This window comes from Phoxinus phoxinus, assembly GCF_949152265.1.
Source record: "Phoxinus phoxinus genome assembly, chromosome: 5".
NCBI classification, from domain to species: Eukaryota; Metazoa; Chordata; class Actinopteri; order Cypriniformes; family Leuciscidae; genus Phoxinus; species Phoxinus phoxinus.
In genome coordinates, this window is record NC_136880.1 from 27,093,421 (window position 1) to 27,165,509 (window position 72,089).

Here is a 72,089-nt window from a genome sequence, read left to right on the forward strand (position 1 = left end):
ACGCCGTCGGAGGTCCTCTCTCTCTCTCTCTCTCTCTCACTCAGGCAGGCGGACGGAACGCAGACAGCAGGAGAGGTGACGCAGGGACTGAGACGGGCGAAGTGGTGTGCAGGTGATGAATGACGGCGATGAGGTCCAGGATCCAGTGACGAAGACACACGAGGAAACAGGGAACAAGCACGCGGGACAGGCAACATCAACCAACGATCTGACAAACATGAGACGAAAGACAGGGCATAAAATAGAGGCTGATAATGACACACAGCTGTCGCGTGTGATCATCCTGATCAGCGACAACGCCCACATGAAACGAGGAACGTAACGAGACACACCCACCAGACACGAACACATGAGACAAGGGTGAGACAGTGGATCTGAGAACCGTGACAGTACCCCCCCCCCCTAGGAACGCCGCCTGGCGTTCCCAGAGGATCCTACCTGTCGATTGAAATCATCGATAAGGGAGTGATCCAGAATGTCTCGAGCCGGAACCCAACTCCTCTCCTCCGGACCGTAACCCTCCCAGTCCACCAAGTACTGGAATCCGCGTCCCCTCCGCCTTGAGTCCAGAATACGACGTACCGAATATGTAAGTTCCCCGTCTACGAGACGCGGCGGTGGAGGAACCAAGGTGGGCGGATTAATACGAGAGTAAAATACGGGCTTAACTTTAGAGACATGGAAGGCGGGGTGAATTCTCCTGTACGCCGGAGGAAGTTTGAGTCGGACTGTCACCGGACTAATGATCTTGGTGACAGGAAACGGGCCAATGAATTTGGGAGCTAACTTGTTGGAAACGGAGCGGAGCGGAATGTTCTTAGTAGAAAGCCACACTTTTTGACCCACGACGTATACGGGAGGCTTTGACCGGTGGCGATCGGCCTTGGCCTTAGTACGCGAACCCACCTGGAGCAGAGTCTCGCGGGCTCTGGTCCATGTGCGACGGCACCTCTGGACAAAGGCGTGAGCGGAGGGAACCGCGACTTCGGATTCCAGACTTGGAAAAATTGGTGGCTGGTACCCTAAACTACACTTAAACGGAGAGAGGCCCGTGGCTGACACTGGTAAGGAGTTGTGAGCGTACTCAACCATAGAAAGTTGTTGGCTCCAGGACGAAGGATTCTTGGCTACCAAACATCGCAACATTCTCTCCAGGTCCTGGTTGGCTCGCTCAGACTGACCATTGCTCTGGGGATGATAGCCCGAAGACAGACTGACCGTAGCTCCTAGCAATCTACAAAACTCCTGCCAAAATTTGGATACAAACTGGGGACCCCTGTCAGAGACCACGTCCATCGGGAGGCCATGTAACCGAAAGACGTGGTCAATCACAGTAACCGCTGTCTCCTTGGCTGATGGTAATTTGGGCAAGGGAATGAAATGTGTCGCCTTCGAGAACCGGTCCACTACGGTTAAAACAACCGTCATGCCTTTGGAGGCCGGGAGGGCGGTGACAAAATCTAGCGCAATGTGGGACCAAGGTCTCGAAGGGACAGACAGCGGTTGAAGTAACCCATCAGGAGGTCGGTTAGAAGTCTTACCCATGGCGCAATCTGAACAAGCCAAAACAAAATCGTGAATGTCGCGAGCCATAAGTGGCCACCAAAATCGTTGCTTTACTAAGTGACTAGTACGACTTACTCCTGGATGACAAGCCACGCTGGAGCAGTGACCCCATCGAATAACGTCGGACCGTAACTCCCCTGGCACAAACAAACGATTCGGTGGGCACGCAGGCGGAGGCGTTACCCCTTCTAAGGCCGTCTTGACCTTCGACTCGACCTCCCATACGAGTGTTGAGATAACTACTTTCTCGGGTAAAATGCACTCGGGAGTCACCGGGCGTTCGGATGGATCAAAAATACGAGATAAGGAGTCGGGTTTGATGTTCTTGGAACCCGGGCGGTACGAGAGAGTAAAGTCAAAACGTCCGAAAAAAAGTGCCCACCGAGCCTGCCTAGAGTTGAGTCTTTTAGCAGATCTAATATACTCAAGGTTCTTATGATCGGTCCAGACGATAAAAGGTACCCCCGAGCCTTCTAACCAATGGCGCCACTCCTCCAACGCCAGCTTGACGGCCAACAGCTCTCTGTTACCAATGTCATAATTACGTTCGGCAGGCGACAAGCGATGTGAAAAAAACGCGCAAGGGTGCATCTTGTCATCTGAGGAAGAGCGTTGGGAAAGAACTGCTCCTACCCCCACCTCTGACGCGTCGACCTCCACCACGAACTGACGTGTGGAATCAGGGGCGACAAGGATGGGAGCCGAAACAAAGCGGCCTTTGAGGTTGGTAAACACAGCCTCGGCTGTGTCTGACCACCTGAACGCCGTTCTGGGGGAGGTCAAGGCAGTCAGAGGTGCGGCTAGTTGGCTGAAATTACGAATGAAACGTCGATAGAAGTTGGCGAACCCCAGAAACCGCTGTAGGGCCTTACGGGAATCTGGGCTTGGCCAATCTACCACAGCCTTAACCTTGTCAGGATCCATGCGCATTCCCTCAGAGGAGACGATGTAGCCTAAAAAGGAAACAGACTGTGCATGAAAATCGCATTTCTCCGCCTTGACAAAAAGCCCATTCTCTAACAACCTCTGAAGCACTCGTCTGACGTGTTGAACGTGTTCCTGGAGAGACGAAGAAAAAATCAATATGTCGTCCAGGTAGACATATATGAACTGGTCTACCATGTCTCTCAACACGTCATTGACGAGTGCCTGAAAAACCGCTGGGCTGTTGGAGAGCCCGAAAGGCATAACCAAATATTCAAAGTGCCCCCTAGGGGTGTTAAAAGCGGTTTTCCATTCATCCCCCTTCCTGATGCGAACCAAATGATATGCGTTACGTAAGTCCAATTTTGTGAAAATGGATGCTCCCTGTAACCTCTCGAAAGCTGAAGACATCAACGGCAAAGGATAAGTATTCTTTACCGTGATGTTGTTCAGCTCCCGGTAATCAATACAAGGTCGCAGGGACCCATCCTTCTTTCCAACAAAAAAGAACCCCGCCCCCGCAGGAGAAGAGGAAGGTCGGATGAACCCGGCTGCCAGAGAATCAGAAATATATTTCTCCATGGCCTCCCTCTCGGGAACAGACAGAGAGTAAAGCTTGCCTTTAGTCGGAGACTTACCTGGCACTAAGTCTATAGCACAGTCATAGGGACGATGCGGAGGGAGCGAAGCAGCTCGAGACTTACTGAACACCTCCTTCAGGTCCAGATACTCTGCAGGCACGTTTGACAGATCCGCTGGCTTCTCCTGTGACACAGAAACAGACACAGATGGACAGGCAGAAACAAGACAGGACTCGTGGCAGGACTCGCTCCACATAGAAATGGAGTTGGAGCCCCAATCCACCCGAGGATTGTGTTTCACCAACCACGGGTGACCCAACACAACAGGTGCCACCGGGGAGTCCATGAGAAGGAAGGGGATGGTTTCAGTGTGATTGCCGGAGGTGATGAGGGTTATGGGGTCAGTAGTCAGGGTGATGTGGGGAAGTGGTTGACCATTGAGAGCGCTGACGAAAATCCGGTGAGGAAGTGATGAGATGGGAAGGTGAAGCTTGTAAGCCAGATTAATGTCCATGAAGTTACCCTCAGCTCCGGAATCCACGAGTGCCTGACAGGTGTGCGTGCTGTTGGCCCATCTCAGTCTTACCGGAAGGAGAGTTGATGGTGAGGACTTCCCGGCGGAGATCCCACCCGATAGTAGCCTCAACTTTACTATCGGGCTTGCTCTTTTACCGGGCATGATCGTAAGAAATGTCCTCGGTCGCCACAGTAGAGACAGAGTCCCTGGGATCTCCGCCTCTCTCTCTCCTCCCGGGAAAGCCGAGCTCGACCCACCTGCATGGGCTCGTGATCGTCGACGTGGCCGACCGTGTTCTCCTCCGGGCTGTAGCGTGGACCGGCCCCTCCAGATTCACGAGTGGCGTGAACATGACGGCCCAGCTGGTCAATGCGGGCATCCACTCGTAACGCTAACTCTATGAGTCCGTTGAGTGTGCTGGGCAGGTCCAGCATATAAATCTCTCTCTTGACACGGTCGGCCAGCCCATGCAGGAACATATCCCACTGCGCCTCCTCGTTCCACTTGCACTCAGCCGCCAACGTCCGGAACTCGATGGAGTAATCCGCCACGGACGTGTTTCCTTGTTTGAGATCCGCGAGTCTTCTAGCCGCCTCCTTGCCGGCCACGGCACGGTCAAAGACCCTCTTCATCTCGGCGGCGAGTGCTGGGAACGAGTCACAGCACTGGTCCTTGTTCTCCCACACCGCCGTCCCCCACAAAGCGGCACGTCCCTTAAGCAGAGTGAGCACGAAGGCCACCTTGCTCTCCTCCGTAGTAAATGTCCGGGGCTGTAATGAAAAATGCATCGAACATCTGGTCAGGAACGCTCTACAAAACTTAGGCTCACCGGCATAACTCTCTGGAATCGGGAGGCGTGGCTCAGACTGCGGTGTTCTATCCGGGATGGTGGGGGGAGCGGACGGTGTGGGCGGCACAGTGGGCATGCTGAGAAGTTGGACCTGCTGGGTGAGCTCGGACACCTGCGTCACAAGCGTTTGGATAGCGCGTCCGGTGTTCGAGATGCTCTCCTGCTGCTGGTCCATACGGGCAATGCTGTGGTCGATAAACTCCTTTAAAGAAGATGCACTTGCTGCTTCCATAGTTGGTCAGATCGTTATGTTATGCAAATCAGGACGGAAGCAAAAGCAAGTAAAAGGTTTTATTTCGTCAGAAATACTCAGAAGAAATCACACTGCAACAGACGAAACGCCGTCGGAGGTCCTCTCTCTCTCTCTCTCTCTCTCACTCAGGCAGGCGGACGGAACGCAGACAGCAGGAGAGGTGACGCAGGGACTGAGACGGGCGAAGTGGTGTGCAGGTGATGAATGACGGCGATGAGGTCCAGGATCCAGTGACGAAGACACACGAGGAAACAGGGAACAAGCACGCGGGACAGGCAACATCAACCAACGATCTGACAAACATGAGACGAAAGACAGGGCATAAAATAGAGGCTGATAATGACACACAGCTGTCGCTGATCATCCTGATCAGCGACAACGCCCACATGAAACGAGGAACGTAACGAGACACACCCACCCAACACGAACACATGAGACAAGGGTGAGACAGTGGATCTGAGAACCGTGACAAGGAGATTTAGGTTTACCTGTAGCGCTCTTCACTAGCTGGCCTCCATTACACTCACCCTTCTAAATCTCATTCCCATCCAAATCCCCATACCAATGCACCTGGTCCTACTCACCCCCACGCCGAGCGGGATTCAAACCAGCGATAACAGCATGGAAGGCTGGCGCGCTAAAAAGGACATTAAAGATCGCAGCCTCCAGCGTTAGTCTTCAGTTGACATTGTTTTGATTATCCCTGCTTCATTACTAGTGCAATTTCTAACAGCAGAAAATCAGGCCAGTCCAAATCTACAGCTTATAATTGGGACTCAACTCTAGCTAGCCAGATGTGATATTAACCCACTGAATGAACTGTTCCTAATGCCTCGCCGCTTTCCTGAGACTTTTCTTTGATGACACCATCGGAATAACCCTAAAACAAATGGGTTCAGATTCATTTTATTTCTACAGAAATAAGATTAATTTCACTGTAGAATGATGGCGTAATGATAGCCCTGAAAAAGCCCATTCCAGTACTCAGTGTAAGGTACACAATGCAAGCCCAGTACACAATGTAAGGTAATCTAATGTGTGAAGCACAGTAGCGAAAGGGTGACAAGATGGCTGAATTAATTGTTTAGTCACTGCAATGTCCCCCCGCGGTATGTGATGTGTCCTTATTCAGTGGCCAGCTAAAGGCAATTATCTAAGCTTAGCCTCATGCTTACAATTTGCCCTCTTGGCATGTCTTGGTCCACTGTTTGTTCAATGTTCTCTAATTGTCGCAGAGAATGTGATGTGCAAATACATTGGCACTGCATGCCGGTGATGTTGTAAGTCTCGTCGCTGGCATGGCTGATTGTGATGCATGATGCATCAGCTAAATGCATCAACTGAAAGAGGTGGTGTGTCTCCACGGTTTCTCTGGTCACCCCCTGATTGCTGTGCTCTGTGAGAAGCATTGTACCATCACCAACCTGCCACCCCACCCCTGCAGGACACACAGCCTCGTACACCCACCCGACTGCTGCTGAAAATGAATACATGTACCTGTTTTTGCAACTGTAGGTCTGAGTACAAATATAGTTTTTCTGATTAATTGTGAGTAGGAGTGTTAATCTATGCCACAACAGCTGAATAAAGGAAAATCATAATTTACTCAAATTTGAAAATGTACTATGAAAAATGTCAGGAAATAAGGGTGTGCTTGTAGGCTGCATGCAATACGGATACAGTGAAGTCCAGTTCACAAACAAATGACTGGTTATTTGTAGTAAATCAAAAACATACAGCTCAACGACTGAAAAACGACTCTTATAACTCAGGTTTGTCCAAATGTATCTGAACCGAATAAAATCAAATACAAATTTAAACTGAATCAAATCCACTGCTTGTGAATTAGAATACTGATTTAATTCCCATTCGATTCTATTTCGATACCCAGGCTTATTAGAATGCATAATCATTTGTTTTTAATGTCGGATTTATTTTCATTGTTTATTCATAGAAAGAAGGAGAGAGAGAGAGAGAGAGAGAGAGAGAGAAGGGGGGGGGGGGGTGAAAGAAAGGGTTACTTAACATGTCAGTCCTGCTGCAGTTCTCCCAACGCTATCTCACATCGGGTTGGTTCTCCTGGAGGCATCATGTTTGCTGAAGTATGTTTGTATTCATTAAACTGCATCCACCTTGTCTGCAACAATCTTTGGAATAATTTGACACAATAATTATCTGAATGTTAACTGATTAAATAATGGATCAAACAAAGTACAGGGCATATAATTACTTTTTTTTTTTTCTGGTTTAAATGTAACATTTTATTTATTTTTTTATGTCACAAAATAGCCAAGCTTACTGCCCAGCCCACAAACACGAGTTAACTCTCAGTAATCATCTACTTTATATTTTTGCCTGACTGCTGCAGGCGCTTTATTGTTTCAAAGAAAGATTATGTCATGAAACTTTTGCCTGAGAGTGGTTTGCTTTCTATTCTTGGTGTAAATCAAGTCACATCCCAGCAGTCTGCATCACTATAGGTCTCATCGGTCTAACACCTAGGACAATAGTCCAATCCATTAGGTAACTTTTTGAAGTTGCTTTTGCTGGCCTTTTTACATCTTACAAAAGTGTTATATTAGTTTTGCCTCGAAGAGGAAAGTGAAGCCATACTGATTTCCATTTGCCTCATCGCAATGAGTGGCAGACTTCAACACATTCACATTCTCGCATGCAGACCGAATCTATAAAAATAGCTCATTCTGACAACCGATGCCTGTTTCCCCTGTGCTTGGTTTTCTTCAGCCCCATAAACATCTCAGACAACACTTAATCCATGTGCTTTCAAGTATCACAGAGTTTCCTCTCAGGTGAGCTTCATGTAAAATAGTAGTGGATGAAGCTCAGGGGATTTCAGCCCCCGATCTAATCCCATAAACCAAGTGTATGACCAGAAATGGGGTCAGGTGAAATCTCTTCCTCTACAAAAACCAATTTACAATGTATGAGTGGATAGAACGCACCAAGAACCATGGAGTTCCAGCAAATCGACTTTGTGAGAGCAGGTCTCTCACCTTACTCAGGCGGTCAAGTGCTGTGGTCGTGTATCTAATGAGACTGAAAAGAAGTAGGCTGACTGTGTGTGAAGTGACGAGACCGAAACAAATTAAAGAGCTCTCAATGTAAAGAGAGTGAAGGGAAATAGACTGGCAGAGAAAATTGACTTTCTTTTATGCATTCCAATGATGGCACCTCAGCAGTCAAATTATCAGACTGGATGCAGACCGCTCCGCACACACGGCAGGGTTGATGGGGTCTGAAGGTGGTCTCCTCTGCTCCCCCTGTGCCTCTCAGATACTGCGCTTGGACTCCGAGCCCTTTCTTCCCACAAAGGAACTGAATCGTAGCAAGCTCCGTATGGATCTCCGCTCACTAGAGAAATGAACCATCGCTGTCAGATACCATCTGATGGAAGGAGCACAGGGGAAATCTTAAAATTACTGTGTTTTCCCCTCTCCTGTCTGATAAATTATATAGGGTTTTTCATCAGCAATGCAACGGATTGTCTTTCAAATACCCTTATTGAAATGATATCCCTACCCATCTGTCACAACTTTATGCTGAATCCCCCACTGCGGGTATGGTGAAACAGTTTTGACATTGAAGTCTTCGCTGCACAATAAAGCGTTTAATAATGTTCATTAATAAGTGAATGGATGAGGATAACTGCCAAACAACCTGTTATTGTGGTAGAGCTCAGAGTCCCACGATATTCCCTAAGCAAAACGATCACATGTTTGTTTTCCTTTGGTGGACATTTTCAATTACTTTTTTGAATGATATAATTATATTTTTTTATCTCCTATCCAGCAGGTTCTGGCATGCATAAAGAAAGAAAGAAAGAAAGAAAGAAAGAAAGAAAGAAAGAAAGAAAGAAAGAAAGAAAGAAAGAAAGAAAGAAAGAAAGAAAGAAAGAAAGAAAGAAAGAAAGAAAGAAAGAAAGAAAGAGGGTCCCTTTCAATTTATTTGAATTCTGGGAAATAATGGGTTATTCAACATTTATGCTTAAAGTTAATTTATGAAATATAAGGTACATCAATTAAAAATAAGATCTTTTGGAAATAAGTATCGTTTTACTCAATACAGAAACAGTGCAGTAAAAACAGTAATACAGTAAACACAGTAATATTAAAAAAATATTAGTACATTCTAAAATATCTTTGTCTATAATATCATTGTCTATTTGAACATATTTTAAAATTAATCCAGTCTTCAGTGTCACATGATCCTTTCAGACATTTTTTTCATAAAATTTTATATAAATACTGATATGAATTTTGATTGAAAACAGTTGTGCTGCTTTATATATTTGTGGAAAATATATATTTTTTATTTTCTAGATTATGAATAGAAAGTTCAAAAGAACAGCATTCATTTAAAATATAGAAATAATTTGTAACATAGATGTTCTTACTGTCACGTTTGATTAATTGAATCTGCCCTTGCTAAATACAAGTAATAAAATATTAATGGGACCAAACTTTTTAAAGAGTAGTGTGGACGTAAAACAATTTTGGAGGAGGTGTGGCTTTGAAGGGAGGGTGGGATCTAACACTTTCAAAGCTATCTTGCTTTAGGTGGCCTATCTGAAATTGCCTACCCTGCCTTTAAATGACTGACGTGTCATTTTTAAAGAAACAAACACATTTTTATAAATGTGGATGTCTCCAAATAGAGAGTTTGTCAGATTTAGCTCATCCTACGTACCCCTAAACAACCCTCACAGGAAACTGCATTTTTACATTTTCAAAAACATTATTTAGTATAAATTATAAGCGTTTTTATTATGGGGACCAAAACATTTTCTCCCACAACGTAGGTGTTACAAGGACCCCCAACCCCCCAACACACACACACACACACACACACACACACACACACACACACACACACACACACACACACACACACACACACACACAGCTAATCTATATGTCACTCAAAATGACACAAAGCACAGATGTTGTCAGTGGTGAAAGCCTTGAGTTGTAGAATACATTGCCTGTCATGGCACACTATGGCCCCGTATAAACCTGGTCTTGATTTTATTACTGGACATTTTTTAACTTTTTAAAAAAGCACAATATTGTTTTCAAAATACTTAAAAACTTTCCTTAAACTTAACTTAAAAAAAATGTGATGTTTGGAGCAAGAATGCTTATTTTTGTTTGTATGTAATCCATTCTTCACATGTGGTTCCGATTTCCTCTGAATGTGGTTTCAGTGATCAGATCATACAACATTTTGGACCACCTTTACTAACCCTTGCTGTGGTCGGATTCACTGGATGCTAATACCAGGTGTAAGCAGGGAATACATGTTAAGATCTGTCTCTTTCAGTACACTATATGTGTGAGTAGTGATCACAGACCGTATCCAGTAGAAGCTTGTCTCACACCTGGATGCCTGAATGATCTCAACACCTTGATGGTTTGGCATCTACTGAAAATTGCAGAACTTTAGAGATTTTCTACCCCCACACTTGGACCCCCCTCACTCAAAAAAAGAGTCTCTCTGTTATAGCCCACCATGTGTTGTGAGGATTATCTCTTAGTCTAACTCCGGATGGAAGCTTGCCATGCCATCTGCTCCGAGGATGATCAGACTCGGGGATTCACGCCAATGCCTGACCAGCAGTAAATTAAGGTAAAGTGTTTGTGATTGTGTTATGTGTTTCTGGAAACCCAGAAACACATAACAACACTCTGTATTGCCCACACCATTAACATGCTCAATGGCTTTGCATCCGTATGTTGTAAGTAAATGGAAAGCCAGACCAGAATTTGAGTCTCAGTTGATGGTCCAATTACAGAAGATAATGGTGGCTTGTTTAACTACTTACTATAGGTTGTAGGCAGAGCTATTTAGTGGTTGTGTGCGTATGAGTGATGTTTGATTGTGTTAATTGTGCATAAAAAAATATGCACTGAAATTCCCTGATGTGAGATGCTTCAGATGGGCATTAACACGTTTTATGATATTTGACTTGAGAACGGCAGCAGGGCTATTCACCACTGAATGTTCTGCTTCTGATGACGTTGTAAATTAACAATAATATTCAAGGCACAATAAATGTAATATTTTTGTTCTTCGATTCATTAATAGTTGAATCTGCGTGGTATGACTCGGCTCGCATTACTTTTACTTTTTACTTTACTTTACTTTACTTTTTGCGTGTGATGGTCGTTTAAAAAAGTTGTGCGAACAAATCGCTTGGAACCTCAACCGAGGTAGCCTACTAAAAAAAGAACCAGGTAGGCCTACTAGGTACTGTACACATTGGAAAAACCCCCAAAATAGAGCCATACCAAGCCGTACCATGCAGTGGAAAAGAGCCATAAAACAGTGTCCTCATAAAAAAATGACACGATAAATCAACAAGGTATCTTTAATTTTTGCCCTAAACGTTCTTCACCGCTAAGAAATGTTAATATTTATTTATTGTATTAACATTGATATATAATTTAAATTTAAATGAATTGAAGCAGAATTTATATTTTTTTTAGAGTTTTTGCCATAAACTGCTGGCATTGCATAAAACGATTCTGCATTTTGTTCCTTGATTTCTATTTGGATATCCTCAAGTTTCCAATGAGTTTAACACACTGAAAACTCATTGGAACAAAGTAGCGCTCCTCATGTATAATAAGCATAAAACGTTATTAAACAAGAACTCTACAGGCAAGAGATCTGTAAAACTATGTGAACGACATATTTGGTTAGTCCAACCAATTGCTTTGTGGATAAGCAGAACAACACATAACACAAGTGTAATCAAAAATTCATGTATGTACCACCAGAACCTCTGACCTCAACCTTAAAGCCTCCCCCACCCCCATCATAAAGAATTTTAAAAGTATTTTAAGTTGGGTCAATCCACATCCAGAGATTCAAATAAGCCAAACACGGTAGGGAAATTGAATTAGTGAGATTTCGAGAATAGGCTATACCAACGTTTGACGTTCATGAGCAAGGTGAAAACAAGTCAATGTAACAAAAATCTGCCGGCTCGCTTACTGAAAAGATCTATATCCCTTGAGGGTAACACAGCAAAGCTGACTATGTTTAGCACTAGTGGGACCCGCATTAATCTGGCATTTTAAAGGGGGAGGAGATCCAATCTCTGGGAGGGAAGTAACGCCAGACGAGCAGCCTCTGACACCCACAGGATCCCTGTACCGAGAGCATCAGTCCTGAGCGCACATGAGCGTTACAGCAGCCAGCCTCTCTCTCTCTCTCTCTTCTCTGTCCCCTTGACACTGCAGGGGTGAATACTGAATTCAGCGAGCGCTTTGCTCTCCCCCTCATTCTGTTTTCACAGAGCTCTGCACAATGCTCAGATGAGAGAGGGAGAGACAGTGTGTAAGAGAAAGAGAGGGCAAGTTAAAGAGAGCCAAAGAGAGAGCGAGAGGGTGAGCGCATTACAGAGAGTGATTGAGGAGAAGACCAGAAAGAGAGTGTATGTGCAAGACCGAAGAGTTTATTGCAATAGCGACTGGAGGTCTGGATTGTGCCGCTTTAATCCTCGGGAGACTTTGTGGGACGTTTGGAAGGTATGTGCACATTTTTGTATAAACAGCCTGTTTTAAAGTGACCACAAAGAGAATTTCTTTCCAATTAAATGTGAAGTGAAAGCAAACTATAGAAATTCCAAAAATTGTATTTCCAATGGGGAGCTCCTGCAGTTGTTGTGCGATCATCATTCAGAGGTTGTTACTTAAACAAGTACTGAAATGTGAGTCGACCACTTTTTATTATCACTCTGGAATGAGACATCCTGTAAAAGACAAGTGCTCATGTAGATATGCGTAATGTGTGAGTGTTATTGAGATCTAACTGAAGCATGTGATGGGCAGCTTGCGGCCATTAAGCAGATGCTAGGGGTCAGCTCTTGGTGATGCACTGGTGATAGGTAAAATATTTATCCTAAGTGAGTGCTGTTATGAATAAGAAATGATTTGTGATGAATTTCTACTTTATATGTCGTGGGATAGTTAACCCAAAACTGAAAATTCTGTCATCATTTACTCATATTGTACTAAATCTGTATGATTTTCTCTCTGTTCTGCGGAACTAAAAAGATGATACTTTGATTGTATGGACAAAAAAGCACTGAGACATTTTTCAAAGCCAATAGGGTCCCCATTGACTTTCAAAAAATCTTTGTGTTCCACAGATGAAAGGAAGTCATACAGGTTTGGAATGATATGAGTGTCAGTAAATGACTTTTCATTTTAGCGTGAACTGTCCCTTTAAGATTTCGCACAGAAAGATTGCGTATGGTTCAAAGATGTTCTTCATGAATTTTAACATCAGGCATTTTATCTTCAGAGCGACGGGGATGGAAAACAAATTCGGAATAAGAATGGCAGATAAATGATCATTGTGCTGTCATACTGTCAGTGCAGAACCTTGTTTCGGGTATCAAACAGAGAAGTTAACTAAACAAATAATGACACTGCACATGCTGGAGGTGAAAAAAAGACCTGAAATCTTCAGTAATTTCCTGAAAACTACAATAAAATCACAATGTTCTGCCCAAGCATAAGTATATCTGAGTTGCCTCATGCCACATAGAACAATGATGGATGATTCTATGTTTGAAATGGTCCCTATATGGAACTATACACTGCTATTGTGTTTGATTGTTTTGTATTCCTGCGTGTTTGCATAATTACCCCATTGTTTCCATATTAAAAACAGTGGAATGTACATATCTGCATTTGACAAGGAATCCATTCAACATTGATTCGCCGCTAAATTAACACACAATAACATTTGTTCACCATTTCCCAATGGCACAGCTTTCAACATCTCACCGCAGCTGATAATAGTCCATGGAAAGCCATTGTTCATGGTCTTAACGTCAGCTATGTGTGTTCAGACCTTCAAACGGCAGTATATCAGTGTCTAGGTTGCTCTCTTGGGCTTCATCTGGAAGGGCCAATAACTCTGTGAATATGAGATTAGACACAGCGTTTCATTGGATCTCAGACTCAGAGGACAACAGCACAATTAAACATCTCTTTATTTACCACAGCCTGCATTAATGTGGTGGCTAAATACAGAATGAGAGACACACAATGAGAAAGAGGTGGAGAAAAGAGATATTAAAAATATGCTCACTGTATGTTCTACATTTATAAAAAAAATATATATATATATAACATCTTATAATTCTCTCTCTCTCTCTCTCTCTCTCTCTCTCTCTCTCTCTCTCTCTCTATATATATATATATATATTACACAGAAGAAAGAAATTCACGTTTAGGAATGACATGATAACGAGTAAATGATGACAGGATGTTAATTTTTTGGGGTGAACTGTTCCTTTAAGTACCAGTTAAGTCCCAACTAGGTCTTAGTACCACTCAGTCTTTTACTGGATGTTGGTCGAAATTCGATATCACCCATGAAACTCAAGGTATGATAAATCTCTCTACTGTTCCAAACACAACAGAATAAGAAATCATCATGACACTGTGCAGGGTGTATATGGAACAAATAGCTTTCAAGGGCCATGAATGTCTGCTCTTCCAAAACCATGAGGGAATTAATGCTCAAATCAACCTAAATCATAACCAGGTTATCAGAACAAACACTCTATAAAAAAAAAAAAACACCCATACTGTCCTGTACGTGCCAGAAATGTAATCTGGTGAAATAACCAACAAAAGCCATATTTACATAATATATTGTACTTTTAAAGTCTGCGTGAAGTTGCAAATTAGAAGTTGCAAATTACTTTTCTCCAGTGTTGTGACGTATTTCTAAGTGAAACGAAAAATATTGAATAGAGGGCAGGGTTTTACTTTAGTGCTCCTCCTCTCCATCTCTCGCTCATAGCAGACTAACGGCGTGAGGGGAGTGGTTAAGCGTTTTCAACCCAGGCCACCAGACGTCATCAGAAAAGGAACGCCATTCCAGACTGGGGGCCCTATCTTGCACCCAGCGCAATTGACTTTGAACACCGACGCATGTATCATTCCTATTTTGCACCCGCGCACAGCGGACTTTTCCCTCCACAGACGCACGTCGGTAAATTAGGGAATAAACTTGCGCTCGCGGGGGCGGTTCAGCGCAAAGAGGAGGCGTGTTCCGGCGCAAAACTTCGCTGGTGCTATTTTCCAGTTTTAGAAAGCAATTGCGCCACTGACCAAGAAAAAAACAGTCTAAAGACAGTGGCGCGTTGCGCGTTAGTGATATGGTATTTTAAGGGCGCGTGCTTGGCCATAATGTAGCGTGTGAACGCACATCCACTTTGATTCTCTAATAATTATAAACAGACGCAGCAGTTTTCATTTTTGCAAATCATACATTATTACAAGGAAAAATATTAACACACGAGGGAAATCATTGTTGTGTCCGTGAAGATGTGAAAAAGATCTATCTAGATATTTTTTTTTTAAATCTAGATTAGGCTAAACATTTACCCAAATTATACGCCTGTTTAACCGAAGCTAATTTGGGTGGGTTTCTCCCATCATCCCCAATGTCACTTCTCTGTGTTTTACGGTCCTGACGAGAACGTCGGCCTCCTCGGCTGTGAACTGCTCCTGGCGTGTGCTGGCAAATCCGCCGTTATAATAGCAATCCGCCATGGAACAAGTGCGTCTGCTCTTAAAGGGAATGTGAGAGGACGCTCTGATTGGTTTATTTCACGTTACGCCCAAACCACACCTATGAATAATGAAGCTACTTCAGACCAACCCCTTTTAGATTTGCGCCAGGCGCAAGAGCCATTTATCCCGCCGGGAAAATAGCAACAGCGCCGGGATCCGCCCACAAAGTTACTTGCGCTTTGCGCTTTGACACTTGCGTTTCAGATCGTTAAAATAGGGCCCTGGAAGTAACTTTTCAGATTTTGATTAAAGATTACCATGGCAAAAAAAAAAAAAATATTTGTATTAACTTGCACATATTAATTGTTCACCACAAGACTAGTAATATGAGCTAACAAATTAAATAGGGTAAATTTTGATTTCATGTCGACTTTAATAGCAATTTATATAACTACACAAATAGACATTGTAGTTGTTTTTTTGTGTTCCCAGATGGCCACAATGTCTGACCACAATAAAAAAAATCAATGGGATTCAAAATTTAATTTAAACCGGAAAATGAAAAGGTTATGATGTAAAAAGAACAATAAATGTTTTAGATCACTAATTTAATAATCAAATTTGTCATACTGATCTTGTGAACTTGTACAGACAGTCAGAAGTTGAAGTTCCTTGGATCATCTCAAATCATGCTGGAGAACAGGTTTGACACAAACTTATGGAGTTTCTGGAACTCAAACGCTGTCATTAAAGCAAAAGAGAAAAAATAATAATCCTTACACTCATGTTAATCTTTAAAATCATAAAAAAATGCAGCTATATAAAAGTCACATTATGTAAATAACTTAGAAGTAAATCACTTCATGTAAATTCACTTTCAAGATTAAGACTGTGAATAAATACAGACACAACATATAGGCCTACACATCTTTGTGTACAGTGACACAGAGAAAAAACACTTTCATATACTGCAAAAACAAAAGAACAAAAACCCATATTTCATATCATAGAAATAAGAGGATCCAAACATTGCAGCAGCTAGAAGCTCAGTTAACTAAAAATATTTGCGAGTGTGGGTGCTGAAAATCATTCAGCCTTGGGGAGGAAAGACCACACTCTGGCCAGAACATGATATCAGAGAGAAAAAATAAGTAGCAGCGAGAAGCATTTTTATGGATCATAAGATTTCTCCAATGCATAACTTTTTCTTATATGCTTTTTTAAAGGTTTCTAATTTTGTTTTGCTGGTCTACAACAGGTTAACATGCACTAGAGATAAAAAAAAAAAAAAAAAATTCTCATATATATTGCATTGCAGCATCACCGCTTAGTATGAAACGGTTCGATAAAGGATCCACTCTCTCTAAACCCCTTGTTTCCAAAAGTCTTTGCTCTGATTTGTCAGATGGGCTAGTAGTCTGTTGTGATTGGTCTACCACTGACAGCACATGTCAGAAATGAAACATCCATAACCATATCTGAATTTCAGCTCCAGGACGCTTCCTTAGAACCTGTATACACATCGGTTTTACAATATCAAGTCCAGCCTGAGTCCTCATCCTTTTGAAGTGCATGCAAAGTTGATTTGCTTTTGCAGCATATAAAACAGTGTCTTCTCGACATGTCGACAACACGAACCATACTCTCACAGGCCTCAGATTCAACTACAGTGTTTGAGTGTGGGTCAAAGTAGACATTGTTCGTGGGCAGCCAATGAAGATCATAGGTGGGCATTATGTTACAAACCTACATAGGTTCATGCAGGAAGTAAGGCTAGTATTACTGATGACTCGTTTCAGGCAGAATCTGGTTCTTTCTTTTGGGAGACAACTCCATTTATTGTGCACCTTGATCTTAGAAACCTTGCAGACCGTTTACATCCACAAATAGCTAAATTACAAACTACATGAAAGGTACAGTAATATCAGAAAAAGTATAATAGGGACACTTTTATTTATAACTTATATCCTTATGTTCACAAAAGTCTCATTGTGAAAAAGGATGTTCATTGTGAATTGATTATAGGCACAATTAAGCAATTTGTGAGGGTTGAAATATCAGTGAAGGCTGACAGTGAAGTGAGATGAACAGAAGTTTGGCCAAGGTCGAATTAAATACTGATCATACAACCCCATTACGGCATTTATGACATTCACAGGTCTATGTTCTTTTTGTGTGTGTATATACTATATATATATGTGTGTGTATATACTATATCTACTATATATATATATATATATATATATATATATATATATATATTATTAGGAGTGATATTGCACTATTCCTGTGTTATCTGGAGAAGTTAGTAATTCCCCCTATTAAAAAAAAAAAAAATCTGTCCAAATAACCTTATTGCGTAATCTAATTTTTCTCATCCCTATGGGTAAATGTTAATGCAACCTCTTAATATGACAATCACTCATGCAAAAAAGAGAGCAGTAAAGCATGAGAGGGCAGACATACAGTAGCAAAAGAACATCGAGTTCAGAAACCCATGTGCTCTAAAGTCACGAAATGCACAACTTGCATGCACACCCACGCATCTATTTTCAAAATGCCCTGAGAATCAAAAGACTTGGTCCTGTGAAGTGCACTTCTAAGTTCTGCCGGGTTAGCCATGTTGTGTCTGCCATGCCCTCTTGTTGAGCACAAATGAAAAAGGGATTTGAATGTTTTCTCTGAGGGGCTACAGTCAGCCAAGGGCAGTTAATACATGAGGCAACTTATCCAATTTCAGAGAAGGTGTCAGGGCAGAAGGCATGAATAAATTCACGATATAATAAAAAAGAAAGTAAAAAAAAGAAAAGAAAGAAATAGCCATCCATTTCAATCTTGAAACTGAAGCAAAATCAACAACGGCATATCTTTAAATGTAATTTGACATGTTACACTGATGCCTTTCCCCGCTATACACAAATGCGAAGCCCCGACAGACCTTATTCAGGGTAGATGGCATTTTTTAATTTGATGGATTCAATATATTGTTTTGTCTTTAGGTTCTAGCTCTTATCTAATATTTACAACTCATGTTTTCATTTTCTTGTCCACTGGAAATTTGCAGAAATACACATTTGACATTTCTCTGTCTGAATACCTGAACAGTACAATATACTGACTCTTATCTATCCCTCAAACCCTTATTTCCGCTTGTGTCGTATGAAATATGCTGTTTACCCTGACTAATGTCTATTACACTTGAGTATCATAGTGCTTTGGAGAAAAAATTGCCACTATTCTCCCTCAGACGCACACACTTTGCAGGTTAGTTTACCATCTACTGAGAAAATATCCTCTGAATGACTTGCAAAAAAGAAATACTGTATTGCAACATGAGGCTGAAATATTCTAACCAACAAGATTTATGATTGCTTTTATTCAACATTTCAATAAACAAGAAATTATGTACATTAACCTACAGTAAATTTTAGAGCTTCCTTTCCAGTCCCTTTTTTTGTTTTTGTTAATGAAAATAGTTCCAAATGAAGTCAAATCCCCGTATCCAAGCAACATGCCATAGCGATAGGTGCGCCACAACTCACAAACCTATGCACCAAATATCTTTGCACATCATTATTTTTTTAATTAATTTGGAACAACATCCACAGCGATCCAATCAATTCCTAATGGACAAAATCAAGTCCCGCTCTAAATTTTTTCTTGTTCAAGAAGCCGTCTCACTCAGACTTTACAAAAGGGAAGAAAAAACTGTCGTAACTTCAGTTTCATGCCGACTTTAAGCCAAAATGCTAATACTATCCTATCCTCTCTCTCTACTGTAGCCTAATCCATGTGTCTAAACTTCAAGTCTTTCAATTGGATGAGCTTTACGGAGCTAACATGATTGGTAATTGGAATCCCCTTTAATCACAGGGGAATTCTCAACTTTACATTGTTGAATAAAGTTTTAAGATTTAATTATATGATTTCCCTCATTTGCATATCTTTCTATGCTCCAAAGAACCGAGGCACAGTGCTTTTAAAGCAGTACCGAGAAACATATTTAAGAGTATAATTTCAAATATTTACCACTTTCAGTGGAGATATGCCAGTGTGTGTCTCCCTGTCCTTTCTCTGAGACATCAGTTGTCTGTGTGTCTCTAGTTTCTATGTCCTCAGCCTCTGCTAACAGCCCTCCGTTTCTAACGTGATATGACAGCACAATTTCAGTGAATCTGCTGGGTGATGCATGCTAGAATGTCGCATGTTTATTCAGCAACAGACCCAGAGAGTAAAGTTCACTCACATCACGTTACATCACGTCAGCCAGAATACACCAGTTCATTCATTTGCCACAGACTGGCAATAAACTTTCATAGTCAACAAGAAAAAAAAAGTGAAGTTTAAAATAATGAGGGCTTAGTTTTTATTGTGTGATGACCTTTGGACAGACACTGAAAATGCTCTTTCTGGGTACACTGCACTTGAGGTCTTTGAGCTTGTTAAGTGTTGAGACAATTGCTGAGGTTTCTCCGTGGGGAATAATAATATTGCTGCAGAGACACAATGTCCTGCCAACCATAAGACATCTCACTACCACGGCACACAAGAGGTCTCCAGGGATTCGTATTGCAATCATTTGCTCTGCTTGGTGGTCTGTCTGGCAATTGATGTTGCACTAGCTTATTTGTTATCCTGCCCTCTTTATCTACATAGATTTTTTGCATGTTGCAGCATAAAATCACATGTAAATAAAACATATTTCATCTCCCACACTGTCAGAATTGTGCATGTATTAGATTTATTGTAATAGAAATATTAAACCAATATATTCAGTTGGGGCACTAACAGGTACAGTATAAAATAAGGGTTTGAGAGGGCAGGAGAAAATATGCCCTGAGAGTATGGGAAAATAGTGTTGTCAAATCACTGCAATGTGCTTCTCATGTCTTTTTATTGCATCCTACTGATCTGAATTTGGCTAATTGTGTATTACCCTTACAGTTTAAATAGGCTAGCGACTATTTTTTTTACTGTTGGTATATATACACTAATGGTATTTCTAGTGTCAGATTCCCCATCTGAGTGATGATGCTTAAACAAGAAGTTAACAGAGAGTAAGTCACATTTAGACACAATATTGCCAGTTTCTTTGTCTATTGTCCATAGCAGAACTTACTGTTTCTCTGAGCATAAACAGCAGTGGCATTTTGAATGAATCAGTGTTTTGAACAAATCAGATGTGCAAATTATTTATTGACTCACTCATAAAGACATTAATTTATTTTTTTATGAATCTGTGTTTTTAAAAGAAGTGTTTGAGTGAATGAATAAATGTGTTTGAAATTGTGTATCTCTGTAGCATAGGTCTACTATTCCTACCGTATCCAAATAAAATATAGTAGAAAGAGTAGTATTATGGTATTCCATGCATATTCCCTTGTTTCGTTCCTGAACGATTCCATGTTTGGGAGCAAATCACTAAAGCGATTGATTCATTGGCCTACCAGTATAACCTGCAGAAAGAGTCAGTGAAGATCAGCATTTAACTTTGGCTTTATTTTAAAGTGTGGTGGTGGAAGTATCATTTCCCATAGCCATTATAGTGGATGTACTGTATATTGTATACTTGATGAATGTGTAATTTTCTTTACTCTATTTCACATGGGTCTCCTGTAGCTTATTTCTTTAATAGTACAGTTTGATATTTGAGAATAAGCTCTGTTATTTGTTCTGCAGACTTTTATTGATTCACTGATTTGAACAGCTTCACTTAATAACTTTAGAGCCAGCGGGAGATTTCCTACTTTGTTTAAAAAGGAGTGGCAAGGTCTTAAAGTGGCCTCATTTATATCTTTCCTCCAGACACAGTATTAAATTAATTAGCATACAATATTTCCATCTGCTACCCAATCAAAATTGTAAAGATATTGGTTGCATTTTCTACAGTGGCCAACTAATATACTGCCTTAATTCTCATAACATTTGGTTCAACATTGATGGATAGTCCTCTTGTACATAATTATTCAAGATCTTTCCATTTAGAGGGTGATTAAGAGAAAAGTTGTCTGATTTATGACCCTAAGCATCTGGACTGGCTTGTGCTTCCTGTGACTTAACATCTGTGTTGCCAGGTCAAAAACAACCCTACTATTCAAGTGGGACCACCTCATTTTCAAGACTAATGCACTGAAAATGAGCACAGAATTGCACATCCAGGATAGTCCTGGAGGTCTGCCAACAGTTGTTCAACACTTGCCAAACTCACTCGTTCTTGCAGTCTCTTTTACACGCTTGTTTCTCAAACCTCCCAGTGCGAAATGTGCTAAACGAACTCGAGTGAGCCAATTTACTCAGATTTCCTGTATTTGTAAAGCCCTTTAAGTGAGATTACATTGTAGCTGAACAGCTACACATAACAGATAAACATAACAGACAGTGTGACCTTCTTCTGCTTTCATTGCATGCCAACATGATACCCACACTACAAATCCTCATAATCTCATTGATTTAAAGTTCCGTTGCTTCTTTTCTCTTGCAGGTGGTTAACTAAAATTTCAAGCACCCCAGGAGTTCCATGGATGTTAGTTGTTGTGTGCCACCAAGGCTTTGGATTCATCGCTTCTTTGCCTTCACCATAAAAGTCACCTGTGTCCATCTTTGCATCTAAAGGTTGTTCCAATGCTCATGGGGAACTGCCTGCTGCTGTTCCTCTGGTGCCTCTTAGACAAAAGCTTTGTATCTCCCCTCCACTCTTCATCCCAGAGCAGGATGGGGAAGGAGCAGCACAGGAACCTGATGGCACATAGGAAACATGGCATGATGGGAGTTCACAGAGTCAAGAGAGGATGGGTGTGGAACCAGTTCTTTGTTCTAGAGGAATACATGGGATCTGATCCGCAGTATGTCGGAAAGGTAAGAAGAAACAAATATTCTCAGAGCCGAGGCTTTGGACCAAAGGTATTGAGAATAGATTGAGAATAAAACTGTGGGGGAGTTCAAAGGCTTGAACTAGAACTCGCTGCTTCTAGTTATTCGTATTCTTCTTTTATCTTCACTTCTATGTTCATGACCAGCTTTTGGTTGCTTGAAAGTAAATATTCTCAACCGCATAACATGGTTCATGGTTTGAGCAACCAGATGGTGCAATTGAGATAGAGATCATAAGATAAAAATAAACATGATGTTGGATAACTTTTTAGCAATGCATTACAATTTGCTTATTTGTTTGTAAAGTTTACATGCATTTTACATTCAGATCTATGCTGAAACATACACAATGGATGAATTGACAGAATCTTAAATGTAAACATATATTTTTATTAATCCTTTATATTATATTTATATAACCTGTTACATAAATGTAAAAAACAAACAAACATTGCAACATGGAAAATAGAAATGTTTAAATGTTTACATTTCTGAATATAATAAATAGAGGAGAATCTACATTAATATATATAGATCATTGTTTCTAACTGCAGTATGATTACATCATCAACTTGAGTCCTCCGTGTGTAATAAGATAGTGGCAGATGCTTACCATTTTAGCTAGGCAACAATCAGATATATGTATGAGATTCCACATTCAACCGCTCTAGACACATCGGTGTGCCCGCCATCTTGGACCGGTCAGCATGTTGTCACTCACAGTTAGAAATATAGGCAAATGAGGCATCTATCTATATATATATCTATGGGTACCAACTCTGGAGAAGACAGCTGTTGTAAAGTGTTATTTTAAAATTTGTTCCTTTGGATTTCCCACCAAATAACAGAATGGCAAAGATGTTTGATTGTCGTAGATTTGCAAGAGAAGCGAAGAATGCTAGCTGCTTTCCGAAGGTCATTTATTCAAAGCTGTGGAGTAATGCATTAAACTTTAGTAGGTGTGACTAAAAACATACATCAACTTTCCTGAGTTAGTATGTATGTTTCATACAAAACTGCAAACTGTACCAGAGTTCACAACACATGAACTGCCCTGACCAAAGCGGTTCACTTCGGAAGTTAAAGGGTTAGTTCACCCAAAAATGAAAATTCTGTCAGTAATTACTCACTCTCATGTTGTTCCAACCCCGTATGACTTTCGTTCACCTTCGGAACACAAATTAAGATATTATTGATGAAATCTAAGAGCTGGCTCACTCCTTGTATGGCTGCTAGGTAATTGCATCTGCCGGCCCAGTGACTAGCTCAACCCTAAGTTTATCAAACGACGAGAATACTTTTTGTGCGCAAAAAAACCTCGACTTTATTCAAATATTCGTTTTCTTCCGTGCGGGCCTCTGATGTGTGTTCACGAGAGCGGCACGACACATGCGCAAGATCTGAGAAGATGACGCTCACGATCATTTGATGGAAAAGTGTAAAAGGTAAGCCATTCCTTTTGCGGCATTGGTTGGTAAGGCACTTCTACGTTTTCTCGTTGGTTTCTCACGATTCGGACAGTCAGGAAATGCAGTTTAGAATTATTTTAAACACTACATCGAGACTTCTTACGTCAGAGGCCCACATGGACGAAAATGAATAGTTGAATAAGGTCGTTATTTTTGTTTTGTTTTTGCACACAAAAAGTATTCTCATCGCTTGATAAACTTAGGGTTGAGCCACTGTAGTCACTTGGACTATTTTAACGATGTCTTTACTAACTTTTCTTCGCCGGCATGTGCAATTACCTAACAGCCTATGAAGGAGGGATCCAGCTCTCAGATTTAATCAAAAATATTTTAATTTGTTTTCTGAAGATGAACGAAAGTCTTATGGGGTTGGAACAATATGAGGGTGAGTAATTCCTGACATAATTCAAATTTTTGGGTGAACTAACCCTTTAAATTTCAGAAAACTGATTTTACACCAACCAAACATATTGACAATAGTATGCCTGTGTCCACAACATCATCCTGTGTGATAATTGCATTTTTTCATCTCATCTTCTTATGCACCAAAATTGTTACATTGTCAAACATAAAATGTGGATGGTATAATCTGAAACCATTTAATTAGTATTCACAGCAAAGGGAGAAGGTTAAAATGGCTCCATATTGGATCCCAGGATGAAAATTCAATATCAAGGTCCTCTACAAAAGAGGTTGGAATTGAGCACCTTCAGCTTAAATGGGATCAGAGTTAAATTGAATAGTCTGCAGTCAATGCCAGTCCAATCAGTATGGCCTAACTGAGAGCTGTCTGTGCGGATGTATATCGGGAGACTGGGGCTTGTCACAGGCATGTTCACAACCACATGCCACCTCTACTTCTGTGGCTGAAACACATTGCTCTTATTCACTCAAGATCAGTCAAATGTCATGGAAGAGCCTTGCCTGTAACCTCTGATTTATATAACCTGAGAACAGCAATAGAAAGAGCCAATAAAGCTTTAATTGCAAACAAACATGTTAGCCTGTCACTATAAATAGAGTTTGTTGGCTATTACCTCCTTTAACTTGGGTCACTGGAAGAATATGGCTTACAGGCTACTTATGCATTGCATGGATGGTGCCCATGTTGGCATCAAATGAGCATGCTGCTATTTAAAGAGACATTGTTAACTGTTGTCAATATTTTATAATCACTGTTATTTGATCATTTTCAACCATGTGAATAAAAATAATAAAGATTAAACAGTCTGTTAAAATGAAACAATGCAAGAGAGCCTGTTTGATTGTTGCTGTAAAGCTAATTATGTTATATACCTGAATAATTGTTGTGAAAATGTAGGTACATTTGTGCAGTTAATTTAGTGTTAGTTATTCCCCAGCACTGATGTGTGCAGGAAGTTTAGATTCACTGCCTGACACACTGCAAACTTCACATTGTAGGTCCAAGTGCATTTTCAGTAGATCACAACACTTTAAACTTTGTGTTGCAATTGTGGCTTCACACCTGCCATAGCTGTAATTATTAGTTGGGGAAGATTGTGATCAGAGCTGGCACCATGGGAAATTATAACACATTCCATCACATAATGTTTGAGCTGCTGCCACAATTAAAGTGACACCACACATGAAATGTTACATCAAAGTTACATGACAGGAAAAGTTTAATTAGAGCAAGAAAGAAAAGGAATGTGGGGAAAATATTCATTCTGCGCTTTGTGTTTACACTGTGCCTTGTGCATTAGGCTTCTCTCAATTCAGTTATATCCTGATTAAAAATGAATGGGTCAGTCTGAATAAATGGTTGAGAAATTTGAGTGCTCAGTTAAACGATTGCTTCTTTCTCAGTAGGAGCCAATTGTAGAAAAATACTGGATCATATAACTTGGTGTGCTAACTGGTGTAACAGTCCGAACGGCCTATTTGCTAGTTGTGGTCAAATAATGTGGTGCAGAATCCAAGAAAGCCTTTAATTGGATTCTAATTTGAACGTTTTGCAGAGTTATCACAACTATTTTGTGAATATGTTACAATTATTATTCCAGATACACCAACAAATACACTAAAGTGGATTCAAAATCACAATCTTTTTAATTCTAGCAATCAGATAATTTCTCAACTCTTGACATTTATTTAATGCTGACAAATTTACTAATTTACTATATCAAATGTGTCTGCAAGTTTTCTTTTTGTCTTTATTTTTCCATGTGAAGCAAGGAACACTTTTTGTTTGCCCTTTGCAGTGAGGATATATTACCCCACTGTCACATTTTCTTTCCAAGTATGACCTTTTCAGTCGAAAATAACTCTTCTTGATAGCCTTGCCTTTTTTCTGGGTATTTTACTGTCAACACTCAGGATTGTCCTTACCTCTAAACACATTTTGTGAGACCATGTACTGTTATACAGCCATTGGTGGTCACCATTTTAGGATAGTGTATTCTTAATTTATTGGCCTCATTGGCATTCATAAAAGATTAGTGATATTGAACTGTAATGAACTGTAACTTGACACAGATTAGCTCTTTCAATACTGGGTTGAAGCTCATGGATTATCTACTATCTGCTAATGTGAAACTTTGTAAGGCCTGTTCCCGATCTAATGCACTTTTATTATTAGTTACCCTGCCATGCAGGAACATGGCATGATTTAGCAGTACAGAGTTCTTCTTCCATTTTGATAATTTTGCATCCTTTCACTTTACATCAGTGATTTATTTTTCATTTCAGAGTATTAATTCGATAACTTCAAACTATCCTTCCTTTCCAGTCAGAGGATCAAACTCTGTTTCGTCAGTTCATAAATTTGGTGTTTCCTTACGCTTCCTCTGAGTTGAAAAGATAGCGGTTTCCCTCAACACTCTATTATCTTAGGATCCTTATGTTTTGTAATCTTTTATTTAGTAGTTGTTGTTTTTTATCTTGTCTGAAAAAAGAAAATTCTATAAAACCTCCAGTAAAGCCATTATATTTTCAGCTGAAGAATATCCATGCTGTAAATAAATCAATGTTGAGCCGCTAACAGAAAATAAATAATGAGGGTTATCCACATCAATCCTCTTTGGACATGCTCTAACTGTAAGGGTAATGACATGCCACCCACATGTTAGCCAACATGTAGTCACATGATCAGAGATTGAAATAGGATTGGTTTGGTTAGGCCAAATCTGATTTACTGTAAGTAAAATTATCATTGGATATGCTACGTTTGTGTTTAAAAATGATTATGTCTTGTAACACAAATGTCTCCTGTTTTTGTTTGCTGATTTTGTATTTGCATATATTTGCATTTGTTTACAGTTAAATTATGGTAATTAGTAATAATTTACTCACCAGCTCCCAGTGAGATTTCTCATCGTCTCTTTTCACATTGCAGCTTCACTCTGACCTGGATAAGGGAGCTAGTATGGTGAAGTATACTCTCTCAGGTGAAGGAGTTGGCTCTATTTTCACCATCGAGCCGAGCACCGGAGACATCCACGCCTTAAGGAGCCTGGACAGAGAAGAGAAGCCTTATTACACACTGAGAGCGCAGGCTGTGGACGTGTTCACGGGCAGACCCTTAGAGCCCGAGTCGGAGTTTATTATCAAAGTCCAGGACATCAATGACAATGAGCCAAAGTTCCTGGAGGGCCCATACTCGGCCAGCGTCCCAGAGATGTCACCCATCGGTGAGTTCACTTCTCATTATGTCCCAGATGGTTGGGTGTTTGATACTGAGGGAAAATCCTGGCCTCAAAGCATGTTGCTTTTAAGTACAGTACATCTTGATGTAATGATCTGAACTCTTCTTCTTGATTGTTCACATACATATTCAAGGTCAGTGAAAGATGTTAGGCATTAGTCTGTTGCTGCTAGAAATTAACTGCACTGAATGATTTATCCCTGCTGCAAAAACAGCTTAAACCAGCCTAAGGTGGCTAGTCGGTCTCCCAGCCTGGCCAAGCTGGTTAAGCTGGTCTGTTTTGATGGTTTTAGAAGGCTTTTGATCACTTTTCAGCTGTCCAGGCTGGGAGACCAGCTGGCTTGACAACTAATCCCAAATGCTGTTGAACCCTAGGAAAGCATTCACAATTCTCGATTATTCTGACTATTATACTGTATTTCTAAACAACATTTTTAGATTGGCACCCTAGTGCAATAGATGAACATCTATGCAGCTTACACTCTCATTATTTTTAATAGTGTACACTTGAAAATATATGATTTGGTTAGTTAAAAAAGTATGACAAATAAGCAATTTATAGGCTACTGCTTTAAATGTGTTATGAAACAGAAGTAGCAACACATCTGTCTTACAAATTATCCTAAAAGAAAAAAAACAATAGGTGAGGACTTGGTTCTATCAATTATTTGTTGATTGGATTTTATAATGTGGGCATTGCACTCAAAAGAATGCAAGCTTGTCGATTGTGAAGGGTTGGGGTTGAAGCGAACTAAATGATTGGAGAAGTCTGGCATACATCACCAGAGAATTGTTTTTTTCCTGAAGGTCGAGTTATTTTGCTTAAACATTACGAGGTCAAAAAAAGAAGAAAAATTATACTCACATTTTGCAAAGAATGGGAGCAAATGCATTTGTGCTGCTATGTCATTTTTCTGCTTTTCATATATTCATATATTCATATTATTTACATCATAGTGGAATCTAATGTGAAGTACAAATGTATATTAAATATATAAAACCTATCATTATTTATCTTTGTATACTGCTTTTAATAAATGTTGTTCTGAAGCTTTACAAAGTATACTGCTTTACAACTTCCAGTGAGCAAGCCATAAGCGACACTGACAAGGAAAAACTCTCTGAGATATTTAAGCTGATGTGGAAGAAACCCTTGGAGGATCCAAGACTCAGCAAGGAGTCCTTTCTCCTCTGGCTGACACATGATTAAACAAATTGAGACAAACATGAACCATAAATCTGTTACACAATGCATGCCTATTTACAATTGCAGTATGATCATTTAGCTTTTCTTTTAAGGGAAGAATCTCAGGATTATTAATATAGTCTGTATTCATCATTATTTTTTTGCGTGTGGAAATTTGTATGGTCTCTTTCATGATCAGGCACATGTGTGACGCAAATAACCGCCACTGATGCTGATGACCCCACTTATGGAAACAGCGCGCGGATTGTGTACAGCATCCTTCATGGGCAGCCCTACTTTTCTGTTGACCCCAAGACAGGTGAGGAATAGTTGATTTTTGGGTGGTTGTTATATTTAACACATGGCCAGAGCCTAATACTACGGCATTGCCTTTGGCATGTTATTCACTGTTTCATGCCATCATCTTCTGATCAAAAAGTAGCTCCTTTGAGAGGGGAGCTATTAGGACTGATTAGTCTTTTGAAGGATGTCAGAGGTTTGCCTTTTCGTGATTGCAGCACAGTTTAATGAAGGCCTGTTTAATTCGTCATATCGCTGTAGGTCTTTTACGTCCATTAGAAGAGAATCGTGCTGTTCTTATAACCGAGGGCAACAGTTTCATTGAGTTCAAGTTAACTTAATTATTTAGTAAATGTCACTTTATTGTTTCGTAATGTACACAGTCTCAAACTTGTTTTAGATTTGATGTCACTTTTGATGTCACTATTTTGGAAGTTAAAACCAGCCCTTCAGATTAAAATGTATTAGATTTTAAATAGTCATAATATTTTTTTTTATAACTTTTTTAATGGTAGTGTAGAAATATTCAGATGCAAGATAACATGTGGCCTGTGTATTCACAAACGATTACAAATAGCAATGCAGATTAAGACTAGGCGATTTCCTAGGCAGATATTGACTTGGAACTATTGTGGAGAAGGCAGCACTACTTGGGTGCATAGATATCACGCAACACCTGAGCGGTAACGTTATGTTACGGTCCCAGACATAGGATTTATAATGAACAGTGACGTGACATCACTGCCAGATTCAAACTGCTTTCGCGCGTTGGCTGGCGCTGAGCCAGAGACGCACGAGCACAGCGCTGTCATATCACAACTAGGCCTATGCTGTGTTTTCAAGCTCATGTTTATTTTAGGTTTCAGACATTTAAATACACATAAACACCAGTAAAGCAATACATTTTGAGTTTGTAAAATTACCATGTTTGCTGTAACCGTAGCTAGCTGTAATTAACGCCTTAAACGCAACAATCCAAAAGCGAAGATAGCCCAGTAGTATATTCCTGCACAACCGGAGGCTGCAGTTTTAGGACCCCAATTTTAGGACCGCAGTTTTAGGACCCTGGTTTTTTTGTGACAGCGCCACCTACCGAACTGGATGATATAGCGGCGGCTGCTGTTTCAGGACCGCAGTTCTAGGATCCAGGTGGTTTAGTTTGTACATAGTATCAAGATCCACCTTGATCCTAAGTCTCATTAGAAAATATATATATGTTTTAACAAATAAGATTATGGAATAGAATAGCTCCTGCAGCAGGTGGATTAGAGCAAGTAGCATCAAGCTACACGATACAATTTAAAAGATTAATATTAAACTTTTACTTAAAGCTCACTTTAAACCACCATCGAGTAAGATAGGATATTTGTACCATATTCCGGTCGCGGTTTAAAATGGTTTTAAGTCATAAAAAGATGTTGATATATGGTATAATAAAGCAATTTATATGCAACTAATGGCTACACCTTGCTTGGCAATACTGTAAACATTCTTAATTCATATGAAAATACCCAAAATTGCACGAAAATCACACACAAACCACATATACTCGAAATCGTGCATTTATTAGCTTCTTGTTTCAGGTGAAGAGATGTGTCTTAGCTTTGTTATCACGGATAACAGGACCGCGTCATGCAGAAGGGCAGGATTATTGTCACGTTGAACCACGTGAGATGATTGACAGCTGTACAGCGAATGAGACTTGCGTACATTACTGACGCAAATCAGGAAGAGGAGACCCAGATCTCTCTGTGTTCGCTGTTTGAGTTTTATCATAAACACTATCGAGTCTTAAATCTTTCTAATGATGCTCAGTTTGTCCAGATAAAATAAGTAAGAGTGTGATGTTTTAACGAGTAATGAATGTTGAACAACAATCTGTTGTGATTAACAATGTGATCTGTTATCTTTGCCACGAAAGGGGTTAAATTTGTGTTTTTGGTAATCCAGTTCTGTAGGTGGCGCTGTCACAATAAACTAGGGTCCTAAAACTGCGGTCCTAAAACTGGGGTCCTGAAACTGCAGCCTCCCGTTGTGCAGGAATACCCTTCTCAGATAGCCTAACGTTACTCGGTGCAGGTCACGTCGGTATTTGACGGAAGTTGGGGGATTTCAGGTCCAAAGTCAATATCTGCCTGCCTTGGAAATCGCCTAGTCTTAATCTGCATACTCGTAATACGCGCAGGACACAAGAAGTAGCCTAATTATTATTATTTTGTATCACTTTTACTCACGACAAAAAGCTGCACGTCGGCTAGAATGCGCGTTCTTCCTCTGCGTGTAATTGAGACAACTGTCTATTTCAGCAGATTCATCTATATTCGGCATTTAAAAAGGGAACCCGACGCTGCAGGCTGCAGATACATAAACCATAAACAAAGTAGTGCGTGCTTACCGTTTTGAATATCAATCCTGCGCTAAACACTTTCTTTATTCCACTCCGCTCATGTTAATATCCTATTGAAATATTTGCCAAGGAGCACTCAGGTAAGATCATGGGCGTCACTATAGGCCCTTATTATGGTGGCTTCAGACCCACTAAACTTCTGCCTAGCCCCCCTAAAAAATTGTGAGTGACTGTAGTGTACACTAATTCTTGATCGCTTTAAAACATGAAATCGGCGGCAGGCTTTGCACTGTCTTGTTATAATCCGCGCGTTCTTCATTCCTCAGCGGACGTCAGAAACAGATGACAGGGTGTGTGTGTTCAACTGAGCCTCGGTCTGTCACTGCTCGTCAATGTCAGAATATTTGAGATGACCAATCAAATAAAAGTAGGCGGGCTTTATATTCACTGAAGCTGCTGAGCGCGAATTTTAGCAGCGCGACTCGACGTTTCAGTTTACGGTGAAGTGCGAGATAAGATGTAATTAGCTAAACTAAACATTTCATATTTGACAGCTGTTCAAATAATCAAACTAATACAAATTTGCTATAGCTTTCCTGGTACCCTTCAGTAATTTAACATCTCTGAGAAAATGATTCATAAACAGTCGACCCTATGTTTACTTTCTTCACTTTATCGCCTCCTTTGGGGGGTGTGGTTGTCAGGTAGGGGAGGGGGCTTCCATGAGCTTCAGTGCACAGGGGCCCCTGGGGGTACTAATCCAGCCAGACCATGCATGTACTGAGAGAAAAATGCGTTTGCCCACCAGTATCTAAATGTAGGGGAGACGGTGAATAACCCCTATTTCAAAAAACGGTGGCGTGTTCCTTTAAACCATATTATTCATGAATGTAAATTAGACTAAACTACTTTTTTTTTTTCCTCATGTGTAGGCTTATTTTAACTAAATATATATTCTGGTTGATTACAATAAACTCTTCATTTATTTTTTTGTATCCTATTAACTCTCTATCTTGACATTTTATTTATGCTAAAAAATGTATGTTCTTAAATGCCATCTCTCTGTTTCTTTTTCTGTCTCAGGAATCATAAGAGTTGCCTTACCTAATATGGATAGGGAGGTTAAAGAAATGTACCAGGTGGCCATACAGGCTAAGGACATGGGCGGTCAGCTTGGGGGCTTAGCTGGAACCACGACCATCAATATCACTCTCCGTGATGTCAATGACAACCCACCGCGGTTTTCTAAAAGTATGTTCAAAAACAGATGATTGTAGATGTACAGGAATCATTATAGGACACCCTGAGGCTTACAGTATACTGTCAGCATTTCTATATCAGCAGCAGTTTATCCCTGGGGTTTATCTTAATGTGAATTTAATCTGGTTCTTCCATTTGCTCTGTGGAAAGTAACCTTAAACATGAGTCCATTATTTGAATTGTTTAATTCAGTTAATGGCAGTCACTGATAGCAGAGAGGGGCTTTCTTTAAAACAGGGACTGAACAGTAATGCATGACCCGAGAAGAACCTCAGATTTACAATTGCCCATGATTAAGACCTCAAGGGCTCTTGCCAAACACACACAGCTACATAGAGTTTATTTTTGCAAATGTGATTAGCATTCTAGCACTTTTCTCCAGAGCTCCTGAAGTGATTATAGGATGATTATTGTTAACTGTGATGTCTAAATGTAGAGTGTTATGACTATTCCTGCAGGGGAGAATTTGATCACTGATAAAGTTGTTTGTGAATTTCAACAGGTATCTTTCACTTGCGTGTTCTTGAATCTTCATCTGTGGGCTCATCGGTGGGAAGGGTCAAAGCTCATGATCTTGACTCTGGGAAGAATGCTGAAGTGGAATATAGCATCGTTGCTGGTGATGGGAGCTCCATGTTTGATATTTACAGCAATACGAACACACAAGAAGGAACGGTCATACTGAAAAAGGTAGAGTATGGCTTCTTGTAGTCATTTTCAGTCTCAGAAAAATAAGATTAGGTATGTGGCTGTTTCTTACTGTATATTTACACTACCGGTCAGAAGTTTATTTTAAAATGCATATTTTCTCATGGTGGCAAAGCTGAATTTTCAGCAGCCATAATTTTAGTCTTCAGTGTCACATGATCCTTCATAAATCATTCTAATATGCTGATTTGGCGCTCAAGAAACAAATCATATTACTATCAATGTTGAAAACAGCTGTGTAGCCTACTTAATATTTTCCAGGATTTTTTGATGAATGGAAAGTTCAAAAGAACAGTATTTATTTGAAACAGAAATCTTTTGTAACATAAAAAATGTCTTTACTGTCACTTTTAATCAATTTAATGCATCCTTGCTGAAAATTAATAATTAATTTTCTTAAAAATCTTACTGTCCCTTTTAAAATAAAGAAAGAAAGAAAGAAAGAAAGAATGAGGATTGAGAGCTATAGAGCAGTGCCGGTTCTGTACTTCTGGGGGCCCTAAGCAAAAGCCTTTGGGGCCCGTATCAATGAGTTCATTAAAAAAAAAAAAAAAATGACCCCCAAAACCTTAATATGATCTTTCAGAGCAGTTTCAGTCAACAAACAACTGTGAGTTGAAACAATGAGTAATAATACTATGTCAAAATGACAAACAATAGGGCAAATACAATAGAAAAAAATACACATTAAATAAACAATTTAGCCTACAAGTAATAATAGAAATACATTGATTATAAATAAAGTTACTAAAGTTATTCAGTAAAGAGCAGTGAATTGTTGAACTCTTGTTTACTTTTGTTGTTTGATTAACACTAAATGGCACAGAAAGCAGGTATATTACGCTGTCACTTTAAGACCAAATGCACAGATCTATGCCGACAAGCATTCGATTACTTGCTTACTTATTACCCAACTGTTTATGTTCACTTAAGACATAACTGAAAAAACTTGGTGAAAACTCACCAAGACAGGCATTTTGACATTTTTGAGTGCATTTGTCCATTTAAGCGCACACCCGAAGCCCAAAGTAGCCTATTGTCTGTGTTTCGCTCCATCTCGGATCGCACGGACAGAGAGCCGCCTGGGGAGCAGCAGTTCTTTCGCAGCTCAATATGCTTTTAGCTTTTTGTTGTTGTTTTGTTGTTGTTGTTGTTTTTGTTACATGATTTTACTGATATGGATGTTATGCAAGGGGCGACAGCGTACCGCTTTAAAGGAAAGGAACGGAATGCGGCATCATGTTTTCAGAATAGTTGGAAGCCAAAATCAAAACCAAAACTATTAAACCCTAGTCATTAAATCATCTTTGAGAGCAAGAGGGCCCCCTGGTGGTTTGGGGGCCCTACGCAACTTGCATACTTTGCGTATAGGGAGGACGTAACTGCTACTGAGGAGAAGATTGTCAGAGAATAATGACTTAAATTTCTTTCTCATTCAAATCTTTTATGACTAACAATATAGCGCACGAATATATAGCGCAGTTTCATATGTAGCTTATGCATTATTGCCCATGAAACAGGAGCTCCTTTACCACACAGTAAGTTGATTTTGAAAAGATGAATTTCTTTGACAGCATTTGGATGTTTGTTTAGGCAATATTTATCTTGTGGCTTAGGCCGGGTGACATCAGATGCAAATCACAATTCCATTTGCATCTCTTTTTCACACACGTGAATTCAAGGATGATAGCAATAACCCCTTGTGCTCCTTCATTCAGGGGCCTGTGTGTGTTTACCCGAGGTGAGTCATATCTTATTACTGGATGGCCATCCAAAGCATCCTTTATGAATAATTCATAAAGCCATAAAAGTGTAAATGCTTAACCCACACTACTCTTGGATCTATCAATTCATTATGTTCTTTGTGGTTGTCCTTAGAACATAGCTTTCTCATTCCTGTTTTGCCAACATGTGAAAAAAAAGAGCAATATATTGGGGGTGCTGACCTCTCAGGGGATTTAAAAATACATTGTTTGAGTTTCCCCAAGAAAGTGCCCAATATTTTTTAGATTTAGTGGACATGAATAAATGAGTGCCCCCATGGCCATCAGAGCATCTACATCTTGATATGATGCGACAAGCAGAAATTCCCTCAGACGCGCATGGCCAATCATAGACGTGCTGGCTATAAATGCTTAGCTGAAACAAATGCCTTGGTAAAGGTGTGTGGATGAGGCTGGAGTGCTCTCATCCTCCAGGGAGTAGAGAGGTTACTCTTTCATTACTCAAAGCTAGTGTAGTCTGTGGACACATAATGACAGGCCACTGCTGCTATTCATCTCTCTCTGCAGCAGATGGAGAGATGCATATGAAGAATATAAAAGCATTTTAGGGGGCTATGCCTTGTTTCATAGTACATTCCATATACAAATTTGAATGATCAATTAATCACAATTACAGAAATCTGTCCATCCATCCGTCCGTCCATCCATCCTCTTTTTGCACCCTATTTGTGAAATGACCCCATAATTTAAAATTTCATCAACAGTAAAATATAAAAGGCACAATGAAAATATTAGTCCGTCCTTCATTCTGTCTTTTATCTCCACTTTTTTTTATTCCCCAGGCTGAGGCTGTACAGGACAAAGAGACATAGTCCTTACATTGCAAAATGGGTGTGCCATATCTGGTGACCCAAAAAAAAGTCTGGAAATGAATATGTGGGATCCTCACCGTGGGGCATGGGGGAGGGTCAATGACAATGAACCCTTCTTCCCTCTGTCCTCAATAACAGACTCCCTTTATTTATCTTTGATGAGCTGTTCCATCATGCCCATGCTCTGTACAGGGACTTTTCTGAAATGCTAAGGCTGAACATTTGGGGTCTCGTGGCTTTATGGGCTCAGTGCTGGTTTGAGCATAAAGAGGATCTACTGAGGTAATGGGTTCAAGTGATAATTGTCTCTATATGAACAGGATTGAAAGGTGGACTTTGTTCTTGCAACATATGATTATCTTAAAGGTGCGATCAGTAATGCCTTCCTCAATGAAACAATTTTACATGTACAGTATAGTTTTGAAAGTCCCTTTAAAAGGATGTACACATATGAGGTGAAGAATCCAGTCATATCTTTATTTTGCTTTGAAGAAATCCATTTTGAATACTTCAAAACTTGCAGTGTAGAAGTACAATACAAATTTCATGAATAAATGCCAATTAGTAGGGGAATTAATGAAAGTTTTGGAATGTGCACGGTATTGAATAACAAAACAACTCCATGGACTAGCATCTGATTAGCATACTCTTTTGAGTGGAAATGATCCAAAATAGAGAAATGGGTCTTTGTGTTAATTCTGGAATGGAATGGAATGGAATGGAATGGACTGCATTTATATAGCGCTTTCACTGACCCAATGGCCACCAAAGCGCTTTCCATGTTGCCTCACATTCACCCATTCATACACCGACGGTGGTGTCAGCCATGCAAGGCGCCATCCAGCCGGTCAGGAGAAGCTGGGGTTAGGTGTCTTGCTCATGGACACCTCGACACTTGGTCAGGTGGAACCGGGGATTGAAGATTCTGGCTCTTCTCTGAGGAAGAGCCAGAAGACTCTGAAACAACTAACAGTGGCATCTAAATGTCCAATGTAATCTCTGTTACAGAGGCATAAAAGGACACAACAACCAGAAACAGGACATGTTTATACTAAAATGAAGGGTTTTGTGATATAGACCAGACTGAAACAACTATGATACTGATGTATTGTTTATCAGGTCAGAATTTGTGAGCTAAGTTGTAATGCTACAGTCTTTAACTGTGACCAAAAGTTCCTATATATAGGCTTCTGCGTGCTTCTGATTGGCCAGCTGGGTCTCTGTCCTGTCATATCTGAGGTATTATTTCTGCATGGTCAGCACTATGGTTAGCTCAGCCTGCAGACAGCGAGGCAGACGCGTATCTCAACACTAGCTTGAAATGACAATGGCAGACATAATTGTTGCGTGCTGTCACAAATGACAAGACCTCCTGCAGAACAGCAGTGTGATGTAGACATGAAGCTGATGCTTTTTGAGTAGCACTGAGGTCTTTGAAAAATTCTTGGCTGACAATGACAACAGTAAGTTGTCTTTGAAATGTTTTTTTGTTGTTGTTGTTGAGGAATGATATACCCTGAGCTGTTCTGGAAGACTTATGTGTATTGTTTTTGGCTTTCAACAGACTGATACAAATTGTTCTTTATACACTCATTAACCAACCCCCAGTGCACTAAAAGTTTCTCTTTTCAGATCAACACCACTGCATGGTTTATACAGAGGCGTGCTGAAAATGAATTATTCATTTTATTTTTTACAAATCTAAAATCTGTTGATGTAGATCATTTATATATAAATGAATATCATTTTTAGTGATGTCAAAAAATGCAGACAAAGAATTGCTTCTGTTGCTATACTTCCATGAGCAAAACAAGAACTATTCAGTTTAAATGGTGTTTTATTTAAATATATTTTTTTTGTTGTTGTTGTTGTTGTTGTTGTAAATATATAAAATATATTTAGCTTTTTGGTGATGGAGTGTAACTGTACTAAACTTTGAGTACAAACTAAGTTTTTTGTTTTTACTGCAACAATATACTACAAGTGGACTTGTGTATATATCGTCAAATACTAGTCAAATACTTGTGGCACATATTTTAGTTTATGAAAGTACACTTTGAAGTATACCCCCAGTAATCTGTTTAGTAGTTTTATACTACTGCAAATATACTTGTAAATATTATTTAAGTGAACATAACATTATAGTTTACTTTTTACATACTACAGTATGTTCCTATTTAGGTATTTTTTTAATACTTGTTAAGTTATATACCAACTGTACTTTAACTCTTCCCATTATTATTATTTTTTTAATTGTATCTTCATCCATCTGTAATGAATCACCAGACTCAGTGGGATCCATTTGCAGCTTTTTATTAGAATAGTCGGACAGGCAGGGCAATCAACAGCAGACAGGGCAATGGAGGAAATGCAGAGAAGGTCAGAGTCACAGGCAAAGGTCGAGACAGGCAGCAATAAGCAAAGTCCAGTAAACAGTCCGGGTCGAGGCAGGCAGAGAACAATCAGAAAACGAGGTAAACAGTCCAAGGTCAGAAATACAAAGCAAACACGGGATATAACGCTTAGAAATGATGGGCAGGGCAAATCAAGACTTCGCAGAGAAGTGGTGTGTGGAAGTGGCTTTTATGTGTGTGTGTAAATGAGGTGCAGGTGTGTTACGCAATCAGTCCCAGGTGAGAGGCATGATGGGAATTTGAGTTCGTTAGGAAAAGGTTAATATTCCGGAGACGGATCCCTCCGGTGGTGGAGAGGAGGCGGTACAGGAGCCTGCTCCGTTACACCATCCTTCTTTTAACCAACACTTGAATGTTGTCAAGTTTTATAAAAATAAAAAAAGCAACGTTTTAAACAAAAAGCTAAGAAAATCAAAAACAATTATAGTACAGTAGGTCTGGATTGGATTCAAATGATGATCAAAACATAGATGGAGTGGATCAAGTCCATCAACACCCTCAAAGCTTCACAGTCATTTCCTCATGGGTTCGAAATTTCATTCGGGTAATGTTAGGCATTTTTTATTTATATGCTGTTTAAAGGTGAACTATACAGGTTTTTTACCTTAACTGAACAGCTTCGGAGTCATTGGAATGGTTATATTACTTTTTTCGGGTCGAATGGTGGTCGTCTCGCACCCCCTATTGCCTGTGAGTGGAAAAAAACACCCTTGCAACTTTGGGCCGGTGAGCCGCCGGCCGCAGCATCAGGAGGTATCGCATGATATCAGGTCTTGCGATGTAACGAATTGCTTTACGGCAAAAAAAATCTGCTAAAATGATGTCATTATTGTGCTCCCTCACGCTGTTCGAACCCGAATACAGAAGACGTTTTAAAGAATGTCCCGTCTGCTTTGATGTCGTTGATCTAGCCTCTGGTATCTGAGAGTCGCCAACGAGTTTTTCGATAGTGTTGTCAAATATCTATTTCGAAGCTGTAGGGGGAGCTCTATAGAGAAACCTGCGAGCAAAAAGCGTGAATACAGCGAAGAAATTCCCGAAACTGCATAGCCCTGCTTTAATGTTTGATGATCACGTTATTTTACATTTGTGAAAGCAATCTTCTATTACTTGTTTCTGCTTCCTCATCTGTATTTTGATCCAGATATTGTGCACTATTTCAGAAGATGCGTAACAGCGCCCTCTACAGCAGTGAAACGTGGATAGCCGGAAAATTCAGTCAATGGCAGGGAAAGAGTGAAGTAGATAGATTTGAAGTACATTCCTATTTACACTACCAGTGGACTACACATAAATTCATATACTCAGATTTAGGGGCATATCTGTTTTCTTTATAAATCAACATTTTAAAAAGTTTAGTTTAAGTATATGTAAAACTATGTAAAAAGTATGCCAAGTATGCTAAGTATACTTAATAGGCCCTATGCACAGCTGCACTACTTCCTGAACTTAAGCAGGGTTCTTTGTTTCCTGTCTGCCAGGATTGGCCAAACTGATTAATCCAGGTGTGTCTGATTATTGTTGTTGGTCAGACACACCTGGATTAATCAGTTTGGCCAATCCTGGCAGACAGGAAACAAAGAACCCTGCTTAAGTTCAGGAAGTAGTGCAGCTGTGCATAGGGCCTATTATAATTTTAAGTAGCCCATATCTCGATTGAGACAAATATAGGCTTATATTTCTGAGAAGTGCATAAAAAGTAGACTGAAATAATTTTTTTGTTTTAAATAAGTCTACTAATAGCTCACTTGAATAAACTTATTTTTCACAGATGTATTCACATTTTTAGCTTTGATGAATTGACGTAATTTTCATCAAATTACAGCCGGGTTCGTCACTTATTTGGTTCCCCTGGAAACATTTCCTGGGGCGGCAGTGGTTCAGTGGTTCATGTAGTTTGTCTACAAACCGAAAGGTTGGTGGTTCAATCCCCGGTTCCACCTGACCAAGTGTCGAGGTGTCCATGAGCAAGACACCTAACCCCAGCTGCTCCCGACAAGCTGGATGGCGCCTTGCATGGCTGACACCGCCGTCGGTGTATGAATGAGTGAGTGAATGGGTGAATGTGAGGCAATGTAAAGCGCTTTGGTGGCCATTGGGTCTGTGAAAGCGCTATATAAATGCAGTCCATTTACCATTTTACCATTTACCATTTCCGTTGTGGTCTGTGTTATTTGCAGCGTGTTTCTGTATTTGGTTGTGTTGTGAACTTTTGCAGCGCGTTTCTGTATTTGGTTGTGTGAGTATTTGGAGCACACGTGTGTTGTGAAATTGATGAAGATGTTTTCTTAAAGGAGAACTCCGGTCAATTTTAACATTGAGCTAATTTTTTTGTAAATTTGGAGTGCTGTCAATACAGAGAACAACGACAAAAATCGGTGTTGTCTACACCGTGTTATCCTCTTTTTAAAATTTGCACCCTATTGACTTCAATGGGGCACGTTATAAACCTGCTTTTAGCCTCTTAACATCCTTGATGTGTCATTACAAGTGCCCAGCAATGTTGAGTAATTCCTTCAGAGTGAACACGAGTGAATCTGACTGCAGTAGATGTGAAAGATATTAATAAAAATTGTTATTTCAGCCAGCGCAAATACCTGTATTTAGTTCCTGTTTTCGGTCGAAGTCCAAAGTAGTCGATTGTCGAGTTCACGGGCAGTATTACTAAATACAGGTATATTTGAAACTGAAGCTTCCCTTGGGGGCCGCCATTGTAGCAGACCATCACCTGCTGTTAGCATTCCATTGACTCCCATTCATTTTGGCGTCACTTTGACAGCGAATAACTTTACATCTGAGGCGTTTAAAGACTCCATTTGTCCATTATTTATTTCTAAAGAAACACGACAATTTATAAAAGACTCCATTACCTTGTATCTTACGTTATGACCCCATAGAAGCAGTTTTTGTAAAAATAGGCTAACGATTGCGTCATAACCACTCGACTCTCTGTCGCACAGTAGAGAAATTATCATATAGACAGGCGGAGAAGCTCGCAAGCAATCGGGGGGACGTGGAGGCATAAAGTCAAGGGAGAAGCCCACAGAGAGTGATAAAGTTGCTCCTGCTGCTAGCTCATGGACAGCTAATACTCACGCTCTCCGTCTCTGCGAGATTCAGAAGGGAATGATTCAGATTTCTCTCGGCACAGCTACTAGAACACTTACAACTGTCCGACAGGTTGCTCACGTCACATCTACGTCGTCAAGCTCAGTTTGAGCCTGCGCAGTTCGCCCAGCCATCAGGAAGTGAGTGCTTCTAATTGTCTTAATTTTTCTCCGTTGAAACCTATGGGGTCGCTGTGTCCATCTTATATACTGTCTATGTGTGAACCGCTCCGTTGTTTTGACGCGCTGCTCACTTTAGTCTGTAGAAGTGGTAAAATGGTGCAATTATGCCACGTGGTCCGTATGGAACCAAGCAGGTCCGCCATTTGAATATCACTGGGACATAATATACAGATTGTACGGTATAAAAAATCATTATGTCTTTGGAATGTCCCCATAAAACGTGGAAATCAAATGTGTGTGCTTAGTTTCCACAACTCTTTGCTTTTCAGGTGTGACTGTGCCAATTTCTGCCTTTACATGGCTGAATGAGCGCAGTGATGCAAGAGCCACTGGCCAAAGACTTTTCTCCTTGCTTTCTTCTTCTTTTCCTTTCTTCTCCCTCCTGTGATTCCAGGGTAGAGTGAACAGCAGCCTTTCCTTTCCGCTCCCCTCACTTCTGATCTCTGCATGAGCCCTCTGTTGTGGAAACCAGTTTTATTTTATAGTTTTATGACCTGAGTAAAGTCATGATTGACAATATATAGCTACAAACAATTTGACATCACTTACTTTTTGCTGCCACAAATGAAAAGGAAATAAAGAGATCAGTAAATTAAAAGGCTTTTAACCTGATGATGTCTCATTATTCATTTTACAGCGTCTGGACTATGAAACCAGAAAGGCCTACACCTTTAAAGTAGAGGCTTCAAACGCAGTTCTTGATCATCGATTCCTACATTTGGGACCTTTTAAGGACACTGCCACAGTTAAAGTGAATGTACTGGATGTGGAGGAACCTCCTGTCTTCAGTCGGCTGTCTTATAGCATGGAGACATATGAGGACACACCAGTGGGCATCATCGTCGGAGCCATCACAGCTGAGGACCTAGATGTAGGCAACAGTCCTGTAAGGTATGGGCAACGCAACACACACACAAAGATGTAGGTCAAATCGAAGCACACACCATTTTACTCGCCTTTAATACATGTGTAGACAACATCCTGTGGGAACTCAAAACCACTTTACATCCAAGTATACTAGACAACATAAAACAATAACAAACCTGTAGTCCCGTGGGTTCAGTGCATTTGGCAATCTTGTTTTGAACAGAGTGTGTATTGCTTTGATTCAATCCACTCTGACAAACTTCTGGTGCAATTTGCAAACGTGGACCTTATTTAATGTGGCACACTTGCTTTATTTAGTTCTTCATTTAAGTGCCTGAGTGTGTTAGCTACAATGTTGATCATGTTTAAAGCATCTGAGATCTTGACACAAGAACACTGTCTTTTATGAAAGCATTTGTTATAATATAAATATTTAATGGACGTACATAAATAGAGGTGGTAGTAATTTAGAAAACCACAGCTCTTGTTAAATATTTCACCTCAGTGTATTTCCTATTTGTTAAATTTAGTGTTGCTTTTTGTGGATTCAAATATCTATTTCAGCTATGAGTAGTGATTCATTTGTAAGGTATTTAATATGTATTGTTATATACAAATTTGTTGTATGAAGTTATTGTTGTTACATACAAAGTGACTTTCGTGGGACGGACATTTAACAAGATAAGAGGGGCATTTCACTGTTTGTATCACTGCGCTTGTCTGTGTTTGCGTGTTCCAGATACTGTTGGTTTTGCCAGTAGGTGGCTAAAAGTGACTTTATTTTTATTTTTTTAATGATTATTTAATAATTTACTCAAACAATTCATTTAAAACCGATTCGTTCATGAATGGCATGCTATGTGTTGCTCAGAGATGCTACGGTTGATTCTGCATTTACTTTGTTTGAAACTATTTTTATAGGCGGAGCAAAAATACATTCAATAACTGTTAATATTGTGTGTAAAATGTAAGTTACTCAATATTTACTTATTGTTTATTACACTGTTGAATAAAAGCAATATAGCATAATGCTGTTTTACACAGCATAGTATATTGTATTGTTGTTGCCCTTGTGACCTCATGCGTGTTTACCGTAAATCAAAGAGTGATGAAAATTTGTAATGGATTGGGGAATATGTCATATCTTTGGACAGCACGATAAAAAAATTACCGTAAATTGTTTCTGGTACATTCAACAAGTCGAACATCTTCTGTGTTCCAGAAGTAAAAATCCCATTCATTTTCTCTATATGGGGAATAGATTTTTAATAAAAACTCGGACAGACCAACTGTGAGCTATGAGGTTGTTAATCAATGAAATATATACGTTTGTTGAAGCCATTAGCCTTTTATATATATATATATATTTTTTTTTATTCAAATCAAAGTTTGTAATGTTAAAGCTCATTGGTTTGGTTTAAAAATATATATTTCCGGCACCATGACCAGAGTTATGCAACTCTGTGCAAAAATAGTATGAATCTGGTATAATGCTTTTTTTTTTAACATGGTGAGAACTAACGGTTTACATTCTGATCCCCTCAAGTCAGGTTTTCTTTATTTATAATGTATAACCTGCTGAACTTTACTATGGAATATTTGATAAGGGGTGATTTGAAAACAGAATTCATTTTGTGAAGTTACTAAGTTGAAGTTTAGTGTTGAGCAGTGCTTACTAGAAGAATCCAGTCCTCTTGCTGAGATTTTGCTTGAATAGCAGAATACCTCAGGCCAGCAGTTAGGGAGACACCTGAGAACGAAAGGAAGGAGTAGGAATGTAACCCTGATAAAGGTCTGATGCTACAGGGAAAGCGCAGACTTCCTCTTTCCCAGCTGATCCACTGGGCAGATTGTACTAAGGAACAGGGTCACAGCAGTGGGCTGAAAAGTAACAGACAGGTTCAAATAGATCAAGTGCTCATACACAGGGACAGTAAGCAGAATTTAAGTGTATAAATACATACACTGTTCTACAACATCATGCATCTAGTGATCGATCTTATGTATTTAATCAAATTTAGATATTAGAGTTATTTTAATAACAATATCATTATTTAGATAAAAATAATTTACATATTATGGATTAATTTTACTAAGATTTTGCTATCAGTGTTGGGGAATTATTATTATATATATATATATATATATATATTTACAAGTAATGCGTTACAATATTCCATTATTAACTAATTGCATTACTGTTACTTTTAATGAAAAGTAATGCATTACATACTTTTTGCGTTTTCTCACCGGGCCTGGGCTTGCTTTGTTTGTGTTTTAATAACAAACAAGCAAACAAAAAAGCTATTTTTTGCTAATTTAGTCTCTTTCACACCAAAAGTGAAATGAATAAGCCACATGCTCACATTTAGTCTGCAGCTATACCCTTCTCCTAAAATCGGTCACTTTTTCACACATTTACTATTTTCTACACGGTGAATGGCATTATATAAGGGATATGGAACGATTCAGACAGTGTAAATATGCTTTCGGGGAATGAAGTTGGATTCACGTTAGTGTCATGCGAACTGTCGCAGCTCGCACACAGTCTGCTCCGGTCCAGAGACACGATAGCACAGAGCGGATCACATGCGCAAATCGGCCTAGACCAGAAAATGTTTCGGATCCATTTGAATTCTACACAGAATGCCATATTTTAAAGCGATACGGAGGAGATTAGGAGGAGAAACGGATAGAGATTAGAAGGAAACTGCGGCTTTAATGAGCTCAACGGCTCTGGCTGAGCTGTGATATAGACTAAACTCTATTGGCTATTTGAAGAAAGGGGAGGAGCTGTCCGACATGTCCCAAGGCCGCCCTGTCTTCCTGTTTCAGTGGAAAGTACATCAGCACATTAAATGAAGCTGCGCGTTTCAAGACACTTCAGTGGGCCTTTAACTATATTTTCAAGTGATTCCAGACACCACTGTTAAATCCATTTCACTTTATCTCGCCAGTCTGGACTGCATGCTGTCCTAACCAATCAGACATCAGCAACTGCCCAAAATGCCACAATAACCAATCATATAAAGTACATTTTATATATACCAATCTTTAGCTGGCGTTGTAATTAATCATTGATGACCATAACCAAACATTTTTTATGTAATTTTTAATTCTAATCTATACCACAGTGAACAAATATATATATATATATATATATATAATGTATATAATCCTTGAATGTGATTGATCCATTTGTTTGTTGTTGTTGTCTTTGATCAATTGGTTTGTAGATATTCTATTGAGTGGAGAAAGGACTCTGAAAACCACTTTGACGTTGATCCTGTTGAAGGAACTCTGTCTGTCAGTGAAGCCCTGGACAGAGAGAGAAACGCTGAACACAACGTCACTGTTGTAGCAACAAAAGTTAGTAAGTATGGTGGATTGTGTTTTATCCAGATTCAATATGACCAGCATAGCAGATTTACCAGCATATTATAACTGTTCAATGAAATGGAGATGGTTGAACACATTTCTAAAGACCACATCCCCATCTAGTGGAGAAGAATGAAAATACAACAGTGCTTTTCTTCTAGAGGCTTAAACACATCTTTAAAATCATAAATAAAAGCTCAGTCCAGCTAAAATGAAAGAGATTAGTCAAGAGATCAACCGAATTGTTAATAAAAATGTTTATATCAAGCTGATTTGCTAATGGAAGGCAGCTTACAACTACAAAGTTTTCTGCAAATATAAATCCGATTCAGCCAGATTCTTTTAGTTTTTTGTTGCAACAATGTATTCCATGGTATGCTTCTCATATATTCCAGTTTCCACTGATCTTATTCATGGACAATACCTTGTTTGATCTTTCAGACAACCCCCTGCTGTCCAGCAAAGTTACTGTCACAATCAAGGTCCTGGATGTCAATGAGTTTCCTCCAGAACTTGCCTTTATATACGAGACGTTTGTTTGTGAAAATGCAAAAGTAGGACAGGTAAGTGTGTGTGTGTGTGTGTGTGTGTGTGTGTGTGTGTGTGTGTGTGTGTGTGTGTGTGTGTGTGTGTGTGTGTGTGTGTGTGTGTGTGTGTGTGTGTGTGTGTGTGTGTGTGTGTGTGTGTGTGTCTACCTGTGCTTCAATTTGAGTTGAGTTTCTGGGCCTGTTGTTGGGTGCTGCAGTGAATTAATGTGAGAGATCTGTTCCTTGATCTTCTCCTTTCATGCTGAAAGAGAGCTACTCCCAGTACAACGCTGCCTATCAGTGTCTCCCTATTCAGTCATTTATACCAGAGAACGTAGTTCCCTTGCTTATATGCGGAAATGTGGGAAATAGATGACACAACAAAGCCTTTTCAGAATTTACTAAAGATAGTCAACCGATCAACACAAACCCTTGAAGATGAATTGATGCAATTTCCATGAGGATTTTTTGTTGTTGTTGTATTAATGATTCCTTTCGTATTACTTGCTAAATGTCTGACAATAATACATTTTCATGATACATATTATAAAAATTAAAAATGAAAAAAAGCCTACAATGTTGTCAAGTTGAAAAAATTTTTTTATCCCAGTTTAATATGCAGAGACAACTATAAGCCCTCGAAATATGTAAACACTTACCAGCAAGACACAGCAACATTGGAGCCAATAGCATGGGTTTGGGGGAGGGACTATCTGTTTGTCCAAACAATGAAAGATAGGGAAAGTGTTAAACCTTTTTTGAAACAAATCATTGCTTTTGCGTTACAGTTTAGTGATTCTAATGTAGTCAGAAATTATTGTAGTCAGAAAATACAAACTTAATCTTTATTTGCACACATTTATAATACAATATAAAATAACTAAAGATATGTTTTCGCTGCCATGTTAAATCCTGTCATTCTCTCAGAATTAATGACTTTGTCATTAGAGGTTTATGAAGTTGACAGTGAACCAGTCATAAATTACGCCCCATGTGGTTGAGTCGTAAAGACAGTTGGCAACCTCAAATGATCCTTTTGAGGTTTGATGAGTCAAGCACGTCAGCTCTGTCAATCAAAACGACAACTGCTGAACACTAGAAGTGCTTTTACGAATATTCAAGCTCTTTCCTGTGGTGTTTTATTCAGATCACTGTTCTGTATCTGTTCTCTAGGTGATTCAGATCATCAGTGCCACAGATAAAGACATGCCAGCTGTAGAGCACCGATTCTACTTCAAATCCCCATCACAGACCAGGAACAGAAACTTCACAATCAGGGACTACGGAAGTAAGTTGGAATAACTCGTCACTTAAAGGGATAGTTCACCCAAAAATGAAAAGTGTCGTCGTTTACTCACACTACTTATTGTTCCAAACATGTATGACTTATTTTCTTCTGCTGAACACAAAAGATGATGATTTAAAGAAGGTTTTAACTTTTAGTTAATTTAATGAAAGTTAATGGGGTCCAAAACAACGTTGGTCCTCATTATTGGATTTTTTTTGGGGGGTAAATTAAAGGAATACAATAAGGTTATTTTCAACATGTTTCTATAGAAGGTGTCTAGATATTCAGTCTATAGTAGATACCCTTATAAAAATCACCTGGAATAGCATCTAAAGAGTTGTACTAAAAGTTAGATTTTTCTAGACCATATTATTCAGATAAACAACATACATATATTGTATATATAGCTTGTATATATAGCAGTATCTACTGGGAGAACAACTCTAAGCTACCGAACTAGTGCTGTGACGTAAATAGTGTTCGCATCCCAGTGCAGCACATCACCTCGTGATCCATGTGCCGCGTGAGCCTCGCTCCGTGCTCAGTCCACAGTGTTCTCAGCACATGAATATCATCAACTGTGATTCACAGAGACAGGGTCACTCAGGGCTACACAGCAAAACAGGCACAAGGTGTGCTTTAATGACTCCTACCTTGTCAAGAAAAATCCCCCAGCTGCCCAGGCGTAACAAACCTCTCATGACGGGTCAGTCGACCTTCCAGGCGAGGACAAGCGCATCTCGACGTGTTGACTCAGTGCTATGAGCGCCAAGCAAAGCCCTCACCATCAGACCAACAGGCACCTGCTGTGTTTTCAAGCTTGGATGAAAAGTATTTTCAATTTCCTCTGGGTCACAACAAACACTTGGCTAGACACTTGAATCAAAGAGGGTAGTCTAAACTGACTTTGATGCTTCAAATTTGAATCTGTAGCCTATCATATTTTTGTACATAAACTGAATTATGATAGAATTAAAGTTGCATGCCGGTTTCCTTATTTTCATTTATCAGTCAATAAAATATACGTCAATAAATAATTCTAAGCCAAAAACCAAACGAATCAGCTCCAAGACGAATCACACCATTATCTTTATTCAGAATTGTAGGGTATTGAAAGATTTTTTTATTTATTCAGCCATTAAATTGATCTAAAGTCACAGTAATAAAACATTTATATATGTATAACATCTATTATAGTTTTCTATTTTAAATAAATTATGTTCTTTTGAACTTTCTGTTCATCGAAGGATCCTGAAAATGTGTTAAGCAGTACAACAGTTTTCAACATCGATAATAATAAGAAATGCTTCTTGAGCACCAAGTCGGCATATCAGAATGATTTCTGAAGGATCATGTGGCACTAAAGATGCTGAAAATTCTGTTTTGCCAACACAGGAATGAATAACATTTTGAAACATTAAAATAGAAAATAGAAAAACCGTTATTTGAAATTATAATACTATTTCACAATATTACTGTTTTTACTCTATTTTGGATTAAATTAACACTAAAAAAGTACTTACTGCCCCCATTGATTGTCAACCACAATGCTTCTCAGTAGTGAGGACAGTCACTGCTGTGTTCTTTTATCCTGATTAGTTTGCTGTGATTCTCTGATTGGTGGAGCTTTGTCTTCAGGATAATTATTGTGTAATTCATCACCTGGAACTTGGCATATCAATTATTTATTTTTCTTAATGAAAAACGTTTTAAACTGACTGATAGAGGGTCTCTTTTGAAAGGAAATAATTAAAAATCAGTTTCTCAATGGAGAATGGGATTTTTAATTCCAGGGCCCTCATTAGCCATGTCTCCACTGTCGGGCCAAAAGCGAGCGTGCCAGGGCCCGACGCATTTCCACTGTCACTTCCGGGACTTCCTCAGGGGCAATACCTTGGTCTAAAGCCGGACAACTGGAGCTTGTGGAGTGGTCATAAACAAAGGCCGAGTTTACCTGAGTAAGGAGAGGGTTAACACCGCTGCTCATTTCCCATGTTATTGTTCCAGGCTACCAGCTAACTTCAACATTTAGGCCTAGGACATTTTAAAACAATTTGCAGCTCAAAAATCACTTTCAGACACCAGCGAGTGTTTGAAATAACTTCCTTGAGATCTGACGGGGATTCTGATCACCGTGTGAGGCAGAAATATAATTATATGGGATGCTAAAGGCTACTTATGCTAACCCAGGGGTAACGTCGGTTGTAGAGAGCCAATGTCCCTTTTTAGCTCCAACCCTAATCAAACACATCTGAACAAACTAATCAATGTCTTCAGGATTACTAAGGGTACGTTTACACTACAACGATATGCTTAAATTTTTTTCCATTGAGTTATCTGCGTACAGATGACACCATTGTCAAAACGATCCCCATTCACACCGATCCACGAAAACGACAAAAAATGCTGTATTCTGCTGCCAGGCCATTAGATGGTGATGAAACACTATAGACTGAACACGTAATACGCATGTGCGTGATGCCATCGTCTTCAGAGATTCGGTGTTTGTTGTTTACACGGAGACCGTTTTCAAAAACTTGCACTTTGAAACCTGTTTTTTTTTTTTCAATTTGCGTTTTCAGGCACCCAAAATGCTGTTGTCGTGTAAATGAACGGTCAAAACTTATAAAAAGTTTTTAGTTGAAAACGGTGTCATGTAAACAGCCCCTACAGGCAGGTGAGTTTTTTACGGGTTGGAGCAAAACTCTGGACAGGGGCTCTCTAGGACCGAAGTTGCCTACCCCTAACCATTGTGATAATAAATACACATGTTTATGGAAAATTCCAGAGACAGCTTGAAAAACATAGACAAATCATACATGATTATAATCGTGTATTTAATTGGTTTCATGTTTCATCTGTTCCTTCCCTGTGCATTTGTTGATACCGGACAAATGCATCCACATTTCATAAATTGCATGCACTTTATTGTAAATTGTTTACTCATAAAACTCATAACTCCTGTTTTCTTCTCATGAGCTCCCTCTGTTGCTCTTACTGGAGAGGGATAACAGTATAGTGAGACATGAGGTATCACTCAAACATTGCATAATTTCATGGATATAGAAATGCTCACTTTTTCTAAAGAAAAATGTGATGTTACCATATGATATTGTATCAATATTTTTTCTAATATGTAAGCCTTTGGACCTAAAAGCCTTAATGGAGTTGTTTTTTGCATTCCTGTGATGGCAAATAAATGGAAGCAGGTGCAACTGAATATATTTTCTCTTTTCATGTGAAATGGTAATTATCAGTTTGATTCAGCATGATTGTTGTGCTCGCCTGGCACAAATTACTGTCACTCTAACATTTTTATTGTAAAACATTTGTCAAATATCAATGCTGGAATCTTAAGTCTTTAAGTAAAGACTAAAAATGCACTTCTATCATGCTCATTTTGTGATCTAGTATCTAGCTTTCAGTCAGCTGCTGAAACGGTGGGGTTGTGTGAGGTTTTTCTATGGAGGCGTGTTAAGGGCAGGTTTTAGGGTAGCACTGCGGGGCTCCCGGCCCGATAGTGGAAACACAACTTGACTTTGGGCTCAGTGCTTGAGGTCCAAACGCAATTGGCCCTGCACGACACATTGTTAGCCTTGGCTCGCACTGGCTATCTACATTGGCTATCTCACACTGCCCATCTATAATGACATTGGGAAATAAAAGCTTTTGCTTAGCGTCAGTAGCTTGAGTGGAAGTCATTTGGCAAACTTTTATACAAAGCGACTTCGAGTACACTTAGGGCCAAACAATCCTACTGGAATGACCTGGGATTAAGTACCTTGCTAAAAAATAAACCTTGTGGGTCAACACTCGGAATATTTCAGCCTAAAGTTTTATCTTAAGGCTATACTACCACCTAACCTTCCTCAGTTAGGATGATATTAAATGTATAGTTAATTCTGCAAATGAAAGTTATTGGCAGAAGTGTACCTATTGAGATTAAAACACTGAATAAAAACAGCCTGAAGTGTTTTTGTTTGGACTCCAGCTGCGTCAGAGTCTCTTCTCAGAAAGGTATATCATGCTTCTCCCAGGAGTAACTCATGTTAGCTTGTTATCCCCTTAACCAGAACCACTTTTTTTCTGTACTTATTTCCACTTCAAAGGGATCCATTTTTCTACTTAATTCTGGAATTAGGCCAGTGTCTGTACCTCATGAATTCATCATATTCTGTCATGAAGAAATGTTGGAATGGCAGGTTATGATCCCTGAAAGCATGAGTGTGATTATCACTGATTATCTAAGTACAATCATGTATAGCCTCCACTAAATCTGCATTATAGATACTTTGATGGTCTCTCGGTTTTCAGACAACACAGCTGGAGTGGCGACCAGGCGAGGGGGGTTTCGGAGACTAGAGCAGAGCATGTACCTGGTACCGGTCGTCGTGGAGGACAGCGGGTACCCTATCCAAAGCAGCACTGGGACGGTGTCTGTGCGGGTGTGTACCTGCAACACGGACGGCTCCCTCATTTCCTGCAATGCGGAAGCCGTGTTCTTTCCCATGGGACTCAGCACTGGAGCTCTGATGGCCATACTGCTGTGCATTGCCATTCTGCTGGGTGAGTTATACACGTTTATGTCAAACAGAATACTGTTGATTATGGCAAGACAAAGAATAATGCATTTAATGTGCTAAATAGAGAAGACATAAGAAAAAAGTAGGGGTTACATTTTTATCAATATTGTTTTTATTTATCATTTTATTTTGCCCAAGGACACAGACAATCATGGAAACAAAACAAAGTATATAAAAACAAAAAGTAAATAATATTAGTATATGGGTATTTCTTCAACTTCTGGGACTTTTATTTCCTAGAGGTGGATTTTTATTAAAACTAGCTGATTCTTTCACAAAGAACTTTCGAATGCCTTTATACATTACATTTCAAAAGTTTGAGGTTGGTCTCTCATGCTCACCCAGACTGAATTTATTTGCTCAAAAGTACAGCAGATATTATGTGTAATATTATTAAAGTTTAAAATGTTCTATTGTATTATATTTTAAAATGTAATTTATTCTTGTGATGTCAACGCTGCATTTTCAGCATCATTGCTCTAGACTCCAGGGTCACATGATCCTTCAGAAATAATTATAATATGCTGGTTTGGTGCTCAAGAAACATTTTTTTATTATTATCAATGTTGAAAACAATATTTTTGTGGAAACTGTGATCCATTTTTTTTCAGGATTGCCTGAATAAAAGTGAAAAAAAAAAAAAAAAAAAACAGCATTTATTTGAAGTAGAAATCTTTTGTTACAGTTTTTTTTTTTTTACTGAAATTTGAATGTATCATTGCTGAATTAAAGTGTTAATTTCTTTATTTACCTCAAACTTTTGAACATTAGTGAAGAAATTGTATAAGTACTCTTTTCATATAATTTAAGAGATTATTTGTATTATACTTAATTTGCCTTCACGTCACTCTCATTTACAATGAAGCACGTTTTATCATATACTGTGCTATGCATAAGTTTAGACACCCATGCTAAAGTTTTGCCTAAAAAGAGGAATTAAAAAATCTAAAGATGTGATCTTAATGCCTTAATAAAAAAAAATCCAACCTTTAAGGACACCAATTTTCTTTGTGAATAAATAAAACCATACCTAGAGATTGGCATGGGGTACTTTCCATAAGATCATCTCTCAATGCAAATCAAACCAGCTATTAGGCTAACTGAAATAAAACCATGCCAATCTCTAGGTGTGGTGAAGGGTGTGTGATGATGTGGGACTATTTTAATTCCAAAGGCCAAGGGAACTTTATCAGGATGCATAGTATCCTGAATCCATGAAATAACTGGCCTTTAAAAATAAAAATCTGCCTGCCTCTATGGGAATTTAACATAGGGGTGTCCTGACTTATGCACCCTGTGTTTTAAGGAAAAACATTTATTTATTCACGATACATTATTCATTCACAAAGAAAATTGGTGTCCTTAAAGGTTGGAGTTTTCCTCTTTTTTTTTTTAAGGCATTAATATCAATTTCCTCTTTTAGGCAACTTGGGTGTCTAAACGTATGCACTGTACAAAACATGAAAACATTTTGTTTAATTTTGTATAATTAAGATGTATAATTAAATGCTAGCTATAAAATTACCCTTAGCAAAATAAAAGATACATTTTAAACCCTTTTGGAAATGTCTTTTTTTTTTTTTTGTCATTAATAACAATATGGTATTAAACACAGATGCGAGATGTGTAAATGTTAATGACTTTAAGAAAAAAATTACAATTGTTAATCATCCTACATCCCAGATGTAGGACATTGTTAGTGGACAAATTAAATAAAACAGTCAGGATTTGAAAGTATGTTTTTTGAGCCGAAGTGCCTAAGTTAAAGAAACACCCATATATAAACATAAGTATGCACTACATTTAGTATGGAATGTGGCAGGTTATGATCTCTAAAATAAAGACAATAAGAAAAAATGGAACAGGAGTACTGAGAAACGCCCGAGGAAGAATTGCAGTAAAAGCACTGTATTGCAATAAGGACTAGGTAAGTGAATTCTGTAGCAGACAGTGCAGTGAAGTGATGTGCTTTGACTTCATATTTTCATTTGGCAGCATTACAGAAAAAAAAAGATTTTTTTATATGGCAACCACTTGGGGGAGCTGATGCAGAAATAATGATTCGAATGTGATAATAAATAGTATGTTCTAAAAGACTGGAAAATAACAACATGAGAAAACCTTCCCCTAATAACACATGCAGGTTGATTTATCCAAATTTCCCCTTCTGCTTCATCTGAAAGCCTGAATTTTTAGGTCTAATCTTTCATTCTCGCAGCAGCGCCTGTGCCTCCCCGTCTCTTTCTCTCTCACATCTTTCTTTGAGCAGAGTGGGGCGAGCGAGTACTGTCTGCCTCAGAGGAGGGAGATGAAAGCTCAGAAAAACTACCTCCCCTCCTCTCACACAACCGAGGCACTACGATGTTGACAGACAGCATGTCAAAACTGCATTATGGCTACCCTCGGGCTGCCGTTCTCTTTAGTCTCATTTTGAAAACCCACGTCAGAACAAAAAAAGGAAACCGCTAATGGCTCTGGAACATGTGACCACCCCTTTTTCTCTCTAGTCTGTTGTCACTCAAAGGTCCTGTACTGTATGTATGTCAATGTGCATTACGCCACAAAACAAGTTATGCGCCTCTGGTGTCTTGCAGTGATGGTGGTGCTCTATATGGGCCTGAGAAAACACAAGAAGCAGGACACTCTGATGTCGTCCAGCGAGGACGTTCGGGACAATGTGATCCACTACGACGACGAGGGGGGCGGGGAAGAGGACACCCAGGCCTTCGACATAGGTACGTTACGCAATCCCAAAGGCATCAAAGAGACGGCGCAGCTGCAAAAAATCAGATCAGAGGATGAGCCTGATCTGGCGAGTGCGTGCGTGTCCAAAGAGGACAGCGAGGACATCAGAACCTACATCCATCATTGTCTTCTAGAGAACTCCACACCTCCGTATGACTCTCTGGTGACGTATGCATATGAGGGAGAGGGTTCGGTGGCAGAGTCCCTCAGTTCCATTGAGTCTTGGGTTCTCGAGCCCAAGGAGGATTACAGAAATCTCTGTGACTGGGGTCCTCGTTTCAAAACGCTGGCTGGGATATTTAAAGAGCATGAGTGTAAGGCCACGGAGAAGGTGGAAAACGAAGCACATGCTGAGGCACTAAAGGACAGACTGGACTGAGAGCATTTTAAGGAGCTCTGTGAAAAACACAGCATGGCTCTCAAAGGGATCATCCACCTTAAAATAAAAATTGTCATCGTTTAGTTATTCTCATTTCATTCCAAACCTGTATGATTTACTTTCTCCTGTGTAAAGGTGCAGTCACATTTGGAAAAAAATTGGCTAAATTGCACAATAGCGAGAATTTGTCAGTAGTGTAGCAATGTATGAAGTACAGAGAAGTCACTTTCAAACTAAGCAGCTTTCTGGTGGTCAACATGTCGAATGTGTGTGACCAACTTGAACCTATTGTGAAATCTGCATGGGGCAATCTTACGTGAAATTCCTGATCGTATGGATTCCTATTGATATGATTGGAGTGTTTTTTTGTCCATACAATGGCTGCATTCCAAACCGCATACTTCCCTACTATTTAGTATGGGAAAAAGAGTAGGCGAGCGAAAAAGTATGTATGAATCCAAAAGAGTAGGCGAGAATTACCTGGGTGACGTACTAATTATCGCGAGATTCGGACTTAAGTGCGTTCCAATATGCCTACTTTCCTACTATATAGTAGGCGAAAACAGTACGTGAAGGAAGCAGTACGTTCCAAACATCAGTATTCATAAAAGTGTAGGCGAGAAGTTCCCGGATGGCTTACTGCTTCCAGACAGATTTTTGAGTGCTCAACCGGTGGATACTCTTCTATCCCAGGAGGCCACGCGAGAGGATACGTCATTATCAAACATCACGGAGATCAGCGACGCGCGGGGTTTCAAATGTGAGTAAACACGGTTCCTTGTGTTAAAATTGCATGTGTTAAACTACTATAGAGTAAACGTTTTAACTGTTGAAGGTGTAAAGGAGTTAGACAGTATAGTATGATTGTGATTTGGCTGTAAAAACACGTTTTATTATGTATAACGTTAGCTCTAGCTGACAGGAGCTCCAGTAAGGACACGTAAGTTACGTCTCTAACGTGGATTTACATAAACCATTAACATCTTAAAGACGCTTATTTTAAACGTCTATTTACATCTGACAGGAACATCTTTTATAAGTATTGCAGAAGAGCACATCACAACATGAAATATACATCTGAGTGATGTATGTGTGCTATTATGTAGAACAGATCTATAAATTAACTAAACATAAGTTATCTATTTTATTTGTCCATTAGTACTGTTGATAAATTGAGGAACATGTATGTTGGATAAAAAGTTAAAACAACCTCAACATGTAAATGTAGTGTTGAGCTCATAAATCACAGAGGTTATGGGAGTCTTGTCTGGATGTTACAGGGACAGATGAACAGATGTGTGTTTATCCGGTGGAGAGAGGCTCATGAAGCTGATGCTGTCATCAAAGGCTTTGAGTGAGTATACTACAGAAATTAATAATAATTTAAATATTAAGTTGTAGTTTATTTTAATTATTGTAATTTCAAACAGAGCTATTACAGCACCTTTCTGATTCTTGATTTGTGTGCATTTGCTGCACAGCTGTTGTGGTGGAGCAGGACCTGCAAGGAAAGATGATGGCGGCATTTGTGGAAAAAAAGCGTTCTTGTCTGCTAAATAATACTGAAATCAAATGACATTGTGCTGTTAAAACTACTGCTTTTGTGTTATGTTTGTGCATTTTTGTAGGATCTGAAATGTCAGCAGACTGGTGTGAGCACTGAGGATGAGGAGCACAGAGCTGAATCCTGGAGATCGTGCCATGGACGAGACCCTCCATCACTCCACCGGCCCTTATTGCCTCAGATTGTGAAGCACAACACATCACGCAACAACCGGCACTCCGGCACGGCTCACCTCTGGCGGTCCGCTGATTCATCAGAATAAAGCCGCAGAATGGGAACCGCTGTGTTGAGATGGCAGTAGATGTGGTTCAGTGCCTGTAGCCTATATACATGATTGTAGTTTGAATAAAGCTTTGTTTCATGTGTTGACTTGCATTTGTTTATTGTGTGATGGTGACTTTCATTCATTAATTTACTCCTTTATTAATATTTATCATTGTTGTCAGTAAATAAAATATCATTATTTAATTAATTGTTTGAATGAAAATGTAGATATGTTCACAATATACACATCTAGAGTGTATTCATGCATAGCTATGTCATATGACATACATTACATTTTGTTTGTTTTATTGATTTTTTTCAGTAAAAAGTAATATAATTAAGTATCGGTCAGTATTTGTCACGGTAAGCCACTTTTGCTTGTGGATGAAAATGTTTGGATATAAAATAAAGAAATTAACAACATATTCAAGAGATGACAATTTTGGGATTTCGTAATAAAAATAAATAATATCGTTAAGGATAAAACGGTGGGTCACATAAGTAGGGTTAAATATAAGAACTTAAATCAACCCTAAATGTATTCTCAAAATATGGGCAGCAGTTTCTTCAAAAAGACCATAAAATGAGCAAGTTTAATCAATATCAAGATATTTACAGATAGATGAATTAAACGTGTCGTTCAACTCTTTTAAGTTGTTGCACTTGTGATAACGCGGCGTAGGTCACATGATAACGTCAACATGGCAGATGTCCGGTTCGCATTCATACTTAACGAGATTTGGCTATAAAGTACCTACTCTTTTAGCGCTCGTTAAGTAAGTACTTATTGAAATTAAGTACCTACTCATTGAGTATGCGGTTTGGAACGCAGCCAATGAAAGTCATTATATGTTGATAATATGTTGTTTTGGACCACATTGATTTTGATTACATGGACAAAAACAGTTTAAACTTTCTGCCGGAGAGGAAAGTCAGTCAAACAGGTTTGGAACGACATGAGGGTGAGGAAATGTTGGCAAAATATACATTTTGGGGTGAATTGACCCTTTAAAAGAAGAAGACGTGGCTTGGGAAAGACACTTTGATAAGGCTGGCTATGTGCCTTTCCTATACCTCATGCATATTTTACACTCTTCTGTTCATTATTTAGGAAAAAAACGTGGAACTGTAATTTTTCCGATTGCATTTTAATGTCTGTTTTATACTTCTCTAAGTCAAAGAACCAAAAAAAAAACTCTTTGATATAAAAAGTGCCTCATGAACAGTTTTATTTAACTTTCAACTGTTGACAGTGTTTTTGCAATGATCCAAGCAAGGGACGTCTATAACCTCTGTGTACATGTACTAGGGGGGGGGGGGGGGGGTTGGGGGGTTAGGAATAGGATAAACATCACATTAAAAAAAGCGTCACCCTGCTGGCTCTCCTTCCAAACATATTTACCAGCACTTAGCAGGAATTCTGCCAGGCCAATGCCCTGGACGTCACAGTCAGTACATCTCACAGATGCCCCATGAACACATCTGTTTAGATCGCCCTCACTAACTGCCCCAGACTGTGCTGCTTGCTTCCATGGTGAACGAGCCCCTCCAACCCTCTCCGTACTGTCCTACGGGCCTCTGTCACTAGTTTGATAGCCACAGGATCTGTGTGCCTGCTGTCTTTCTGTCGAACTGTTGTGGTGGCGCTCTGATATCTTCCTACAGCAATTCATCAGAGCTGTGGCTTACTCGAGGGCAGCTGATTCCAGTGATTCTGTATTGGCCAGCCAGATTTTGATTTACTTTTTCTTTTTTTTTATCAGTCTCTCTGATAGAGGAGCTAATGATAAGAGACCTTTTTGTCAAAAGTTATCAAAAGAGAATTTGAAAGAATCTCTTATTTATTATTGAATATATTGTATAAACTTGTGTCTATAACAAACTCGAATGGAAACTTTGGACAATAAAGTTATTATATTTGTGATAAATGCTCTTTGCCTTTTCCCCTCTTGGTTCAGATTAGAGTTAGGCCTGTTACATACCGCAGGCCTAAGCGTATTTTTATATCAATGATATACTATTTTCATTTTTATGTTTATTATGATAAAACATTTATTTAATTGTGGGTTGGTAAACATCAAGTTAGTTCTGGCAGGTCACGTTAGTCAAGCTCGCATCAGCTGACTCTCAGCTGATCCAAGTCTACCTATCACCGTATTCATAAGCTCCTTCAGAATTATCAACATCTATCGCATTTCTCAGGAGCTAATTACCCTCCTCCATCCCCAGCTCCTCCTCTCGTCCAGTCAGTATTTGCCATTCTGATTCCCCTTGAATCAAAATAAATTATCGAATTATGTTGTACTTTAAAATCTTGAATTAATGATATCTGCCATACATTCATGTTGGTTCTGTTCAGTTTACCCTAAGGGGGATTATTGCTGCTCTCCCTGCTCTTATCCATGCTAGGCTGCCCATGCAGAACAGAACCAGACCGCCAATCCAAACTGTATGCTAATTGTCAATCTTATTTGACGATAGTGGTCCTGACAGAAATGTAAAACAATTGTGTTTTATTCTCACCATGGCAGCATTTATTTTCCTCAAAAATATAGGAAAATACAGTAATATTATGAAATAATAATAATAACTTTTCTATTTTAATGTTATTTTAAAATATAGTGTCCCCTGGGTAGTGATGGCAGAAACTAAGCTTTTTAAAATGTCCAATCAATTTGAATAATTACTTTGTAAAATGATTCACTGTTTCGAATTGCTTGAAATGCCACACTCTGCGTACCGGCCTCCCTTCAGTATGGTATACCACTTATTGGTATGGTTGAATTGGATCGTCGAAGGTCAGCAGCAAAGACATTGGTTAATAAATAACATATTTAATTATTGAAGGTTTGTGTAATATTTGCATTTCTCTGTTTTTATTTATTTTGAAGAATACTTCATCTGTTTTTGTGCAAGTGAGATGAGTAAATGTATGTTCACATTTAAGAACTACAATAACCATCATGTTCACACAGAGTACACAACGCCTCTGCAACTTAATAGCAATTTATTTCAACAAGGGGACAGGAGAGCTGTCAGTGAATAAATAGGAAAACAAAGTAGCTTGCGTTACTTATTTGAAAGAGTAACTCAGATGTAAAAGTTATTTATATTAAAAGTAATGTGTTACTTTACTCATTACTTAACAAAGTTATCTAATTGTGTTACCTGCGTATTGGAAACTATTACAAACATGAATTAGATTAAATGTAATTTATATGTGGAACCTAAACCTCAAAGTTATGATAAACTGGTTACATTTTCTGGATTCAGTCAGACTTAAAGGGCACCTATTATACAAAATTCACTTTTACATGGCGTTTGAACATAAATATGCGTTGGCAGTGCGTGTACACAACCACCCTATAATGATAAAAATACACCCAGTGCTTTTTTTTAAAATCCCCATAAATCATAAGCACTGTCTCAGAACAAGCAGTTCTCAGATTGGGGTAATGTGACATACTTTTGCACAAGCCCCTCCCACGACTGTTGACGGACACTAACATAGACCCGGCCTGGGTGAGCTGTACACAGTCCAACATTGTTTCGACTCCGGAGCATATATTCTCTGGCTCTGTGGGCATTATTGTTCGACTCCGGGTCGAAATGAACACCGCTACTGAGAGTTTCTGTTTTGATATTATCATTCCGTGAGATGAGATTGTCCTGCCATTGAGCGCGAGCTCGTGAGGCTCCACCCTCTGTGCCGGTAGCAGCAGCTCATTTGCATTTAAAGGAATACACACTAAAACGGCGTGTTTTTCTGAGCCCCATAAAGTGACAATTTAAACATGCTGTAAAAATTATCTGTTGGGTATTTTGAGATAAAACTTCACATACACACTGTTGGGACTACAGAGACTCATTTTACATCTTGTGAAAAGGGGCATAATAGGTGCCCTTTGAAGGCTGTTTTTGTGTCTTTAAACATGTTTTTAAATCATCTTAAATCACGCCCAACAGATTTTTTTTTACATCCGTAAACAATGGGTAATTGTTCACGCTATAATTACAGGTTTGGGGGATAAACAGGTTTACAATTCATTTTCTATTTTCAGTGTGCTTCATATGGCATACATAGGCTCAGTGCTAAAACTCATGCTAAAAGCATGAATGTAACCTGTTAATTTGGTGCTGAAATAAATATGTGTTGCTTACATATGTGGTGTGAAACAGGCCTGACAAACAATGTTTTGCCAATTTTGCTTACCGTTGTCAATTTCAACTGTTACAAATACTGAACTCACCAATATGAGTTCATAAATACAATAAAAACATGGCCTTATTCATAACCTGCATGAAGATAGACACACAAAAAACAAGGTAATTACTTTTTTTCTTCAGGTTGCACGTGCATTTTTCTATTCTTGTGTATAATCAAGCTGTTGATCACAGACGGCGTATCCTTTATAAAAAAAAAACATTTCAACTTTTGGTTCCTTCCCTTCCCAGAAACTATTTTTGTGCTCTCACAGTCGAAATAGGGCATCTCACTCTACTAAGTATTGAGAAAGATGACTTGCCTTCAGTTTTAGAACCTGTTAATGCACATAGAAATGTCAAGTAGATTCTAAATGTCAAGTTCTAAGTCTTATTGTAATGAGCCAGATAAAGCTGAACTCTAATAACAATGCTGTAAAGTTATGCACTTAACACAGTAAAACAAGGATGATTTTAGCTTTTGACATGTCTTGCTCCAATGAGTAATTGTCTCGTATCAACATCTTTGTTGAATTGTCCCTTTGCTAATGTATTATTGTCTTAATATTTTGTAAATTATTCATTTTCTAGCACTAACCACTAATTAACAAAAACAATACCCAACAAATAATTGTAATATTAATATATATAAATGAAGCACAAGGCCATACATCTCCAAATATTTTAGTATTTTTTTCTTGTTTTACATTTTTAACATCATCATAAAAATAGATACATTTTACTTTAATAACCAAAATAATAAGTTTATTCTTCTCTACCCATTTGCAAGTAGTTTTTTTTTTTTTTTTTTTTTTTTTTAAGTTTTAAAACTTTAAACTTTAAAGTTTACAAAATATTTTTTTTCTTGTGACTTTAAACAAGAAAAAAAAAATTAATGTTGTGTATTGTCTTGCTGGTCAATGGTGTTTAGATATCTTTACTGGGGAAAAGTTTAATATATATATATATATATTTTTTTTTTGTTTGTTTAAGATATATATATATAAAGATATATACCCCCAATCCCCCCCCCCAAAAAAAAAAAACACACACACACACACACACACACTTGACAGTGTCCTTGCCTCACCTGCTAAATTACTTATCCTTCATAAAACTCATAGATCCAGTAGCCAAAGGATTTCACTTCTTCTTTTTTTTTACTATATCCAAAGACATTGCACAGACTCAAAAATAAATCCCTTATGTTCAATTCCATATAACACCAAAACCACATCAAACATGTATACACCATCTGAGTCAGGAACTTCTACAACAAAGAATGCAAAATCAAGCAAAACAGCATTTCTGTTTTAAGATGAAATGCTTTCTGCAGAAGAAGCTTAAGGCTGTGTTCAGTCTGAAGAGGTCTTTGCAGATTTCTGACCTACAAGAGTACTGGATCAGACATTCCACGTCTCTCTAATTAGAAGAATCGTTTTACACAGGTCACCCTGCAATGCCAACCCATGAATCACTTTTAAAATTAATACTTAAGGGGAAAAAAAAAAAACTAATTAATTGCACAATTTGCTGTAATTAATTGCAATTAATTGCATTTCCCCCAAGCTTGTAATCATCAATATGTAAACATAGAATCACCCAATTAAATTAAACAACAGAAAAAAAAGGAACAGAAGATAGCCCTATATTAAAATAATACTAAACATCAATATATTATTCTTCATTAAGAAAATCTGATTATCAAAATAAAGTATAGTACAAAGCATGTGATCAGAGCATGCCTTTTTTACATATTTACAGAATACATACGAGCGAGTCACTCGAATGGCGGCAGCCATGTTGCGCCTCCATCTTGAAAATACATTAGCCAAAGGGACATACCTGGAAATTCAAGCTTTGCTTTTCGCGCTTTTACACTCAGTTGCACCGTGACGAATGCGAGGGGGAGATTACTCGCGAGAGGAAGCGAAAGAGATAATTGAAACGACAACGTGACAGGCAAATCAACAAGACCAAAGTCAATGGAGTGGCTTTTCCAAGATGGAAAGAGCTCATGAGGAGCAAGGATTTTAAAAGAGACGCTGAAGTTGCCTGCTTTCTTCTTGACAGGTAATTCAGCCTATTTTTGTAAATGTATAGTTGCTTGGCTATAGCATGGTTGTGCATAACGCTAGAACAACGTCTAGGTAACCTCATCACTTGAAGGAACACTCATGGTCAAAGTTGAACTGGAAGCCATGTTAATCTTGGAATAATACGGCCACCGTACGAGTTAAAACGCCCTCGGAATGGGAGGGGCTAGAAAGTAATATTCAGTTGGTAGTCATATACAATTTCACCGCTAGATTGGAGAAAATCCTACACAGTGTAGCTTTAAGTGCTTTAAGTGTAGCTTTAAAAAATGTTTTCTTTTTCTTTTGGATTTTTTCAAATACTTTACCAGATTAATTTCATTTTGGCAAACTTTTACTTCACTACATCCAAATCAACTATGTTTCATATCTTGTTATTTCGAACTGAAGAAATCTAAACCTAAAGAAACCTAATCTAAAGAAATGTAACAAAGCTGTCCACTTCATGATCGAATCATTCTTTTGAAACTTATTTTATCTCCGATGATCCTGTTGATTCAGTTCACAAGTCACACAGAATTATTAATTTACAAATTGTACTGATCCAAGTGTAGCTATTCTTGAGTGAACAACTCACTGATTCATTGATCCAGTCGAAGTGAGTCGTTTAGTTCACTAAATTGGGCACATCTGACTCTAACTGAGCAAAGAACCAGAAGATGTGATGGGATCCTCAGAGCTCGAACGTACAGAAGATGCCTAGAAGATGAAGTTATAAATGCAGAATTGTCTTATTTTCAAGTATTTCTAAAGTGTTTTAATCTGTTTGCATGCATGCACATTTTAATCATCAGTAACTTTCTGCATTATTAAAAGATTGATAGTCTATCAGAATCAGCTTTTATTACCTAGTACAACTTGTACAATAATAAATAAAAATATTAATAAAATAGACATCTATTTTAAAATGTAACTGTACATTAAACTGTACATTTGTTAGGAATCACTACTGGATGCAAGCTGGTTGAGAACCCAAATGCAACTTTACTTCAAAACATAATCAAACATAAAACAAGGGCATGGCAAGGAATGAAACTCAGAACACAGAAAAAGAACCTGGACAACGACATGAAACATTGAATACTAGACAAAGACACAGGGCAAACATGAGAGCTTAAATACACAAGACTACGACAAGACAAGGGACACCTGTGAACAATTAAACAATCAACCAATGACCACATGACACAATAGACAAGAGGCTTGTTCGACTTGATACCGATCGGTTTATGACATCAAAGTACCGCGAGAGTAACTCGAAAGCATAAGGAGCCGTTGACTTTCTATTCGCTCTCGCGGTATTTTGATGTCATTCACCGATCGGTCTGTGCAGCGCCGGTTCAGGTCGAACAAGCCTAAGGGAACACAAGGCAGGATCACATGACTAAAACAGGGGATCACATGACAGACCAGAACAAGGAACAAGAAACAAAACCCAAACCGTGGCATAATTAGTGTAATGTGTGCAAAAAGTCACAGTTTGTACTTTGAAGATGCAGCATAGCAGACTAATGTGAATAATGCGATTAATGTAACGTGTATAATACTGTTGATGCGGCCAGTTGCCGATGGAAATAAATGTTTTTGTGGCGTGAAGTTTAAGTCTTGATGGACTGCATGCAGTCTCCTGCCTGTAACAACTTTGTTAATCAAACGAAACATTTTATTATTTGTGAAGCATATTGTCCTATAACTGACTAGTGATACTAAATTACTCTTTTTGTCTTCCCTGTGAAAAAGGCCATTATACATGTTTAAATCATCATGAGGGTGTGTAAATGATGACAGAATCGTCATCTTTGTGTGAGCTATTCCTTTAAGTAGTATATAGGTCATATTAGTAAAAAATTAGAGACATTTGTCTTGCATCACGTGGGTGTTTTGGAGGCTATATTTTCCTTCCCTCCTCCATAACAAGGCCCCAATTCCCTTTTCCGCACTACAAATGCATTGTTTTCTGCAAGCCCTATGAATTCTAAGGAAGCGATTCAGTCTCTGCTGAATCACACTCACATTCATTGCTCTAAATATGTCACTAAAAAGTTTCTTCACCAACCATCCGGGATTCAGAGGTAAGCCTCTCTTCTCGTCGCACTCTCTCTTCTCTCAGAGAAAGAGGCGGACTGAAAGTGTTCTTAATATACTGACACATCATGAGTTTGCATGAGGACAGTTTTAATGGTGATAAATGGCTTTTTTGCTTCATCTAAGGAGAGGATATCAAAAACAGCACTGAGCTGAAGTTGTTTGTAAGCTGTTTGATGTGCATATCCAAAGTCTAGTTGCAATAACATTTCAGGAGCTGTAAGAAACTTTGATACAAAATGAACAATGGTGATGACATATGTGCGAATGTACATGCTGCAGATTTTAACACATCAAGTACATGTGGGTTTCTTGGAAGGGTGTTGATTGAGCACAAGGATATATGTTAACAGCACCTCAGGTGAAACAGATATCAAAATGATAATATTCGTGACAAGTGAGTAAACTTTGGCAGTTTAATTGGAACGGCTGTTAATGTCACGTTGATCTGCCACCCTTTGATCATCAGACAAATTCATTCACACAAGTAATTTAAGAGGTTGGGAATCATGACTTTTTAGAGCGTTGTTGGAAAGATTTATGTATTACTAAATGCATTCAATCACTTTTTAAGAATTTGCTTTGCTCATAGATTAAATTTTATATATCTTAAATTTTTATGATATTGTCTACCATGTAAAAACCGCTAATGATTTTACTTTGGGAATGAAATCCCCTCTGGGTTTCATTTAAAAATAAAACTGCCACTTTGAAGTTGTCACGTTTGGTTTTGGGTTTTGTATTCACTTTAAATAACTGTATTTTTCACTGGTACATACTGCAACGTAAATTGACTTTGTACCAGTAAACAATGTGTCTGCTTCATTGTATCAGAACAAAAGAGTCTTTCTTAACCTGACAAAGACGTCTTGCTTGTTAGTGTTGAAAAGCACACCATGTTTAATTTTTATTTTTACCTTTATACACTGATGTCTTTATGTTTGGAAGTGAAAAGCTTTTTTCTCCCCTGCTGAGTGAGTGTTATTTCGCTTTATGAAAAGAACCGATAGGAGAGAGCAGATAGGCGGCTTTATTTTGAAGCCTCTGTTCTTTCCTGAAATTAATATTGATTCTTGTATCATAGCGCAACAGTTTCATTTAAGTGATGGAAGCGTAATACTCCATCTCCACCTAGTTGCTGCCAAGCACTACAGTATGTGATTAATACTCTCTTATCCCCAGTTAGGATATTAACAATAAAAATGAATTTCTCAGTAATTGGATGTGCGCAGTCCTGTCTTCATGTGTGTGTGTTACGTTTCCTGGAGAAATACACATTATTTCAGATCATTGTAAAATGGCGTGTGTGTGTGGGGGGGTTAGATTAGGGTTAGGTTAAGGTTAGGGTTAGGGTTCGGGGGGGGGGGGGGGGGTTGCTAACCTTCTGTATTTAGCTGAATTTTCACATGTATTGGTCATTAAATTGGATCTTAGTCACAATAATTGGCTGAACACAGTCAGCTTAAACAAATAACACAAAAAGGTTTTATGTCTTTATTGAAGACACTGTAAAAATTGTGAGTATATCCCTTGGCTATTGACTTTTCCAACAGTTAACTGGAGTCAGGAGTTGGCTAACCTTGAGTCCAATCAATAAGAATGGAGATGTTGGTGCCTTGCCTAGAACAAAAGAGCTAGAGCTCAGATCACTTAAGATTACAGTATCACAGTCTAAAAGGATTGCTGTTCACCATTCCACCGTTAGACAACTCATCTAGAAATGGACAAAGTTTAGCACTGTTGCTAGTTGGTTTCCTATACCAAGGTGACTACAAGATTAAAACGCACGGTACTTGATGTTTAGAAGAATTTCAGATTGTCAGTGAAAGATTTGTGGAAATCCCTGGCAGATGCAAATATCTCTGTCAACGCTAAACACGATTAGTGTTTAAAGAACAAAATTGTTCCACAGTGGTTCAGCTGAATTTTCTCTGGACAGAAAATAACACAAAGTTGAGCTGTTTGGGGAAAAGACACAAAATGCTATGCATTTGGCTCTGATTTACTGCCTCAGGGTCTGGACAGCTTGCTATCGTCGACAAAAAAATTTTTCCCCAAGTTAATCAGAACATTTTGCAGGATATTGTAAGGGTGTATGTCCGTCAATTTGAGCTGATACAGAAGTTGAGGTAATGCAAGAGGACAACGACTCAAAGTATTGGAGTAAATCAACAACTGAACATCTTCAATAGAGGAAAATGCTCCTTCTGGAGTCCTCAACCAGACTGAGATGCTTTGTCATGACCTCAAGAGAGCAATACACAACAGACAAGTCAAGAATACTGCTGAACTACAACCGTTTTGTAAAGAATGGTGTAAAATTACTCTGTTGTGCAGGTCCGAACCATACAGAAAAATTCGGTGTAGGTCCTTGCCGTGAGAGTCAATCAGTCCATTACATTTAAGGACTCAGGTATTTTTTCCAGCTTCTACTGTGAATGCTGACATTGTGTTCAATAAAATCATGAAAAAGTATTATTGTGTTAGGCAGACTATACTTGTCTATTTACCTGCTTTTTTTATTATTATATTATTTGAAAGTCCTCCTAGTCAAAAATGTTATCCCTTAAAACTAATCTTTGATCACCAAAATTACATAAACATTTCCTGTGAAATTTTTTTTATTCATGCCTTGAAATAGCGTGAATGTAACTCTACACCCTTGCTTCATTTAGTATACGCGTAAGCAATAAGGTACGAGAGGCTGTGCTGTATCGTGAATACCAAAATGCCCATCTCTGCAAGTATTCTCTCGGTTATGTCATAAGTGAACAGTTGAGAAACAAACTGGATGTGTGTCAGTACTCAGTATATTCCATCCGTGTATTCGGTCTTAAAGTGATAGCAGCCTAATATTCCTGATGTTGTCTGTGTCACTTCATTTTAATCAAATAAGAAATAGAGCTTTAACAAAAATGAACATATATTTAACTTCTATAGTGAACAAATGGTGTTATTTTACATTTAGGCAGCTTGTAAGATAATTGTGCCGCGTAAACGCGGTGAGTACCAAGCAGCATCTCCAGGTGCACCCTTGATAACCAGACCAAAACTGTGTTGTGCACCCCTGCATATAGTTCATCATAACATCGCAATATACTGTACATCATCATACACCCGCTATATTGCCCAATGTACCCGATTTTTCATATCAACAGAAAAATACACTGGGATAACCTGGCTTCTCTTGAGTCTCCCCCACTTCAGAGCATAATGATATGCTAAAGCCCTCAAGTTGATGTGATTGGTTAGTAGTTTGTGATGTAAGAAACACCAGCGATTTCAAACTGCATTTTGTAGACTGACTTTCTTTCACCGCACTTTTTAGGAGAAAATACTCTGCAATGGTTCATTGACATGAATTTGCACATGCTTGTCTTAAAGCATATTAAAAACACCCCATATACATACAGTATAAAAAAAAAAAACATTATAAACAACTTGATTTTCATCACAGGGGGTATTTAAAATATATTTAATTATTATCGTAATAATAAACACACTGGTTTGTAGCTCAACTTATACAATTTACTGCACTTTCTCATTCTTCTAGTTCCTCTTAATTATAGCGGCTAATGAATCGGAAGTCTCGTACATTCACAGAAAATAGCTTGCTTACACATTGAAAAATAACATTGATGAGTCTGATCAAATTTCAAGACTGCAAAAATCCAGGTAAATCAAAAAGGCTTCCTTCAACTCTATACTGTATTTGTAATGATTACATGTCTAGTACCAGTAACCCAAAGCAAGTGTTATTTAATTTATTTTAAGCCTCATTGTAAACCTAAATCATACAGATTAAAACAATGTGTTGTGTTTTCCCCCAGAGGGCATCAACACACCTAAAAAAATAAATAAATAAAAAACGATGTTCAAGCTGCAAAAGCACATTCACTACTGTTTTATATGATGAGTGTAAAATAAATCAGTGAACTCATCACCATCAAAAAATCAGGCAGTTTTCCTTTAATAGGGAGACAGTGTTTTGGGGAGCAGGTCACAGCATTCAATTATTCTATGATTTTCCTTATAAAAAGGGCAGCATTGGCGAGGTGCCAGTATTTGTTTAAAGAGACAGTTCAACCAAAAATGAAAATTCTGTCATCGTTTACATTATTTCCTCTATGGAACACACAAGTGATTTCTTTTTCTGTCCATAAAATGTAAGTCAATGAGGACCAAATGTTGCTTTGGACCCCATTAACTTTCACTGTATGAACATAAACAGCTGGATTGACATACGGGTGAGTTTTCATTTTGGGGTGAACTTTCCATTTAAGCAATATGTTGAGGAAGGAAAGAAAATGCATCTGCAAACGTGAACATCAAATGAATTTCTTTCAGGTAGAGCACACTCCAGATTAGGCGACAAATCCTTCCAATTTTACCATGTGCACATAACCTCACACTATAGAGTGAGCAGTAAGTTATTACAGATTAGACTGGTCATGCGCGAGTGAATCCAACGCATATCCATAAAGGCCAGAGGACCCTTTGCTATCCTTCGCTTTTTTTTTTTACATTCAGAATATGTCAGCATGTTTGCTGCATGCATGCAAACGCAGAGAATAATGAAAACAATATTCCCGCTGCAGAAAATACTCATATTTTGCATTTGATTATGAGATGGCATTTGCATATTGAAGAGGCTAGCACATTTCTGCTTGCACATGAGAAGACAAATATATTGCTTGATAATACCAAAGCTCAGAGTCCTCCACCCACTTCCCATGGGAGTCATTTTCATTTCTCCGCAAGCTTTTTAATCACCCCTTGTCCCCTAATCAAGTTCCTTTCCATCAATCTCAGCGGCACTATTCCTCATCTCCGCCGGAGCCCACCGAACCAGCACTCGCTCGCCAGATTTATGGACCGTAGAGCAAATTAACCAAGCCCCCCAAAGCCATGGTGGCCATGACAACGCTAACTGGAGATGACAAAGTGGTCTTTGTTTGAAAGGTTGAGGTCAAGGTTCTCATTTCGCTTCAGTGGTAGAAAGTCTTTGACTGTCATGGTCAATATTCTCTAAGTCTGGTAAAAATTGATAAAGGCAGTTGTAAATAGAGATGTTGTTAAAGGCCCTACGTCTATCTCGGTGACTCAACGTCTTGTCAATCATCTTGTCTCAGGCATCTGCATCCAAACTCTCATTTCACATAAGAAACAAATATGGTATTTCTTTAATATCAGTGTTCCGTTGATTTTTAGTTGCTGTCATAACACTCGTTTTCAAGTGCCATTCTATAAGATATAACAAGACACTGTCTCTGCTAAGGGTCTTATATACCTTCGAGGGAGACTTAGTAGAGTCTACAAACCAATTAAAATCTTTTTGTCATGGTCGTGATGTGAAAGGTTTCTTATCTGCCACTGCTTCTTCACACAATGGTGTCCTTGGAAAGCATGTCTTACACCACTGACTTACACCAGTACATGTCAATCTGTCTCATGTCTGACGTGTGTGAGCTGGAAACTGGTTGTCTCCTCCACTTGCCCACTGTGAGGGTGGCCCATTTTACTGTCATCATTAGACTGTTTCCTCTCAGAATACTGCCACTCACCTTGCTCTTAACCCTGTATCCCCTTCCATTTTAGTTTGCCATTAGCACTGGAGAAATGCACATTCATCTTCATTTGCACACCTCTAAAAAGCAGACTAATCACATCGCTGCAATTATGTGCGCCCCTTGTATGTTTTCTGCCATTTAAAAGAAAGAACTTAAACGAAAATCAGCTATAAATGCCTAACCATTCACTGCCACACAGACAGAAATAGCCAGGGTTCAATCCAAACATGTTAGAAATTAGGCATAAGCGAATTGTCAATTGTACTCCAAAAGTAACCACATACACTCTTAGAGGAAAAGGTTAAATATTGGAACATTTTATGGATTTAGTTGAAATTAATTCATTTAGTTTCAATTCGTTTTCATATTCGATATAAAAACTTTATTGCATTCTTTAAATTGAGTCAACAGGAGAGAGACAGAGAGATACGATAAATAAAATATGTACAAAATAAAATAAAAAATTCTTTAAACATTTGTATTAATATATTGCATTGCATATGAATGAAAATGCATGTTAACCATAAGGGAATTAATTAAACATAGTTTAATAAGTTTTAATTTAATTTAATCACATGATTTAATTTGAATGAAATAAATTAATTTGTGTGTAAAAACCTTCTTTGATTGAATCAAGTAGGTAATGAATTAATTTTTTGAGTGATCTATCTATCTATCTATCTATCTATCTATCTATCTATCTATCTATCTATCTATCTATCTATCTATCTATCTGTCTGTCTGTCTGTCTGTCTGTCTGTCTGTCTGTCTGTCTGTCTGTCTGTCTGTCTGTCTGTCTGTCTGTCTGTCTGTCTATCTATCTATCTATCTATCTATCTATCTATCTATCTATCTATCTATCTATCTATCTATCTATCTATCTATCTATAACAGGACAGGGACAACACAGCTCCATCAGATGTCTCTCTCCAGCAGATATCATCCTCATTCGGAGCACATGAGCGGGGATCCCTCCACACCGCTGCTCTGGAGCCTGAAATTGCTCATTCCCTCAGGCAGCCCCTGCAGACCAGCACATGCTGACTGCCATTGAATAGTGCAGGGTACAGTTCTATTTACAATTTTTTATCATCCAGCATGACATTTTAAGGTTCCTCCATCAAATACAGAGCAAAACTCAAGCAGAACCAGAGGATCCGTCATACGATTGCTTTGTAATTAA

General features: G+C 38.9%; 1 protein-coding gene and 1 long non-coding RNA gene across 4 annotated transcripts; one reads left to right on the forward strand and one right to left on the reverse strand.

The window, feature by feature from the left end:
• Positions 1–11,893: 11,893 nt before the first annotated feature.
• Positions 11,894–59,028, forward strand: cdh12a (cadherin 12a; the record flags this gene model as incomplete). 3 transcript variants are annotated; one of them, XM_079611855.1, is made up of 12 exons in its annotated part: positions 21,840–22,108; positions 26,948–27,242; positions 28,642–28,761; positions 32,173–32,340; positions 32,852–33,039; positions 41,995–42,248; positions 45,461–45,597; positions 46,044–46,165; positions 47,303–47,417; positions 51,732–51,983; positions 54,595–56,478; positions 56,753–59,028. In XM_079611855.1, 11 exons carry the CDS (start codon positions 21,875–21,877, stop codon positions 55,122–55,124), a joined length of 2,415 nt encoding a protein of 804 aa, XP_079467981.1. In that variant the 3' UTR covers positions 55,125–56,478; positions 56,753–59,028. The 3 variants fall into 3 exon arrangements, with proteins under 3 accessions (XP_079467982.1, XP_079467981.1, XP_079467980.1); XM_079611854.1 differs by having other exon boundaries at positions 21,875–22,108; positions 56,606–59,028; XM_079611856.1 differs by lacking the exons at positions 21,840–22,108; positions 56,753–59,028 and adding an exon at positions 11,894–12,244 and having other exon boundaries at positions 54,595–55,498.
• On the reverse strand, positions 21,850–31,408 carry LOC306998087. Its single transcript, XR_013797510.1, has 3 exons — positions 31,138–31,408; positions 26,905–27,064; positions 21,850–21,988 (listed from the first exon to the last, which is right to left on the reverse strand). It is a non-coding gene; the product is annotated as an uncharacterized lncRNA (long non-coding RNA).
• Positions 59,029–72,089: the final 13,061 nt, after the last annotated feature.